Consider the following 72,089-nt stretch of genomic DNA (forward strand, 5'->3'; position numbering starts at 1 on the left):
ACTCATACTTAGATAAGATATGTGATTTTACAGCATGATTGGACTATACACTCCTTGTTCTAGTGGAATAATCTTAGATTGAAGATTGAATCTTTTTCTTATTGCGCATTTGCTCTAACCATAAAAGCTTTCAATTTTATAGGAAGACAATTTGTTTGGGTTTATTCACATAATAAATAATATATTAGTTTTTAACAAGGGATGGAAAACGGACATTTTCTCCCGTTAAGATCCATTTCACAAAAACCCGCAAAAAAATAGGATCGAGCGAGACAATCATAATCGAGGTTGTTGACCTAAAATTTTGGACCACCCCACATAAAAATGGTGGTGGAGATGGTCCACATTCGTTACATTTTAAAATTATAAATTATAAATATATAAAATACATGAAAAAGAATAGAGCAAACACATTAAATGATGCACGCCCAAAACTTTGATCTCATAAAAAAAGTTTGAACAAAAAGGATTCTCACCCCTCCTTTTTGACTTATGCAATGATATCAAAATAAAAAGATAGTAAATTACGTTTCATTAATATGTAATGATAATAGGATATGTTTTCCTTAAGAGCGACCTACACTAGCTGGCATGTTTTTTTTCTCAAACAAGCAGTATTTTAGGCTATGTTTGACAGTTAAAGAGACAGGATTGTGACATACCACCACCCACTTCATTCCACACTACATAGAAAGTGATACCACAAACTGAATACTGTACATGAATCCACTCCACTGCATAGAAAGTCAGAACCACACAATGTGTTTCACAATTTCCCCACGTAAATGTTGAATGAACTTATATCTAATAATTACTTTTTCATAATTGTGATTCTCATAAATTTCAAGTGATATTAATTATTACCTCCAATTCCATTTAAAAGAGAAAATTTATTTATTAAATTTATCGAACAATCAAAGTATTTAGATTATATAATAAATAAGATACATTTATTATTCAATGAATCTAAAAAATCAATTTTCTTTTATAAATAAAATCAGAGAAACGCGTGTTTAAATTCATGATATCTTATTTATTTATCTTTAATAAGGTGAACTCGGACAATCAAACTATGTAACCCAAAAAAACTATAAGAAAGAATCCAAAATAAGTCAAAGGTTTATGGAATCCTTGGAGTCTCAAACACAAAGACTCATCTTCCAGATCGCATATGGAGCAGAAAGAGTCCGAACGAACAAAGTTGTGACAAACAAATTAAAATAGGGACTCAATCTTTTTTAAAAACCAGATCTTTCAAATCCAACACAAATATTCAATACTGTGAGTAATCGAAGCATGATAATGTTTCAATATAGTGCGGGTCTTAACCTAGTTATAAATAACTACAAATACACTCACACCTATTATATAATTCAACCCAAATCCATTAAAACTTGCAGAACTTGAGATATTATATTTTGAAAATATAAAGTCACATAGCCAATTTCACTACCATCGTGATGGTCAAATCCTGTAATGCATCAGACGAGAAGTCGATACTCACAAACAGCGTCACTATTTCGCTTAGAAACCAGAAATAATTAGTGAAATGGTGAGATGATTTTGGATCGGTGGGGTAAGTTTGTGGTATAGCGAAGAGTGACTGACCTACAAGGTTAGCACTACAACGTGGAAGTTAATGAAAATATAAGGAGTAATGTGAGAGTGAAAATTAATTAAAATCGTACATTTTCTTGACGTAAGGCACCTATATATATATATATATATATATATATATATATATATATATATATATATATATATATATATATATATATATAATGTCATGCCTCGTAACTTGGAATGTGAAAGACCATTATAAGATATCTAACGACTGCAAGAGACTCATAACTTAGATAAGATGTGTGACTTTGCAGCATAATTGGAATATACACTCCTTGTTTTAGTGGAATAATCTTAGATTGAAGATTGAATCTTTCTCTTATTGGGCATTTGCCCTAACCATAAAAGTTTTCAATTCTATAGGAAGACAATTTGTTTGGGTTTATTCACATAATAAACAATATATTAGTTTTTAACAAGGGATAGAAAACGAACATTTTGTCCCGTTAAGATCCATTTCATAAAAACCCGCAGAAAAATAGGATCGAGCGAGACAATCATAATTGAGGTTGTTGACCTAAAATTTTGGACCACCCCACATAAAAATGGTGGTGGAGATGGTCCACATACGTTACATTTTAAAATTATAAAATTATAAAATAAAAAATACATGAAAAAGAATAGAGCAAACACATTAAATGATGCACGTCCAAAACTTTGATCTCATAAAAAAATGTTTGAACAAAAAGGATTCTCACCCCTACTTTTTGACTTATGCAATGATATCAAAATAAAAAGATAGTACATTACGTTTCATTAATATGTATTGATAATATGATATGTTTTCCTTAAAAGCGACATACATAGCTGGCATGTTTTTTTTCACAAACAAGCATTATTTTAGACTATGTGTGGCAGTTAAAGATTCCGGATTGTGACATACCACCACCCACTTCATTCCAATCTACATAGAATGTGATACCACAAACTGAATATTGTACATGAATCCACTCCACTGCATAGAAAGCGATAACCACACAATGTGTTTCACAATTTCCCCACGTAAATGTTGAATGAACTTATATCGAATAATTACTTTTTCATAATTGTGATTCTCATAAATTTAAAGATATATTAATTATAACCTCCAATTCCATTTAAAAGATAAAATTTATTTATTAAATTTATTGAACAATCAAAATATTTAGATTATATAATAAATAAGATACATTTATTATTCAACGAATCTAAAAAATCAATTTTGTTTTATAAATAAAATCAGAGACACACGTGTTTAAATTCATGGGATTTTATTTATTTATCTTTAATAATGTGAACTCAAATAATCGAACTACGTAACCCAAAAAAACTATAAGAAAGAATCCAAAATAAGTCAAAGGTTTATGGAATCATTGGAGTCTCAAACACAGAGACTCATCTTCCAGATCACATATGGAGCAGAAAGAGTCTGAACGAACAAAGTTGTGACAAACAAATTAAAATAGGGACTCAATCTTTTTGAAAAAGCGGAACTTTAAAATCCAACACAAATATTCAATATTGTGAGTAACCGAAGCATGATAATGTTTCAATATAGTGCGGGTCTTAATCTAGTTATAAATAACTACAAATGAACTCACACATAATTATATAATTCAACCCAAATCCATTAAAACTTGCAGAACTTGAGAAATTATATTTTGAAAATATAAAGTCACATAGCCAATTTCACTACCATCGTGATGGTCAAATCCTGTAATGCATCAGACGAGAAGTCGATACTCACAAACAACGTCACTATTTCGCTTAGAAACCAGAAATAATTAGTGAAGTGGTGAGATGATTTTGGATCGGTGGGGTAAGTTTGTGGTATAGCGAAGAGTGATTGACCTACAAGGTTAGCACTACAACGTGGAAGTTAATGAAAATATAAGGAGTAATGTGAGAGTGAAAATTAATTAAAATCGTACATTTTCTTGACGTGAGGCACCTTATATATATATATATATATATATATATATATATATATATATATATATATATATATATATATATATATATATATATATATATATATATATATATATATATATATATATATATATATATATATATATATATATATATATATATATATATATATATATATATATATATATATATATATATATATATATATATATATATATAATGTCATGCCTCGTAACTTGGAATGTGAAAGACCATTATAAGATATCTAACGACTGTCAGAGACTCATACTTAGATAAGATATGTGATTTTACAGCATGATTGGACTATACACTCCTTGTTCTAGTGGAATAATCTTAGATTGAAGATTGAATCTTTTTCTTATTGCGCATTTGCTCTAACCATAAAAGCTTTCAATTTTATAGGAAGACAATTTGTTTGGGTTTATTCACATAATAAATAATATATTAGTTTTTAACAAGGGATGGAAAACGGACATTTTCTCCCGTTAAGATCCATTTCACAAAAACCCGCAAAAAAATAGGATCGAGCGAGACAATCATAATCGAGGTTGTTGACCTAAAATTTTGGACCACCCCACATAAAAATGGTGGTGGAGATGGTCCACATTCGTTACATTTTAAAATTATAAATTATAAATATATAAAATACATGAAAAAGAATAGAGCAAACACATTAAATGATGCACGCCCAAAACTTTGATCTCATAAAAAAAGTTTGAACAAAAAGGATTCTCACCCCTCCTTTTTGACTTATGCAATGATATCAAAATAAAAAGATAGTAAATTACGTTTCATTAATATGTAATGATAATAGGATATGTTTTCCTTAAGAGCGACCTACACTAGCTGGCATGTTTTTTTTTCTCAAACAAGCAGTATTTTAGGCTATGTTTGACAGTTAAAGAGACAGGATTGTGACATACCACCACCCACTTCATTCCACACTACATAGAAAGTGATACCACAAACTGAATACTGTACATGAATCCACTCCACTGCATAGAAAGTCAGAACCACACAATGTGTTTCACAATTTCCCCACGTAAATGTTGAATGAACTTATATCTAATAATTACTTTTTCATAATTGTGATTCTCATAAATTTCAAGTGATATTAATTATTACCTCCAATTCCATTTAAAAGAGAAAATTTATTTATTAAATTTATCGAACAATCAAAGTATTTAGATTATATAATAAATAAGATACATTTATTATTCAATGAATCTAAAAAATCAATTTTCTTTTATAAATAAAATCAGAGAAACGCGTGTTTAAATTCATGATATCTTATTTATTTATCTTTAATAAGGTGAACTCGGACAATCAAACTATGTAACCCAAAAAAACTATAAGAAAGAATCCAAAATAAGTCAAAGGTTTATGGAATCCTTGGAGTCTCAAACACAAAGACTCATCTTCCAGATCGCATATGGAGCAGAAAGAGTCCGAACGAACAAAGTTGTGACAAACAAATTAAAATAGGGACTCAATCTTTTTTAAAAACCAGATCTTTCAAATCCAACACAAATATTCAATACTGTGAGTAATCGAAGCATGATAATGTTTCAATATAGTGCGGGTCTTAACCTAGTTATAAATAACTACAAATACACTCACACCTATTATATAATTCAACCCAAATCCATTAAAACTTGCAGAACTTGAGATATTATATTTTGAAAATATAAAGTCACATAGCCAATTTCACTACCATCGTGATGGTCAAATCCTGTAATGCATCAGACGAGAAGTCGATACTCACAAACAGCGTCACTATTTCGCTTAGAAACCAGAAATAATTAGTGAAATGGTGAGATGATTTTGGATCGGTGGGGTAAGTTTGTGGTATAGCGAAGAGTGACTGACCTACAAGGTTAGCACTACAACGTGGAAGTTAATGAAAATATAAGGAGTAATGTGAGAGTGAAAATTAATTAAAATCGTACATTTTCTTGACGTAAGGCACCTATATATATATATATATATATATATATATATATATATATATATATATATATATATATATATATATATATATATATATATATATATATATATATATATAATGTCATGCCTCGTAACTTGGAATGTGAAAGACCATTATAAGATATCTAACGACTGCAAGAGACTCATAACTTAGATAAGATGTGTGACTTTGCAGCATAATTGGAATATACACTCCTTGTTTTAGTGGAATAATCTTAGATTGAAGATTGAATCTTTCTCTTATTGGGCATTTGCCCTAACCATAAAAGTTTTCAATTCTATAGGAAGACAATTTGTTTGGGTTTATTCACATAATAAACAATATATTAGTTTTTAACAAGGGATAGAAAACGAACATTTTGTCCCGTTAAGATCCATTTCATAAAAACCCGCAGAAAAATAGGATCGAGCGAGACAATCATAATTGAGGTTGTTGACCTAAAATTTTGGACCACCCCACATAAAAATGGTGGTGGAGATGGTCCACATACGTTACATTTTAAAATTATAAAATTATAAAATTAAAAAATACATGAAAAAGAATAGAGCAAACACATTAAATGATGCACGTCCAAAACTTTGATCTCATAAAAAAATGTTTGAACAAAAAGGATTCTCACCCCTACTTTTTGACTTATGCAATGATATCAAAATAAAAAGATAGTACATTACGTTTCATTAATATGTATTGATAATATGATATGTTTTCCTTAAAAGCGACATACATAGCTGGCATGTTTTTTTTCACAAACAAGCATTATTTTAGACTATGTGTGGCAGTTAAAGATTCAGGATTGTGACATACCACCACCCACTTCATTCCAATCTACATAGAATGTGATACCACAAACTGAATATTGTACATGAATCCACTCCACTGCATAGAAAGCGATAACCACACAATGTGTTTCACAATTTCCCCACGTAAATGTTGAATGAACTTATATCGAATAATTACTTTTTCATAATTGTGATTCTCATAAATTTAAAGATATATTAATTATAACCTCCAATTCCATTTAAAAGATAAAATTTATTTATTAAATTTATTGAACAATCAAAGTATTTAGATTATATAATAAATAAGATACATTTATTATTCAACGAATCTAAAAAATCAATTTTGTTTTATAAATAAAATCAGAGACACACGTGTTTAAATTCATGGGATTTTATTTATTTATCTTTAATAATGTGAACTCAAATAATCGAACTACGTAACCCAAAAAAACTATAAGAAAGAATCCAAAATAAGTCAAAGGTTTATGGAATCATTGGAGTCTCAAACACAGAGACTCATCTTCCAGATCACATATGGAGCAGAAAGAGTCTGAACGAACAAAGTTGTGACAAACAAATTAAAATAGGGACTCAATCTTTTTGAAAAAGCGGAACTTTAAAATCCAACACAAATATTCAATATTGTGAGTAACCGAAGCATGATAATGTTTCAATATAGTGCGGGTCTTAATCTAGTTATAAATAACTACAAATGAACTCACACATAATTATATAATTCAACCCAAATCCATTAAAACTTGCAGAACTTGAGAAATTATATTTTGAAAATATAAAGTCACATAGCCAATTTCACTACCATCGTGATGGTCAAATCCTGTAATGCATCAGACGAGAAGTCGATACTCACAAACAACGTCACTATTTCGCTTAGAAACCAGAAATAATTAGTGAAATGGTGAGATGATTTTGGATCGGTGGGGTAAGTTTGTGGTATAGCGAAGAGTGATTGACCTACAAGGTTAGCACTACAACGTGGAAGTTAATGAAAATATAAGGAGTAATGTGAGAGTGAAAATTAATTAAAATCGTACATTTTCTTGACGTGAGGCACCTTATATCTATATATATATATATATATATATATATATATATATATATATATATATATATATATATATATATATATATATATATATATATATTATATATATATATATATATATATATATATATATATATATATATATATATATATATATATATATAATGTCATGCCTCGTAACTTGGAATGTGAAAGACCATTATAAGATATCTAACGACTGTCAGAGACTCATACTTAGATAAGATATGTGATTTTACAGCATGATTGGACTATACACTCCTTGTTCTAGTGGAATAATCTTAGATTGAAGATTGAATCTTTTTCTTATTGCGCATTTGCTCTAACCATAAAAGCTTTCAATTTTATAGGAAGACAATTTGTTTGGGTTTATTCACATAATAAATAATATATTAGTTTTTAACAAGGGATGGAAAACGGACATTTTCTCCCGTTAAGATCCATTTCACAAAAACCCGCAAAAAAATAGGATCGAGCGAGACAATCATAATCGAGGTTGTTGACCTAAAATTTTGGACCACCCCACATAAAAATGGTGGTGGAGATGGTCCACATTCGTTACATTTTAAAATTATAAATTATAAATATATAAAATACATGAAAAAGAATAGAGCAAACACATTAAATGATGCACGCCCAAAACTTTGATCTCATAAAAAAAGTTTGAACAAAAAGGATTCTCACCCCTTCTTTTTGACTTATGCAATGATATCAAAATAAAAAGATAGTAAATTACGTTTCATTAATATGTAATGATAAAAGGATATGTTTTCCTTAAAACCGACCTACACTAGCTGACATGTTTTTTTTCTCAAACAAGCAGTATTTTAGGCTATGTTTGACAGTTAAAGAGACAGGATTGTGACATACCATCACTCACTTCATTCCACTATACATAGAAAGTGATAACACAAACTGAATATTGTACATGAATCCACTCCACTGCATAGAAAGTCAGAACCACACAATGTGTTTCATATATTCCCCACGTAAATGTTGAATGAACTTATATCTAATAATTACTTTTTCATAATTGTGATTCTCATAAATTTCAAGTGATATTAATTATTACCTCCAATTCCATTTAAAAGAGAAAATTTATTTATTAAATTTATCGAACAATCAAAGTATTTAGATTATATAATAAATAAGATACATTTATTATTCAATGAATCTAAAAAATCAATTTTTCTTTTATAAATAAAATCAGAGAAACGCGTGTTTAAATTCATGATATCTTATTTATTTATCTTTAATAAGGTGAACTCGGACAATCAAACTATGTAACCCAAAAAAACTATAAGAAAGAATCCAAAATAAGTCAAAGGTTTATGGAATCCTTGGAGTCTCAAACACAAAGACTCATCTTCCAGATCGCATATGGAGCAGAAAGAGTCCGAACGAACAAAGTTGTGACAAACAAATTAAAATAGGGACTCAATCTTTTTTAAAAACCAGATCTTTCAAATCCAACACAAATATTCAATACTGTGAGTAATCGAAGCATGATAATGTTTCAATATAGTGCGGGTCTTAACCTAGTTATAAATAACTACAAATACACTCACACCTATTATATAATTCAACCCAAATCCATTAAAACTTGCAGAACTTGAGATATTATATTTTGAAAATATAAAGTCACATAGCCAATTTCACTACCATCGTGATGGTCAAATCCTGTAATGCATCAGACGAGAAGTCGATACTCACAAACAGCGTCACTATTTCGCTTAGAAACCAGAAATAATTAGTGAAATGGTGAGATGATTTTGGATCGGTGGGGTAAGTTTGTGGTATAGCGAAGAGTGACTGACCTACAAGGTTAGCACTACAACGTGGAAGTTAATGAAAATATAAGGAGTAATGTGAGAGTGAAAATTAATTAAAATCGTACATTTTCTTGACGTAAGGCACCTTATATATATATATATATATATATATATATATATATATATATATATATATATATATATATATATATATATATATATATATATATAATGTCATGCCTTGTAACTTGGAATGTGAAAGACCATTATAAGATATCTAACGACTGCAAGAGACTCATAACTTAGATAAGATGTGTGACTTTGCAGCATAATTGGAATATACACTCCTTGTTTTAGTGGAATAATCTTAGATTGAAGATTGAATCTTTCTCTTATTGGGCATTTGCCCTAACCATAAAAGTTTTCAATTCTATAGGAAGACAATTTTTTGGGTTTATTCACATAATAAACAATATATTAGTTTTTAACAAGGGATGGAAAACGAACATTTTGTCCCGTTAAGATCCATTTCATAAAAACCCGCAGAAAAATAGGATCGAGCGAGACAATCATAATTGAGGTTGTTGACCTAAAATTTTGGACCACCCCACATAAAAATGGTGGTGGAGATGGTCCACATACGTTACATTTTAAAATTATAAAATTATAAAATTAAAAAATACATGAAAAAGAATAGAGCAAACACATTAAATGATGCACGTCCAAAACTTTGATCTCATAAAAAAATGTTTGAACAAAAAGGATTCTCACCCCTACTTTTTGACTTATGCAATGATATCAAAATAAAAAGATAGTACATTACGTTTCATTAATATGTATTGATAATATGATATGTTTTCCTTAAAAGCGACATACATAGCTGGCATGTTTTTTTTCACAAACAAGCATTATTTTAGACTATGTGTGGCAGTTAAAGATTCAGGATTGTGACATACCACCACCCACTTTATTCCAATCTACATAGAATGTGATACCACAAACTGAATATTGTACATGAATCCACTCCACTGCATAGAAAGCGATAACCACACAATGTGTTTCACAATTTCCCCACGTAAATGTTGAATGAACTTATATCGAATAATTACTTTTTCATAATTGTGATTCTCATAAATTTAAAGATATATTAATTATAACCTCCAATTCCATTTAAAAGATAAAATTTATTTATTAAATTTATTGAACAATCAAAATATTTAGATTATATAATAAATAAGATACATTTATTATTCAACGAATCTAAAAAATCAATTTTGTTTTATAAATAAAATCAGAGACACACGTGTTTAAATTCATGGGATTTTATTTATTTATCTTTAATAATGTGAACTCAAATAATCGAACTACGTAACCCAAAAAAACTATAAGAAAGAATCCAAAATAAGTCAAAGGTTTATGGAATCATTGGAGTCTCAAACACAGAGACTCATCTTCCAGATCACATATGGAGCAGAAAGAGTCTGAACGAACAAAGTTGTGACAAACAAATTAAAATAGGGACTCAATCTTTTTGAAAAAGCGGAACTTTAAAATCCAACACAAATATTCAATATTGTGAGTAACCGAAGCATGATAATGTTTCAATATAGTGCGGGTCTTAATCTAGTTATAAATAACTACAAATAAACTCACACATAATTATATAATTCAACCCAAATCCATTAAAACTTGCAGAACTTGAGAAATTATATTTTGAAAATATAAAGTCACATAGCCAATTTCACTACCATCGTGATGGTCAAATCCTGTAATGCATCAGACGAGAAGTCGATACTCACAAACAACGTCACTATTTCGCTTAGAAACCAGAAATAATTAGTGAAGTGGTGAGATGATTTTGGATCGGTGGGGTAAGTTTGTGGTATAGCGAAGAGTGATTGACCTACAAGGTTAGCACTACAACGTGGAAGTTAATGAAAATATAAGGAGTAATGTGAGAGTGAAAATTAATTAAAATCGTACATTTTCTTGACGTGAGGCACCTTATATATATATATATATATATATATATATATATATATATATATATATATATATATATATATATATATATATATATATATATATATATATATATATATATATATATATATATATATATATATATATATATATATATAATGTCATGCCTCGTAACTTGGAATGTGAAAGACCATTATAAGATATCTAACGACTGTCAGAGACTCATACTTAGATAAGATATGTGATTTTACAGCATGATTGGACTATACACTCCTTGTTCTAGTGGAATAATCTTAGATTGAAGATTGAATCTTTTTCTTATTGCGCATTTGCTCTAACCATAAAAGCTTTCAATTTTATAGGAAGACAATTTGTTTGGGTTTATTCACATAATAAATAATATATTAGTTTTTAACAAGGGATGGAAAACGGACATTTTCTCCCGTTAAGATCCATTTCACAAAAACCCGCAAAAAAATAGGATCGAGCGAGACAATCATAATCGAGGTTGTTGACCTAAAATTTTGGACCACCCCACATAAAAATGGTGGTGGAGATGGTCCACATTCGTTACATTTTAAAATTATAAATTATAAATATATAAAATACATGAAAAAGAATAGAGCAAACACATTAAATGATGCACGCCCAAAACTTTGATCTCATAAAAAAAGTTTGAACAAAAAGGATTCTCACCCCTCCTTTTTGACTTATGCAATGATATCAAAATAAAAAGATAGTAAATTACGTTTCATTAATATGTAATGATAATAGGATATGTTTTCCTTAAAAGCGACCTACACTAGCTGGCATGTTTTTTTTCTCAAACAAGCAGTATTTTAGGCTATGTTTGACAGTTAAAGAGACAGGATTGTGACATACCACCACCCACTTCATTCCACACTACATAGAAAGTGATACCACAAACTGAATACTGTACATGAATCCACTCCACTGCATAGAAAGTCAGAACCACACAATGTGTTTCACAATTTCCCCACGTAAATGTTGAATGAACTTATATCTAATAATTACTTTTTCATAATTGTGATTCTCATAAATTTCAAGTGATATTAATTATTACCTCCAATTCCATTTAAAAGAGAAAATTTATTTATTAAATTTATCGAACAATCAAAGTATTTAGATTATATAATAAATAAGATACATTTATTATTCAATGAATCTAAAAAATCAATTTTCTTTTATAAATAAAATCAGAGAAACGCGTGTTTAAATTCATGATATCTTATTTATTTATCTTTAATAAGGTGAACTCGGACAATCAAACTATGTAACCCAAAAAAACTATAAGAAAGAATCCAAAATAAGTCAAAGGTTTATGGAATCCTTGGAGTCTCAAACACAAAGACTCATCTTCCAGATCGCATATGGAGCAGAAAGAGTCCGAACGAACAAAGTTGTGACAAACAAATTAAAATAGGGACTCAATCTTTTTTAAAAACCAGATCTTTCAAATCCAACACAAATATTCAATACTGTGAGTAATCGAAGCATGATAATGTTTCAATATAGTGCGGGTCTTAACCTAGTTATAAATAACTACAAATACACTCACACCTATTATATAATTCAACCCAAATCCATTAAAACTTGCAGAACTTGAGATATTATATTTTGAAAATATAAAGTCACATAGCCAATTTCACTACCATCGTGATGGTCAAATCCTGTAATGCATCAGACGAGAAGTCGATACTCACAAACAGCGTCACTATTTCGCTTAGAAACCAGAAATAATTAGTGAAATGGTGAGATGATTTTGGATCGGTGGGGTAAGTTTGTGGTATAGCGAAGAGTGACTGACCTACAAGGTTAGCACTACAACGTGGAAGTTAATGAAAATATAAGGAGTAATGTGAGAGTGAAAATTAATTAAAATCGTACATTTTCTTGACGTGAGGCACTTATATATATATATATATATATATATATATATATATATATATATATATATATATATATATATATATATATATATATATATATATATATATATATATATATATATATATAATGTCATGCCTCGTAACTTGGAATGTGAAAGACCATTATAAGATATCTAACGACTGCAAGAGACTCATAACTTAGATAAGATGTGTGACTTTGCAGCATAATTGGAATATACACTCCTTGTTTTAGTGGAATAATCTTAGATTGAAGATTGAATCTTTCTCTTATTGGGCATTTGCCCTAACCATAAAAGTTTTCAATTCTATAGGAAGACAATTTGTTTGGGTTTATTCACATAATAAACAATATATTAGTTTTTAACAAGGGATGGAAAACGAACATTTTGTCCCGTTAAGATCCATTTCATAAAAACCCGCAGAAAAATAGGATCGAGCGAGACAATCATAATTGAGGTTGTTGACCTAAAATTTTGGACCACCCCACATAAAAATGGTGGTGGAGATGGTCCACATACGTTACATTTTAAAATTATAAAATTATAAAATTAAAAAATACATGAAAAAGAATAGAGCAAACACATTAAATGATGCACGTCCAAAACTTTGATCTCATAAAAAAATGTTTGAACAAAAAGGATTCTCACCCCTACTTTTTGACTTATGCAATGATATCAAAATAAAAAGATAGTACATTACGTTTCATTAATATGTATTGATAATATGATATGTTTTCCTTAAAAGCGACATACATAGCTGGCATGTTTTTTTTCACAAACAAGCATTATTTTAGACTATGTGTGGCAGTTAAAGATTCAGGATTGTGACATACCACCACCCACTTCATTCCAATCTACATAGAATGTGATACCACAAACTGAATATTGTACATGAATCCACTCCACTGCATAGAAAGCGATAACCACACAATGTGTTTCACAATTTCCCCACGTAAATGTTGAATGAACTTATATCGAATAATTACTTTTTCATAATTGTGATTCTCATAAATTTAAAGATATATTAATTATAACCTCCAAATTCATTTAAAAGAGAAAATTTATTTATTAAATTTATTGAACAATCAAAGTATTTAGATTATATAATAAATAAGATACATTTATTATTCAACGAATCTAAAAAATCAATTTTTTTTATAAATAAAATCAGAGACACACGTGTTTAAATTCATGGGATTTTATTTATTTATCTTTAATAATGTGAACTCAAATAATCGAACTACGTAACCCAAAAAAACTATAAGAAAGAATCCAAAATAAGTCAAAGGTTTATGGAATCATTGGAGTCTCAAACACAGAGACTCATCTTCCAGATCACATATGGAGCAGAAAGAGTCTGAACGAACAAAGTTGTGACAAACAAATTAAAATAGGGACTCAATCTTTTTGAAAAAGCGGAACTTTAAAATCCAACACAAATATTCAATATTGTGAGTAACCGAAGCATGATAATGTTTCAATATAGTGCGGGTCTTAATCTAGTTATAAATAACTACAAATGAACTCACACATAATTATATAATTCAACCCAAATCCATTAAAACTTGCAGAACTTGAGAAATTATATTTTGAAAATATAAAGTCACATAGCCAATTTCACTACCATCGTGATGGTCAAATCCTGTAATGCATCAGACGAGAAGTCGATACTCACAAACAACGTCACTATTTCGCTTAGAAACCAGAAATAATTAGTGAAGTGGTGAGATGATTTTGGATCGGTGGGGTAAGTTTGTGGTATAGCGAAGAGTGATTGACCTACAAGGTTAGCACTACAACGTGGAAGTTAATGAAAATATAAGGAGTAATGTGAGAGTGAAAATTAATTAAAATCGTACATTTTCTTGACGTGAGGCACCTTATATATATATATATATATATATATATATATATATATATATAATGTCATGCCTCGTAACTTGGAATGTGAAAGACCATTATAAGATATCTAACGACTGTCAGAGACTCATACTTAGATAAGATATGTGATTTTACAGCATGATTGGACTATACACTCCTTGTTCTAGTGGAATAATCTTAGATTGAAGATTGAATCTTTTTCTTATTGCGCATTTGCTCTAACCATAAAAGCTTTCAATTTTATAGGAAGACAATTTGTTTGGGTTTATTCACATAATAAATAATATATTAGTTTTTAACAAGGGATGGAAAACGGACATTTTCTCCCGTTAAGATCCATTTCACAAAAACCCGCAAAAAAATAGGATCGAGCGAGACAATCATAATCGAGGTTGTTGACCTAAAATTTTGGACCACCCCACATAAAAATGGTGGTGGAGATGGTCCACATTCGTTACATTTTAAAATTATAAATTATAAATATATAAAATACATGAAAAAGAATAGAGCAAACACATTAAATGATGCACGCCCAAAACTTTGATCTCATAAAAAAAGTTTGAACAAAAAGGATTCTCACCCCTCCTTTTTGACTTATGCAATGATATCAAAATAAAAAGATAGTAAATTACGTTTCATTAATATGTAATGATAATAGGATATGTTTTCCTTAAAAGCGACCTACACTAGCTGGCATGTTTTTTTTCTCAAACAAGCAGTATTTTAGGCTATGTTTGACAGTTAAAGAGACAGGATTGTGACATACCACCACCCACTTCATTCCACACTACATAGAAAGTGATACCACAAACTGAATACTGTACATGAATCCACTCCACTGCATAGAAAGTCAGAACCACACAATGTGTTTCACAATTTCCCCACGTAAATGTTGAATGAACTTATATCTAATAATTACTTTTTCATAATTGTGATTCTCATAAATTTCAAGTGATATTAATTATTACCTCCAATTCCATTTAAAAGAGAAAATTTATTTATTAAATTTATCGAACAATCAAAGTATTTAGATTATATAATAAATAAGATACATTTATTATTCAATGAATCTAAAAAATCAATTTTCTTTTATAAATAAAATCAGAGAAACGCGTGTTTAAATTCATGATATCTTATTTATTTATCTTTAATAAGGTGAACTCGGACAATCAAACTATGTAACCCAAAAAAACTATAAGAAAGAATCCAAAATAAGTCAAAGGTTTATGGAATCCTTGGAGTCTCAAACACAAAGACTCATCTTCCAGATCGCATATGGAGCAAAAAGAGTCCGAACGAACAACGTTGTGACAAACAAATTAAAATAGGGACTCAATCTTTTTTAAAAACCAGATCTTTCAAATCCAACACAAATATTCAATACTGTGAGTAATCGAAGCATGATAATGTTTCAATATAGTGCGGGTCTTAACCTAGTTATAAATAACTACAAATACACTCACACCTATTATATAATTCAACCCAAATCCATTAAAACTTGCAGAACTTGAGATATTATATTTTGAAAATATAAAGTCACATAGCCAATTTCACTACCATCGTGATGGTCAAATCTTGTAATGTATCAGACGAGAAGTCGATACTCACAAACAGCGTCACTATTTCGCTTAGAAACCAGAAATAATTAGTGAAATGGTGAGATGATTTTGGATCGGTGGGGTAAGTTTGTGGTATAGCGAAGAGTGACTGACCTACAAGGTTAGCACTACAACGTGGAAGTTAATGAAAATATAAGGAGTAATGTGAGAGTGAAAATTAATTAAAATCGTACATTTTCTTGACGTGAGGCACCTTATATATATATATATATATATATATATATATATATATATATATATATATATATATATATATATATATATATATATATATATATATATATAATGTCATGCCTCGTAACTTGGAATGTGAAAGACCATTATAAGATATCTAACGACTGCAAGAGACTCATAACTTAGATAAGATGTGTGACTTTGCAGCATAATTCGAATATACACTCCTTGTTTTAGTGGAATAATCTTAGATTGAAGATTGAATCTTTCTCTTATTGGGCATTTGCCCTAACCATAAAAGTTTTCAATTCTATAGGAAGACAATTTGTTTGGGTTTATTCACATAATAAACAATATATTAGTTTTTAACAAGGGATGGAAAACGAACATTTTGTCCCGTTAGGATCCATTTCATAAAAACCCGCAGAAAAATAGGAGCGAGCAAGACAATCATAATTGAGGTTGTTGACGTAAAATTTTGGACCACCCCACATAAAAATGGTGGTGGAGATGGTCCACATACGTTACATTTTAAAATTATAAAATTATAAAATTAAAAAATACATGAAAAAGAATAGAGCAAACACATTAAATGATGCACGTCCAAAACTTTGATCTCATAAAAAAATGTTTGAACAAAAAGGATTCTCACCCCTACTTTTTGACTTATGCAATGATATCAAAATAAAAAGATAGTACATTACGTTTCATTAATATGTATTGATAATATGATATGTTTTCCTTAATAGCGACATACAATAGCTGGCATGTTTTTTTTCACAAACAAGCATTATTTTAGACTATGTGTGGCAGTTAAAGATTCAGGATTGTGACATACCACCACCCACTTCATTCCAATCTACATAGAATGTGATACCACAAACTGAATATTGTACATGAATCCACTCCACTGCATAGAAAGCGATAACCACACAATGTGTTTCACAATTTCCCCACGTAAATGTTGAATGAACTTATATCGAATAATTACTTTTTCATAATTGTGATTCTCATAAATTTAAAGATATATTAATTATAACCTCCAATTTCATTTAAAAGAGAAAATTTATTTATTAAATTTATTGAAAAATCAAAGTATTTAGATTATATAATAAATAAGATACATTTATTATTCAACGAATCTAAAAAATCAATTTTTTTTTATAAATAAAATCAGAGACACACGTGTTTAAATTCATGGGATTTTATATATTTATCTTTAATAATGTGAACTCAAATAATCGAACTACGTAACCCAAAAAAACTATAAGAAAGAATCCAAAATAAGTCAAAGGTTTATGGAATCATTGGAGTCTCAAACACAGAGACTCATCTTCCAGATCACATATGGAGCAGAAAGAGTCTGAACGAACAAAGTTGTGACAAACAAATTAAAATAGGGACTCAATCTTTTTGAAAAAGCGGAACTTTAAAATCCAACACAAATATTCAATATTGTAAGTAACCGAAGCATGATAATGTTTCAATATAGTGCGGGTCTTAATCTAGTTATAAATAACTACAAATGAACTCACACATAATTATATAATTCAACCCAAATCCATTAAAACTTGCAGAACTTGAGAAATTATATTTTGAAAATATAAAGTCACATAGCCAATTTCACTACCATCGTGATGGTCAAATCCTGTAATGCATCAGACGAGAAGTCGATACTCACAAACAACGTCACTATTTCGCTTAGAAACCAGAAATAATTAGTGAAATGGTGAGATGATTTTGGACCGGTGGGGTAAGTATGTGGTATAGCGAAGAGTGACTGACCTACAAGGTTAGCACTACAACGTGGAAGTTAATGAAAATATAAGGAGTAATGTGAGAGTGAAAATTAATTAAAATCGTACATTTTCTTGACGTGAGGCACCTTATATATATATATATATATATATATATATATATATATATATATATATATATATATATATATATATATATATATATATATATATATATAATATATATATATATATATATATATATATATATAATGTAATGCCTCGTAACTTGGAATGTGAAAGACCATTATAAGATATCTAACGACTGTCAGAGACTCATACTTAGATAAGATATGTGATTTTACAGCATGATTGGACTATACACTCCTTGTTCTAGTGGAATAATCTTAGATTGAAGATTGAATCTTTTTCTTATTGCGCATTTGCCCTAACCATAAAAGTTTTCAATTTTATAGGAAGACAATTTGTTTGGGTTTATTCACATAATAAATAATATATTAGTTTTTAACAAGGGATGGAAAACAGACATTTTCTCCCGTTAAGATCCATTTCACAAAAACCCGCAAAAAAATAGGATCGAGCGAGACAATCATAATCGAGGTTGTTGACCTAAAATTTTGGACCACCCCACATAAAAATGGTGGTGGAGATGGTCCACATTCGTTACATTTTAAAATTATAAATTATAAATATATAAAATACATGAAAAAGAATAGAGCAAACACATTAAATGATGCACGCCCAAAACTTTGATCTCATAAAAAAAGTTTGAACAAAAAGGATTCTCACCCCTTCTTTTTGACTTATGCAATGATATCAAAATAAAAAGATAGTATATTACGTTTCATTAATATGAAATGATAAAAGGATATGTTTTCCTTAAAAGCGACCTACACTAGCTGGCATGTTTTTTTTCTCAAACAAGCAGTATTTTAGGCTATGTTTGACAGTTAAAGAGACAGGATTGTGACATACCACCACCCACTTCATTCCACACTACATAGAAAGTGATACCACAAACTGAATACTGTACATGAATCCACTCCACTGCATAGAAAGTCAGAACCACACAATGTGTTTCACAATTTCCCCACGTAAATGTTGAATGAACTTATATCTAATAATTACTTTTTCATAATTGTGATTCTCATAAATTTCAAGTGATATTAATTATTACCTCCAATTCCATTTAAAACAGAAAATTTATTTATTAAATTTATCGAACAATCAAAGTATTTAGATTATATAATAAATAAGATACATTTATTATTCAATGAATCTAAAAAATCATCTTTCTTTTATAAATAAAATCAGAGAAACACGTGTTTAAATTCATGATATCTTATTTATTTATCTTTAATAAGGTGAACTCGGACAATCAAACTATGTAACCCAAAAAAACTATAAGAAAGAATCCAAAATAAGTCAAAGGTTTATGGAATCCTTGGAGTCTCAAACACAAAGACTCATCTTCCAGATCGCATATGGAGCAGAAAGAGTCCGAACGAACAAAGTTGTGACAAACAAATTAAAATAGGGACTCAATCTTTTTTAAAAATCAGATCTTTCAAATCCAACACAAATATTCAATACTGTGAGTAATCGAAGCATGATAATGTTTCAATATAGTGCGGGTCTTAACCTTGTTATAAATAACTACAAATACACTCACACCTAATTATATTATTCAACCCAAATCCATTAAAACTTGCAGAACTTTAGAAATTATATTTTGAAAATATAAAGTCACATAGCCAATTTCACTACCATCGTGATGGTCAAATCCTGTAATGCATCAGACGAGAAGTCGATACTCACAAACAGCGTCACTATTTCGCTTAGAAACCAGAAATAATTAGTGAAATGGTGAGATGATTTTGGATCGGTGGGGTAAGTTTGTGGTATAGCGAAGAATGACTGACCTACAAGGTTAACACTACAACGTGGAAGTTAATGAAAATATAAGGAGTAATGTGAGAGTGAAAATTAATTAAAATCGTACATTTTCTTGACGTGAGGCACCTTATATATATATAATGTCATGCCTCGTAACTTGGAATGTGAAAGACCATTATAAGATATCTAACGACTGCAAGAGACTCATAACTTAGATAAGATGTGTGACTTTGCAGCATAATTGGAATATACACTCCTTGTTTTAGTGGAATAATCTTAGATTGAAGATTGAATCTTTCTCTTATTGGGCATTTGCCCTAACCATAAAAGTTTTCAATTCTATAGGAAGACAATTTGTTTGGGTTTATTCACATAATAAACAATATATTAGTTTTTAACAAGGGATGGAAAACGAACATTTTGTCCCGTTAAGATCCATTTCATAAAAACCCATAGAAAAATAAGATCGAGCGAGACAATCATAATTGAGGTTGTTGACCTAAAATTTTGGACCACCCCACATAAAAATGGTGGTGGAGATGGTCCACATACGTTACATTTTAAAATTATAAAATTATAATATTAAAAAATACATGAAAAAGAATAGAGCAAACACATTAAATGATGCACGTCCAAAACTTTGATCTCATAAAAAAAATGTTTGAACAAAAAGGATTCTCACCCTTACTTTTTGACTTATGCAATGATATCAAAATAAAAAGATAATACATTACGTTTCATTAATATGTATTGATAATATGATATGTTTTCCTTAAAAGCGACATACACTAGCTGACATGTTTTTTTTCACAAACAAGCATTATTTTAGACTATGTGTGGCAGTTAAAGATTCAGGATTGTGACATACCACCACCCACTTCATTCCAATCTACATAGAATGTGATACTACAAACTGAATATTGTACATGAATCCACTCCACTGCATAGAAAGCGATAACCACAAAATGTGTTTCACAATTTCCCCACGTAAATGTTGAATGAACTTATATCGAATAATTACTTTTTCATAATTGTGATTCTCATAAATTTAAAGATATATTAATTATAACCTCCAATTCCATTTAAAAGAGAAAATTTATTTATTAAATTTATTGAACAATCAAAGTATTTAGATTATATAATAAATAAGATACATTTATTATTCAACGAATCTAAAAAATATTTTTTTTTTATAAATAAAATCAGAGACACACGTGTTTAAATTCATGGGATTTTATTTATTTATCTTTAATAATGTGAACTCAAATAATCGAACTACGTAACCCAAAAAAACTATAAGAAAGAATCCAAAATAAGTCAAAGGTTTATGGAATCATTGGAGTCTCAAACACAGAGACTCATCTTCCAGATCACATATGGAGCAGAAAGAGTCTGAACGAACAAAGTTGTGACAAACAAATTAAAATAGGGACTCAATCTTTTTTAAAAAGCGGAACTTTCAAATCCAAGACAAATATTCAATATTGTGAGTAACTGAAGCATGGTAATGTTTCAATATAGTGCGGGTCTTAATCTAGCTATAAATAACTACAGATACACTCACACCTAATTATATATTTCAACCCAAATCCATTAAAACTTGCAGAACTTGAGAAATTATATTTTGAAAATATAAAGTCACATAGCCAATTTCACTACCATCGTGCTGGCCAAATCCTGTAATGCATCAGAGGAGAAGTCGATTCTCACAAACAACGTCACTATTTCGCTTGGAAACCAAAAACAATTAGTGAAACGGTGAGATGATTTTGGATTGGTGGGGTAAGTTTCTGGTATAGCGGAGAGTGACTGACCTACAAGGTTAACACTACGACGTCGAAGCTAATGAAAATATAAGGAGTAATGTGAGAGTGGAAATTAATTTAAAGCGTACATTTTCTTGACGTGAGGTACCTTATATATATATATATATATATATATATATATATATATATATATATATATATATATATATATATATATATATATATATATATATATATATATATATATATATATATATATATATATATATATATATATATATATATATATATATATATATATATATATATATATATATATATATATATATATATAATGTCATGTCTCGTGACTTGGAATGTGAAAGACCATTGTAAGATATCTAACGACTGTCAGAGACTCATAACTTAGATAAGATGTGTGACTTTGCAGCATGATTGGAGTATACACTCCTTGTTCTAGTGGGATAATCTTAGATTGAAGATTGAATTTTTCACTTATTGGCCATTTGCCCTAACCATAAAAATTTTCAATTTTATAGGAAGACAATTTGTTTGGGTTTATTCACCTAATAAATAATATATTAGTTTTTAACAAGGGATGGAAAACGGACAATTTGCCCCGTTAAGATCCATTTCACAAAAACCTACAAAAAAATAGGATCGAGGGAGACAATCATAATTGAGGTTGTTGACCTAAAATTTTGGACCACCCCACATAAAAATGGTGGTGGAGATGGTCTACATTCGTTACATTTTAAAACTATAAAATTATGAAATTATAAAATACATGAAAAAGAATAGAGCAAACACATTAAATGATGCATGTCCAAAACTTTGATCTCATAAAAAAAAGTTTGAACAAAAAGGATTCTCACCCCTACTTTTTGACTTATGCAATGATATCAAAATAAAAAGATAGTAAATTACGTTTCATTAATATGTATTGATAATATGATATGTTTTCCTTAAAAGCGTCATACACTAGCTAGCATGTTTTTTTTCTCAAACAAGCAGTATTGTTAGGCTATGTTTGGCAGTTAAAGAGACAGGATTGTGACATACCACCACCCACTTCATTCCATTCTACATAAAAAAGTGATAACACAAAGCTGAATATTGTACTTGAATCCACTCCACTGCATAGAAAGTGATAACCACACAATGTGTTTCATAATTTCCTCACGTAAATGTTGAATGAACTTATATCTAATAATTACTTTTTCATAATTGTGATTCTCATAAATTTAGAGTGATATTAGTTATTAACTTCAATTCCATTTAAAGGAGAAAATTTATTTATTAAATTTATTGAACAATCAAAGTATTTAGATTATATAATAAATAAGATACATTTATTATTAAATGAATCTTAAAAATCAATTTTCTTTTATAAATAAAATCAGAGAAACGCTTGTTTAAATTCATGGTATTTTATTTATTTATCTTTAACAAGGTGAACTCGAACAATCAAACTACGTAACCCAAAAAAAACTATAAAAAGAATCCAAAATAAGTCAAAGATTTATGGAATCATTGGAGTCTCAAAGGCAAAGACTCATCTTCCAGATCGCATATGGAGCAGAAAGAGTCCGAACGAACAAAGTTGTGACAATCAAATTAAAATAGGGACTCAATCTTTTTTAAAAAGCGGAACTTTCAAATCCAAGACAAATATTCAATACTGTGAGTAACCCAAGCATGATAATGTTTCAATATAGTGTGGGTCTTAATCTAGTTATAAATAACTACAAATACACTCACACCTAATTATATAATTCAACCCAAATCCATTAAAACTTGTAGAACTTGAGAAATTATATTTTGAAAATATAAAGTCACATAGCCAATTTCACTACCATCGTGCTGGTCAAATTCTGTAATGCATCAGAGGAGAAGTCGATTCTCACAAATAGCGTCACTATTTCGCTTGGAAACCAGAAATAATTAGTGAAATGGTGAGATGATTTTGGATCGGTGGGGTAAGTTTCTGGTATAGCGGAGAGTGACTGACCTACAAGGTTAGCACTACAACGTCGAAGTTAATGAAAATATAAGGAGTAATGTGAGAGTGGAAATTAATTATAATCGTACATTTTCTTTACGTGAAGCACCTTTTATATATATATATATATATATATATATATATATATATATATATATATATATATATATATATATATATATATATATATATATATATATATATATATATAGAGAGAGAGAGAGAGAGAGAGAGAGAGAGAGAGAGAGAGAGAGAGAGAGAGAGAGAGAGAGAGAGAGAGAGAGAGAGAGAGAGAGAGAGAGAGAGAGAGAGAGAGAGAGAGAGAGAGAGAGAGAGAGAGAGAGAGAGAGAGAGAGAGAGAGAGAATGTCATGCCTCGTAACTTGGAATGTGAAAGACCATTATAAGATATCTAACAACTGTCGGAGACTCATAACTTAGATAAGATGTGTGACTTTGCAGCATGATTGGACTATACACTCCTTGTTCTAGTGGAATTATCTTAGATTGAAGATTGAATCTTTCTTTTATTGGGCATTTTCCCTAACCATAAAAGTTTTCAATTTTATAGGAAGACAATTTGTTTGGGTTTATTCACATAGTAAATAATATACTAGTTGTTAACAAGGGATGGAAAACGGACATTTTGTCCCGTTAAGATCCATTTCACAAAAACCCGCAAAAAAAATAGGATCGAGCGAGACAATCATAATTGAGGTTGTTGACCTAAAATTTTGGACCACTCCACATAAAAATGGTGGTGGAGATGGTCCACATTCGTTACATTTTAAAATTATAAAGTTATAAAATTATAAAATACATGAAAAAGAATAGAGCAAACACATTAAATGATGTACGTCCAAAACTTTGATCTCATAAAAAAAAGTTTGAACAAAAAGGATACTCACCCCTACTTTTTGACTTATGCAATGATATCAAAATAAAAAGATAGTAAATTACGTTTCATTAATATGTATTGATAATATGATATGTTTTCCTTAAAAGCGACATACACTAGCTGGCATGTTTTTTTTCTCAAACAAGCAGTATTGTTGGCTATGTTTGGCAGTTAAAGAGACATGATTGTGACATACCACCACCCACTTCATTCCACTCTATATAGAAAGTGATAACACAAACTGAATACTGTACTTGAATCCACTCCACTGCATAGAAAGTGATAACCACACAATGTGTTTCATAATTTCCCCACGTAAATGTTGAAAGAACTTATATCTAATAATTACTTTTTCATAATTATGATTCTCATAAATTTAAAGTGATATTAATTATTACCTCCAATTCCATTTAAAAGAGAAAATTTATTTATTAAATTTATTGAACAATCAAAGTATTTAGATTATATAATAAATAAGATACATTTATAATTCAACGAATCTAAAAAATCAATTTTCTTTTATAAATAAAATCAGAGAAACGCGTGTTTAAATTAATGGTATTTCATTTATTTATCTTTAATAAGGTGAACTCGAACAATGAAACGAGGTAACCCAAAAAAAACTATAAGAAAGAATAAAAAATAAGTCAAAAGTTTATGGAATCGTTGGAGTCTCAAACACAAAGACTCATCTTCCAGATCGGATATGGAGCAGAAAGAGTCCGAACTAACAAAGTTGTGACAAACAAATTAAAATAGGGACTCAATCTTTTTTAAAAAGCGGAACTTTCAAATCCAAGGCAAATATTCAATACTGTGAGTAACCGAAGCATGATAATGTTTCAATATAGTGCGTGTCTTAATCTAGTTATAAATAACTACAAATACACTCACACCTAATTATATAATTCAACCTAAATCCATTAAAAATTGCAGAACTTGAGAAATTATATTTTGAAAATATAAAGTCACATAGCCAATTTCACTACCATCGTGCTGATCAAATCCTATAATGCATCAGAGGAGAAGTCGATTCTCACAAACAGCGTCACTATTTCGCTTGAAAACCAGAAATAATTAGTGAAATGGTGAGATGATTTTGGATCGGTGGGGTCAATTTCTGGTATAGCGGAGAGTGACTGACCTACAAGGTTAGCACTACAACGTCGAAGTTAATGAAAATATAAGGAGTAATATGAGAGTGAAAGACCATTATAAGATATCTAACGACTATTAGAGACTCATAACTTAGATAAGATGTGTGACTTTGCAGCATGATTGGACTATACACTCCTTGTTCCAGTGGAATAGTCTTAGATTGAAGATTGAATCTTTCTCTTATTGGGAATTTTAGCTAATCATAATATTTTTCAATTTTATAGGAAGACAATTTGTTTGAGTGTATTCACATAATAAATAATATATTAGTTTTTAACTAGGGATGAAAAATGGACATTTTGTCCCGTTAAGATCTGTTTCATAAAAACTCGCAAAAAAATAGGATCGAGCGAGACAATCATAATTGAGGTTGTTGACCTAAAGTTTTGGACCACCCCGCATAAAAATGGTGGTGGAGATGGTCCACATTCGTTACATTTTTAAATTTTTAAATTATAAAAAATTATGTTAATGTTAATATCCGTAAAAAAAATACATGAAAAAGAATAGAGCAAACACATTAAATGATGCACGTCCAAAACTTAGATCTCATAAAAAAGAAAAGTTTGAACAAAAGGGATTATCACCCCTACTTTTAGACTTATGCAATGATATCAAAATAAAAAGATAGTAAATGACGTTTTATTAATATGTATTGATAATATGATATGTTTCCCTAAAAAGCGACATACACTAGCTGACATGTTTTTTTTCTCAAACAAGCAGTATTGTTGGACTATGTTTGACAGTTAAAGAGACAAGATTGTGACATACCACCACCAACTTCATTCCAATCTATTCCACTCTACATAGAAAGTGATAACACAAAGTTGAATATTGTACTTGAATCCACTCCATTGCATAGAAAGTGATAACCACACAATGTGTTTCATAATTTCCTCACATAAATGTTGAATGACTTTATACCTAATAATTACTTTTTCATAATTGTGATTCTCATAAATTTAGAGTGATATTAGTTATTACCTCCAATTCCATTTAAACGAGAAAATTTATTTATTAAATTTATTGAACAATCAAAGTATTTAGATTATATAATAAATAAGATACATTTATTATTCAACGAATCTAAAAAATCAATTTTCTTTTATAAATAAAATCAGAGAAACGCGTGTTTAAATTCATGGTATTTTATTTATTTATCTTTAATAAGGTGAACTCGAACAATCAAACTACGTAACCCAAAAAGAACTATAAGAAAGAATCCAAGGTAAGTCAAAGGTTTATGGAATCATTGGAGTCTCAAACACAAAGACTCATCTTCCATATCGCATATGGAGCAGAGAGAGTCCGAACGAACAAAGTTGTGACAAACAAATTAAAATAGGGACTCAATCTTTTTTAAAAGGCGGAACTTTCAAATCCAAGACAAATATTCAATACTGTGAGTAACCGAAGCATGGTAATGTTTCAATATAGTGTAGAAACTATTTATTATAATATATTAAATTTGAACCACGTACTATCATATTGACACTTCAATATAATTTGTGCCACATCATCATTATTTATATGTGATGCATCATTATTCATTATAACCGCGCATGGTGCGGGTCTTAATCTAGTTATAAATAACTACAAATACACTCACACCTAATTATATAATTCAATCTAAATTATATTTTGAAAATATAAAGTCACATAGCCAATTTCACTACCATCGTGCTGGTCAAATCCTGTAATGCTTCAGAGGAGAAGTACCATCAGCACATTTTGTTGCATAGTGGTGTACAAACTCTGAAATTGTAGTTTCTCTATATTTCGGAGGATTGTCATTAGATAAGAGTTTTTTTATAGGACCAAACGTTTTTGTAGATTGATGATTAAGAGTGCCAAAAAAGCTTGCAATAGAGACTCTTGGTTCAGCATTTTTAGCCTGTACTCTGTGTTGAACACTCTTGAATTTATCATTAGTTATAAGCTGAGATTAAAAAAAATATTCTAATTAGCCACAACATTGATGATAGGATGAAAACCAAATAGAAAAAACAAAAACAAAAACATGCCTGTATAAAATCTCCAATGTTAACGACAAGAGCACCGTCGACCGGAGGCACATCAATCCACATGTCTTTATGAAGAATTTGGAGGCCACCAACATGATCTTGTAGAAGCACCGTCAGGAAAACAACATCAGAATGTTTTATAGTTCCCAAAGTTAATTCCGGTTCAGGACATACCGGATAGTAATGGCCAAAAGCATATAAGCCGTCAGCACAACCGTAATCTCTTAAATAGTTGGGATTCAAACCAAGAGCTTCTGATAGTAACTCAAACAATATATTCCCCAGTTTCTTCACTTGGTTCAAGTATTTCAACAATATCTCCCTAGAAACAAATAAAAATAAGCATGATTATGGTTTAATTAGGAGAAGATTAACATTAATTAGCCAAGATTACCTGCATACAATTGGCAGATCTTCTGGTTTAGGTGGAATCGGAGCCATGTTGCAGAGGAAAGAATCTTTCCAAGTAGCTGCAATTGCTGTATATAGTTTAATATTACTATAATACATGAAAGGTTTTGGTTCACGAGTATAAAACTTCTTCTTCACCTCATTATCTTGTTCAAAAAAACTTAACACTCCATCCTTCATTTGATTCAAAATACTCACAGGGATGCCATGATTTACGATCTGAAAAAATCCATATGTCTCTGATGCATCTCTAACACTTTCAACCACTCTTTTGCGAGCACGTGGATCTTCGTGAATGTTGGTAAGATCTATTACAGGAGGAGTAGTATACTTTTTTGTAATTTTGGTGTTATCATGTGGATGATGGAAGATACGAGGGACCTTGGTAATACCTGCATCAACAAGTCCTTTGACACCAAGTTTTGTTTCATCAAAAGCTTTTTGTTCTTTTACTCTTTTTGAATCTGCCATGGTAATTTCCTTTTCAATTGGAATAGCCTTAAACTTTTCTACACAATATTCTTCTCAAATCAATTCAAACAAGCTATATAAATAGATATTCTTCTGAAATGTTTTTACTAAGTTTTTTGCATTGTCAAAAAGAAATATTTTATTTATTCAAAATTCAATATACTTTCTTTTTCAAAACTGAATACTTTCATTTTTTTTTCTTCAAAATATTTGAAACTCAGTTCCAACGTCCACTTGCAAAGTTTCATTTGAAGTAAAGCAAAGTTTTTTGCATTGTCAAAAATAAATATTTTATTTATTCAAAATTCAAATACTATCTTTTTCAAAACTGAATACTTTCATTTTTTTAACTCATTTTTTTTCCAAGGCAAAACCAAGTTTTCAAGGCAAATGGGCATTTACTAAACAAATGCAACGAGGATTCAACAATTTGAAAATAAATAGAATACATTAAAGGGAGGCAACACCCTCTAATCATCTTATGCAAGGGGAATGTATTAGCACCCCTCACATCTATGGTACTCCATAGGAATCGCTTGAAAATCTGTGTTTATGAAAAAGTCAGGTTGTTTGTTGATTGATTTTAATTTGAACTTTATTCTGTTTAATATCAATTTCCCGTTATAAAAGTTGGCTGAGATTTATATCAAGGTAATCGTGAAGTTACATGGTGTCCCGTTAAGTATAGTTTTCGATAGAGACCCACAGTTTACATCTAGATTTTAGGAAAGTTTGCAGGAAGCTTTGGGTACTAAACTATGATTGAGTTCTATTTATCATCTGCAGACTGATGGTTAGACACAAAAAACTATTCAGTCATTGGAGGACTTGTTGAGGGCTTGTGTACTTGAACAAGAAGGTACTTGGGATAGTCATTTTCCATTGATCGAGTGCACTTATAATAACAGTTTTCATTCTAGCATTGGAATAGTGTCGTTTAAAGCATTGTACGGTCGGAGGTGTAAGACACCTCTGTGTTGGTATGAATCAGGTGAGAGTGATTTACTTGGACCAGAAATTGCCCAACAGAATACTGAGAAGGTGAAGTTGATCTGAGATAAAATGAACAAAACAAGAGTCGTCATCGAATTTTATTATTTTCAAAGGAAAAAGGAAGAATGTCGAACAAAACCCACAAAAGATAAAACAAAAGAGAAATTTAGATGTGTGGGTTGGTTATGCAAAGGGAGGGTATTAGCACCCCTCACATCTGTGGGGGAAAATATGCCTAGTCTTTATTTTAATGATGTCAAACCTTTCTAATCGCCCATAATGGTACTTTGGACAGTATCATCATATCATAGAATGCATTCATCCTATAGCATGTTCAAAATATAGGTTCAACGTGTCCAGGCATATAGGAGCATATCATAGATGTGAATCATGCACTTGATCATAGTAAATATCCTAGGTTCATAATAGATCGGTTTAAATTGGTCAAAATACATCTCAAAACTCATTTTTGGGAGTTTAAGAACTGTGAGTTGACTCATGACTCGGAGAAAAACTCTCGGGTTCTGAACAGGTCGAGTCACAGGTCAACTCAATCCTGGGAAAACTGAATGAGTCGACTCATCCACATGTTGCGTCGACTCATTGCCTATTCTCATTTGAACCATATAGCCACGGGTTTGAACAGGTCGTGTCATAGGTTTGACTCAACACTGGAAAAAACTCTGTTTGAGTCGACTCATCCTCTATTTGAGTCGACCCATCTCCTGTTTTACTTGAATAATTTTGCCTCTGGTCCATACAGGTCGAGTGACATGTATGAACAGGTCGAGTGCCCGATGCTTAGACTTAATTTTCTGCTGTGTAGTTTTGCAAAATAATTTTGTTATGTCTGTTAGTTGGTCCATGCATCATATAAATATTCTAGAGTCTCTTCTTCAACAATAAACAAAAAAAGTGAACGATATACACCAAAGTGCTCATCATCTTCATTCTTCATTGCATTTCTCAATAATCACACATAATAATCTTTGTTGAGCAATGTGCATTGCTGTTGTGATAATGTCCAAATAAGATTGGGTTACCTTAGTTTGGGTTGAGGCTTTGTGTGGGTTTTTCTTGAATAAAACCATTGGGGTTTTGTCCTCCAAGAATTGGGGGGTTTTCCACTAACCTTTGCTTCGCAGATTCATCTAAGTAAAAAGTTTGAAAAACGGAGGGTTCAGTCAAACAAGTAACGGTAACCGGAGGGTTATGAAGAAAGCTTAGGGTTCAAGCGACTTATGTTCGAAATCATCCGAGCTGAAGTTTTGGAGAATGTGGCGTTCTTGCAATAAGGTAAATGTAACCGGAGGTTTGTTCGAAGCGCTTGAAGGACTTGGTTTAACTCGAATCAAGGGGAAAAATAGAATAGGATCTGCAACAACTCTAGGGGTTGATTGGTGGTGATCATTTGTTCTCTTGTATTGACTTTGCAACGTGTTAATAAAAACATCTCAATTCTAGATTTAGAATTGAGGGCAGATGTACCCTAAGCGAGGACGATAGGGGAACTGCCTTAACAAATTCGGTCTTGATCTCTCTATCTCTTAACTCTTTAAATCCTGCATTAATTACGTTTTGTGTGAAACTAATAGTAAAATCAATATCGCTTGATTGTTGTGCATAGTAACTGTTCGATAAATTGGTGCAATCAGTTTGATTGCAACTGAGTAAAATTATGCACATTCAGTTTGAGTGAAATTGAAACTTGGTGTGGAGTGCACACCAAGTGTTAGATAAAATTAATCTCACACAAATTTAGTAATATTTTACTTGATCTCTTATTGTGTTTAAGCATTATTAGAGGTAACGATATCAAGGATTGTAGTGGTTAATCAATTGATTTAGATAGTGGTTGATTATCTCTATCTTAGTTATTCCATTCAGTTTCACGCATATCCGATCTTTCCATTAACGGATCATTTAGACGATTATAATCTAGGGTGCTTCCGCAACCGTTGAAAACATTTTTAAAAAACGCTAAATTTCAAAAACTGATCTATTAACCCCCCCCCCCCCTTCTAGATCGGTACTATCGTCTAACAAGTGGTATCACAAGCGTCGGATCATCTAGTGCTTCTCATATAACATTTTAGAAAATGAGTAACGATCCTAAATGAGCGTACAATAGAGCGCCTATTTTTATCGGTGAAAAATATAGTTATTAGAAAGATTGTATGTGTATCCATATCAACTCTATTGATAGGAAAGTTATGAAAGTCATCCAAGATGGTCCTATGGAAATAACCATGACCAATGTGGATGGTTTTGTTATACCTAAACTTGAAGCACAATGGAATGAAGAAGATGAGAAAAAGTATAGTTATGATTGGAAAGTCAGAAATATGCTCATTGCCGCCTTAGGTGTTGATGAGTATTATAGGGTGTCCCATTGTACTAGTGCTAAAGTTATATGGGACTAATTGCAAATTACCCATGAGGGAAGCAATGATGTCAAACTAGCTAGAATCAACACTTTAACTCAAGAATTTGACTTTTTCATATGGAGGATGGTGAAACCTGCCGATATGCAAAAGCGATTTTCTCATCTAATCAATCGGTTAAATTCTCTTGGTAGAACTACCCTTAATAATGTTGCTACTAATAAAATATTAAGATGTCTTAACATGGATTGGCTACCAAAGGTCACCGTGATTAAGGAAGCCAGTGATCTAAGAACATTGGACATGACAACATTGTTTGGCAAGCTTCAAGAGCATGAGCAAGAGCTCATGAATCTTGAGAAACATGAGAAGAGTCAAAAGAAGGAAAATAAGGAGAAAGATAAGAACACTGAAAGGAAGTTTATTGCTTTAAAGGCTTCAAGATATAAGTCATCCACCAATGATGCGTGTGAGAGTGAATCAAGTGATGATGATAAAGATTCGAATGAAGACATGGGGTTGTCCGTAAGGAGGTATAACCGATACCTTGGAAAGAATGAAGTTCAACATTCAGATAAAAATCTTGTCAACTATAGAAGACAATCAAAATTCTTGAATCGAGAGGAAGGCAAGACAACTAAGTCAAAAGGATCATCCTTTAATTGCGGAAAGGTCGGTCACTATAAGTCAGACTGTCCCTTGTTAAAGAAAGACAAAGGAAAAGCCAAACGTCACAACAAATCTAGCAAAGCTATAAGGGTATACATTACATGGGAAAGCGATAGTGAGTCCTTAAGCGATGATAACTCAAGTGATGATGAAGAAAATGTCAATCTTTGTCTTACGGCTCATCAAAAGAAGAAAAAGAATGCAAGTCATTCTAATATGATCATGTTGATAAAATGTCCTATTTTGATTTGCAAAATGCCTTTAGTACTCTACACAATGAGACCAAGGAAGCTTTTAAAATTTTAGCCTCAAATAAGAAAATTTTCTGTTATTTATAAAAGAAGATTTCTGATTTCGAAAAGGAATTAGAAACTCTTAAGAGATCTATGATAGAGGCTACTAAAGGCAAAATTGAAAATGATAAGGGATTTTGCTTTAGATGGTCTGGATGTGAAACTTGTCACATTTGGAAAAGAGAGGCTAGAACTCTTCAAGCTAAGTTAGGCAAGGCTTTACAACCTAAAGTTACCTTTGCTATTGATCAACCACATGTTAGAAGTAACATGAATAATCCTTATAAAAAGTACACTTATGTGGTAAAGGATCAAGTTAGCAAAAGCAACTCTCATCCTAACTTAAATTGTCTATATTGTTGCAAAAGGGGATATACTATTGCTAAATGCCGATTTAGGAGATTTTTGGTCCCTAAAGGAATTTTTCAATGGTTGCCCAAATGCAACCAAAGTTTCACTCACACACTAGGACCCAATGAAAATTGGGTACCTCCCTCCCTTGTTTAAATTTGTAGGTGGAATGTCTTGAGAATACGGAGAGAACATGGGTTCTTGATAGTGGATGCTCAAGACACATGACAGGCGACATTTCCTTGTTCTTTGACTGTGTGGCTAAGAAGAAAGGGTTTGTAACCTACGGTGATAATAGCAAGGGAGATAAACTCAGAAAAGGTAGTGTAGGTAATCCCCCCTCCACTACTATCTCAGACGTCCTTTTAGTTAAAGGCCTTAAGCACAATCTCATTAGTATTAGCCAATTATGTGACATAATGATAAAAAGAATGATGTGCTTAAGGGTTGGAGGGTAAATAATGTATACATGCTTGACTTTAATGAAGTATCTTTGACTAGCGCTAAATGTCTCGTCTCCATGAGTGAAGACTCTTGGCTTTGGCATAGGCGATTAGCGCATGTCAACTTTGACTTGCTAAATAAAGTTATAGCAAAAGATCTAGTAGTTGGTCTTCCCAAAATCAAATTTTCAAAAGATCACTTATGTGATGCATGCCAAATGGGAAAGCAAACAATGATCTCTTTTAAATCTAAAAATATTGTTTCAACAACGAGACCCCTTGTACTTCTCCATATGGACCTTTTTGGGCCATCTAGAATTAAAAGTCTATGTGGAAACTACTATCATTTTGTTGTAGTAGATGACTATTCTAGATTTTGTTGGACCATCTTCATAGCAAGTAAAAGTGACACTTTTTCTGCTTTTGAAAAGTTTGCCAAGCTTTCTCAAAACAAATTGAACACTAGCATAGTTACTATTCGAAGTGATCACAGAGGTGAATTTGAAAACCACCTCTTTGAAGAATTTTGTGAAACGAACGACATTGATCATAATTTTTCTGCTTCAAGAACTCCATAATAAAATGGAGTATTGGAACGTAAAAACCGAATTTTAGAAGAGCTTGGAAGGACTATGATCAATGAAAACGTCCTTCCTAAATATTTTTGAGTCGATGTCATAAATACGGCTTGTCATGTTTTGAATAGGATACTCATTCGTCCTATTCTAAACAAAACTCCTTATGAACTGCTAAGGGAATGAAGCCTAATGTTTCACATATTCATGTCTTCGAATGTAAATGCTTTGTATTAAATAATGGTAAAGAAAACCTTGGTAAATTTGACTCAAAAGCCGATGAAGGTATCTTTCTCGGATACTCTCAATCTAGTAAAGCATATAGAGTATACAACAAAAGGTTACTTATTGTTAAAGAATCCGTGCATGTTTCCTTTGATGAATCTTATCCGAAAACTGCCGGAGAATGTATTATTGTTGATGGTGCAGGTGTTCCTTCGGAAGACATGATAAAAGATCAAGAAGAAAAACATGTTGAACCCCATCCGGAAAAAGCTGTGGAGGAGCCATATCAAATATTCAAAAAGAAAGGGGAAGATCATTCGATTAATAATAATGATCTTCCTTTGGAATGGAAATCTTCTAAGGATCATCCCATCGATAATATTCTAGGAGATATCTTAAAGGGAGTTACCACACGGTCAAAGATAAGTAACTTTTGTTATCATTTCTCTTCCGTCTCTCAAACTGAACCTAAAAACTCCAAAGATGCATTACTCGATGAACATTGGTTTTTAGCAATGCAAGAGGAACTTAATCCTTTCAAAAAAAATGAGGTATGAGATCTTATTCCCCCTCCGCGAGACCATCGAGTAATTGGTACTAAATGGGTGTTTAGGAACAAGTTAGATGAAAACGGAGTTATAACTCGTAACAAGGCATGCCTTGTTGCTCAAGGGTATAACCAAGAGGAAGGCATCGACTATGAGGAAACTTATGCTCCGGTTTCCCGACTTTAGGCTATACGCCTTTCGCGTGCCTATGCTTGTTTTCAAAATTTCAAATTATTTCAAATGGATGTTAAGAGCGCTTTCCTAAATGGTCGCATTAATGAAAAGGTCTATGTATCTCAACCTCCCGGTTTTGAAAACTATGAGCATCCTAACTATGTTTATAAGCTTAAACGTGCTTTGTACAGTCTCAAACAAGCCCCTAGGGAATGGTATGAGCGTCTTAGCAAATTTCTACTAGAACAAGGATTCTCAAGAGGGAAGGTTGATTAAACCCTTTTTATTAAGCGTCAAGGAAAAAACTCTATTTTAGTTCAAGTCTATGTAGATGAAATTATTTTTGGATCTACTAACATAAATTTGGTTAAGGAATTCTTTAAGTTAAGCGCATACTTAGATACCTCTATGGTAATTCAAAGTATGGGCTTTGGTTTTCTAAGGGAAGTGATTGCTCTTTGGTTGGCTACTCCGATTCCAACTTTGCCGGTTGCAAATCAGATAGGAAAAGCACTAGTGGCACCTGTCATTTTTATTCAAATTCCTTAGTGAGTTGGCACAACAAAAAGAAAGTTTCAGTTGCTTTGTCAACAGCCGAGGCATAATATGTTTGTGTGGGTAATTGTTACACTCAAATTTTGTGGCTCAAACAACAATTACTCGACTTCAATGTTAAACTTGAACATATTCCCATTTTTTGTGACAACACAAGCGCCATCAATTTAACCAAAAATCCTATACTACATTCGCGCACTAAACATATTGAAATTCAGCATCATTTCCTTAGGGATCATGTTGAGAAAGGTGACATTGTCTTCGAGCATGTTGATAGCAAAAATCAACTTGCCGATAATTTCACAAAACCACTTGCGACAGAGCCTTTCTTCCACATCCGTAGGGAACTTGGTGTTCTCGACATCTCAGACCGCGTTTAAATCTATATATGATGCTTGCTTTATATTTATGCATGTATATTTCTTGATTTATAAGTGTGGGGTATGTGAGGGCACCCGTCATCTATCATCATTGGAGGAATATCGTTCCTATCTATTTGACCTATATTGATCAACTATGTATGTATATACTTGATCTATGTAATTCTTGATGTTCATTTTATGGTTTCATCTAAGTTTGATCAATTTCTATGTTTGAATTATACTTGAACTTGCTTAGGTATCATATTTAACATGCATGTTACTGTATTTAGTTATTCGTCTTAAAGTTTATGCTAAACAAATGTTGCAATGTTATTTACTTATTTTCTTTTGCTTCGTGCAATATTTATGTCTATACTTCTTACATTGACTTCATGTTATGTGCATGGTTGTTAATGTCTATATGTTGCATAATAGTTGACTAAGTGATTATGAATATCTTTGTTTCATGTTGACCGTTTCATTGGTTCTTTTTTATGTTGTCAAAGGGGGAGAAACAATGGAAACACAATATCAGATTTAGCAGATTTATAATAGCAGAATGTTTGAAGGCATGCATAAAATTAGGGGGAGGATGTCTATCAAAGTATGTGATTGTGCTACGGTTTACCATCATCAAAAATGGGGTGTATGTGAGGGCAAAGATGCCTAGTTCTTATTTTAATGGTGTCAAACCTTTCTAGTTTCCCATAACGTGTACTTTGGACGGTGTCATCATATCATAGAATGCATTCATCCCCTAACATGTTCAAAGTATAAGTTCAACGTGTCCAGGCATATAGGAGCATAGCATAGATGTGAATCATGCATCATTAATACCCTAGGTTCATAAGAGATTGGTTTAAATTTATCAAAATACATCTAAAAACTCATTTTTGACAGTTTAAGAACTGTGAGTCGACTCATGACCCGGAGCGTAACTCTCGGGTCTGAACAACTCGAATCATAGGTCGACTCAATCCTGGGAAAACTGAATGAGTCGACTCATCCACATGTTGCATCGACTCATTGCATATTTCCATTTGAACCATGTAGCCACGGGTCTGAACAGGTCGAGTCATAGTTCAACTCAACCCTGGAAAAACACTATTTGAGTCGACTCATCCCCTGTTTGAGTCGACTCATCGCCTGCTTCACTTGAATAATTTTGCCTTGAGTCTGAACAGGTCGAGTGACCTATATGAACAGGCCGAGTGGTCACTGCTTGGACTCAATTTTATGTTGTGTAATTGTGCAAAATAATTATGTTATGTTTGTTATTTGGTCCATGCATCATATAAATATTCTAGAGTGTCTTATTTAACAAGTAAGAAGAAAAGTGAAAGATATACACAAAAAGTTCTCTTCATCTTCATTCTCTATTGCATTTCTCAATAAATACACATAACAATTTTTGTTGATCATTGTACATTATTGTGGTGATAAGGTCCAAATAGGATTGTGTAATCTTAGTTTAGGTTGAGGCTTTGTGTGGGTTTTTCTTGAATAAAACCATTGGGATTTTGTCCTCCAAGAATTAGGGGTTTTTGCACTAACCTTTGCCTCACAGATTCAGCCGAGTGAAAAGTTTGAAGAACGATGGGCTCGGTCAAACAAGTAACGGTAACTGGAGGATTATGAAGAAAGCTTAGGGTCCAAGCGACTTGCGATCGAAATCATCTGAGCTGAAGTTATGGAGAACGTGGAGTTCTTGCAATAAGGTAGCTGTAACCAGAGGTTTGTTCGAAGTGCTTGAAGGACTTGGTTCAACTCGAATAAAGGGGAGAGAAGCAAATAGAATATGCAACAACATTAGGGGTTGGTTGGTGGTGATAATTTCTTCTTTTGTATCAACTTTGCAACTTAATAATAAATATGTCTCAATTCTAAATTTAGAATTAAGGGCAGATGTACCCTAAGAGAGGACGGTAGGTGAACTGCCTAAATAAATCTAGTGTTTTTCTCTCTTTCTCTTAACTATTTAAATTCTGAATTAATTACGTTTTGTGTGAAATTAATATTAAAATAAATCTCGCTTGATTATTTTGCATAGTAGATGTTCGATAAATTGGTGCAATCACTATGATTGCAACTGAGTAAAATTCTGGACATTCAATTTGAGTGAAATTGAGACTTGGTGTGGAGTGCTCACCAAGTGTTCGATAAAATTAATCTCACACAAATCTATTAATATTGTACTTGCTCTCTTATTGTGTTAACGCATTATTAGAGGTAACGATATCAAGGATTGTGGTAGTAATCGATTGATTTAGATAGTGGTTGATTATCTCTATAGTAGTTATTCCATTCGGTTTCACGCATATCTGATCTTTCCCTTAATTGATCGTTTAGATGATTGTAATCTAGGGAGCTTTCACAACCGTTGAAAACATCTTTTAAAAGCACTAAATTTCAAATACTGACCTATTCAATCCCACTTCTAGATCTATAATATCGTTAACATAAGGAATCAGGCCGAAAAAGGAAACAAATTAGGAGAAAGCTCGACTTCCTACTACGGGCCGTAATAGCCATTACGGATGCCCATAACAGGCCTCTAGTTTTAGTACTAGGGCGCCTCAAAATAGGGTTGGAGAAGCAAGCATATTACGGACCGTAATAGCCATTACGGGTGCCCGTAATAGACCTCTGGTTTTTGTATGGAGACTTTCTAATTCTTCTCCTTTTTCCGTGTTTTTTCCATTTTTCATCCCTCTTTCGCTTGAAATGCATATTATGACCTGAAAACATAGGAAAAATAATATCAAAGCGTAAAACATGGTCAAATGAAAGGAAAGCAAACAAAAATGGTAAAATAAGAAGGAAAAATGTCTAATAAAAACGATATAAAAAACACTTATCAAAGACCTTGTCCAACATTCTTTAGTATGTCGTTCCAAAATTCTTTAGGCCAAAAAGAAATATGTTATACTAGTATCTGGCTGGCTCAATCATAAATTTTTTTTCTCATTGTCTGACTCGTACATGGATATCTGGTTGTATCCAGAATATGCATCCAGAAATGAAAAAGTTTGTGCCCGGTTAAATTATCTACCATTCTGTCAATATTTGGAAATTGATAAGAATAACAAGGGCATTTCTAATTGAGGTCTGTGTAATCAACACTCATTCTCAATTTCCCCGAAGCCTTATTGAGTAACACGGCATAGGAGAGCCATTCAGTATATCTCACTTTGGAGATAAATTTGGCATCGAGCAAGCCCTAGGCTATCTTTATGTTCACCTTGACTTTCTTGAAGATTGTCGCCTCCTTTGCTGGGAAACTTATCAGGCACAATGATCGATGTTTAATTGGTGGCATGCCAGGCTCAGGTCTATGCCGCCTCCTTCTAAGAATGCAGTTGAAGATGCTTTCATGAAGGACTAAAAGGAAGTGCACATTCACGGTCCTCCTATTATTCCCCTCTCCAAAGGAAAATATAGGTCTACTGCTCCACATGGTCGAGTTGAAGAGTCATTGAACTCTAGGAGACTCATGTCATCACACAACTTTAAATCTTGCACGTGTAACCCTAATTTCATGACGATTCTAAGATACATAAGATCACACGAATATTTGTTGTCAATGAAGATCATCTATACTTAATGACTTACTATGACGGTGGTTACAACCCGTAAAATTAACATATCCTTCCCCCCGCTTCTCGACTTGAATGGTTGATTTTAGGGAGTTATGTGGTTGAGACTCTTTCGCTAGGAAATTTCCCACCGATCAAATTGAAAATGAAGATCAAAGATGATCCAGAGTTGGAAGAATCTAAGGTGTTATCATAAATATGACTGAGATTTGCTTTCTCCATCCTAGCATAACTGCTACGATGATCATGGGTTGAAATAGATTGGTCTAATTATGAAAACTAGAAATAATTAGTGAAATAGTGAGATGATTTTGGATCGGTGGGGCAAGTTTTTGGTGTAGCGGAGAGTGGATAGCCTACAAGGTTAGCACTGTAACATCGAAGTTGGTAAAATATAAGGAGTAATGTGAGAGTCAAAATTAATTTAAACTGTACATTGATGTGAGGCACATTTTATATATATATATATATATATATATATATATATATATATATATATATATATATATATATATATATATATATATATATATATATATATATATATATATATATATATATATATATATATATATATATATATATATATATATAAGTGTTCATGCCCCGTGACTTGGAATGTGAAAGACCATTAAAAGATATCTAACAACTGTCGAAGACTTATAACTTATATAAGATGCATAACTTTGCAGCATGATTGGACTATACATTCCTTGTTCTAGTGGAATAGTCTTAGACTGAAGATTGGATCTTTCTCTTATTGGGCATTTGTCCTAACCATTATAGTTTTCAATTTTATAAAAAGACAATTTGTTTGGGTTTATTCACATAATAAATAATATGTTAGTTTGTAATTAGGGATGAAAAACAGACATGTTGCCCCATTAATATTCGTTCCACAAAAGCCCGAAAAAAATTGGATGGAGCTAGACTATCATTGAAGTTGTTGACCTAAAACTTTGGACCACCCCATATAAAAATGGTGGTGGAGATGGTTCACATTCATTACACATGAAAAATAATAGAGCAAACAGATTAAATGATGAACGTCTAAAACTTTGATCTCATAATTTTTTTTAGGAAAACGGATTTTGACCCCTACTTTTGACTTTTTGACTTATGCAATGATATCAAAATAAAACATAATAAATCATGTTTCATTAAGATGTATTGATAATAGATGATATGTTTCCCTTAAAAGCGACATAGACTAGCTGACATGTTTTTTTCTCAAACAAGCAGTAGTGTTAGGCTATGTTTGGCAAATTAAGGAGACAGGATTGTGACATACCACCACCCACTTCATTCCACTCTGCATAGAAAGTGATAACACAAAGCTAAGTACTGTACTTGAATCCACAACCTAGAAAGTGATAACCACACAATGCGTTTCATAATTTCCTTAAGTAAATGTTGAATGAACTTATACTTAATAATTAGTTTTTCATAATTGTGATTTTCACAAATTTAAAGTGATATTAATTCCTACCTCCGCTTCTATTTAAAAGACAAAATTTATTTCTTAAGTTTATTGAATAATCAAAATATCCAAAGCCAATTTCACTACCATCGTGTTGTTCAAATCCTGTAATGCATCAGAGGAGAAGTACCATCAGCATATTTTGTTATGTAGTTGTCATACCCTAAATTTTACCCTGAGTTTTCACTCACATCAGCATAGCATAAATCGATCCATTTAGTCGTGTATTTCATCAATTAAAAGCATTTATTAGGACTTAATAAATTTATTATTTTGTTTTTTAATTAAATTATTGATTAGAGGACCAATCACTTTTCCTCTTTTTATATGTGAAATTAATTAAGTTTGAAACCATTAGGGAGAAGGCACATGGCCATCATTTTTTCTCTCTCTTCTTTTCTTCCTCATCTCTCTCTCTCTCTCTCTCTCTCTCTCTCTCTCTCTCACAAATATTTTGATTTTTTCTTTACTCCTAATACCCACTTGCTCACTCTCTTAAAATATCATCTTCTTGCTCTCAAGACATACAAAAAAGAGAGCAGAAGTTTTCCATTACCATCAATTCACCATCTCCGTCACCTTTTGAAAAAAGCTCAAAAAATCCACTATTCCATCATCATTACAAAAAAACCACTTAACTTATCAACCTCCTTCATACACAACAACTACCAATCCACTTCAAAAACCTCCACCTACCACACCATTGCCTGCCATCACTTTCTTCCCATTCACCACTATCTTTAAACGACCTTTATACACCTTGGAAGAAACTGAGCAATACTAGTTCAAACCTTCTGTTTCACAGCAACCGTTGCAACTTTTTATGCTGGTAGAAACGCGTGACTTTGACACTACTATTTAAGCAACATAACAATAGATCAACAAACATCTCTCGTTTAGCAGCACGACGATTTCAAAGTAGTAGCTCAACAACAACATGGTAACAGTCCATGCACAACCTTGCACAAATCGTTAGCTTTATTCTTCATCATTTCCAAAAACAACAACGTAAGGAATACATCAACAACTCGGTAACAACTTTCTTTTCATGATTGCATTATGTTCATTATTTTTTCAGACTTTGTATGATTTTGATTCTATCTCACGGTGTTGTTGCTTCATGATTGCGCTATTGTCGATTTTGATTGGTGTCAACACTTCGATGTTGCGTTAATATTTTGAATGAGATTTCAGTTACATTATGTGCTACTTTTGATGTAAGCCTTGCTTATTGATTTAATTGGAGTTGTTGCTGCGATTTCGTGTTTGAATTCAGTGTATAGGTGGTTGACGTCGCATTACGGTAAACATTTTGGTTTAGAATCTCTATTTTACAGTGTGTATGTTTGAATTTTGTGGTACTTAATTTGTTGCTTTGGCTTGTGTTTGTTTCTTTGGTTTGCATTTGAACACTATAGCAATGCATACATGTTGCTGCTATTGGATTTTAAAAATATAGAAAGTGATTTTTTCTAAATCATACATGTTGTTGTTGTTGGTGTTGTTGTTGGATTTTATATGTATAGAAAGTGATCTTTTCTAAAAGCATACATGTTGTTGTTGTTGAATTTTAAAAGTATAGAAGTTATTTCTTTTCTAAATATATTTAAATCATATAATATAGAATTTTAAAATATAGAAGTTATTTTTTTAATGCATTCAAGTTATAAAGTATGGAAATATATATACTTTTAAATTCATTCAAAGTTATAAAGTATGGAATTTGAAAGTATAGAAATTGATTTTTCTAAATGCATTCAAGTTACTCCAAGGTGCACAAGTACTCCAAGGTTTCATTATTTGTTTTTATGCACACAAATTGTTTTTATGTATGTTGCTATTGATAAAGTATCATAGGTTGTTTTGTGTTACAATTAATTATTTGATTCAACCATTTTGTATTTATTTTGTTGTTTATTTCATTTTTAATATTGTAATAAAATTAATTAAAGTTTTGTCTAATTAGATAATTTTGATTAATTAATTTTAATTTATTTGATTTAATTAAATAATTTCTAAAAATTAATCTTAATTAACTTCTTTAATTGATTTAACCAAATTTTAATTAATTAATTTCCTTAATTAGATAAGCATCGATTTATTTCACTATCAGTTTCACAAATCATTTGCAAACCATCAATTCGATTTTATTCATAATCAATCTCATTTCGAAACCATTTTCATAACTCAATTCATCTGCACATATAAATACAAACCTCGAACAACATCGAGTGCGCATTTTCCCTAATCAAATCCAAAATACTTAATAACAATTAAACACCATTTCATTAAGAGATGAAAAGGGGGTGGTCTCGAGCCTTCGATTCCTCTCCTCAATTACTTGGATACGAGTAGCCTTACTCAGCCATTCAAGCAATTGTCACCTTTAAAAAAAACTTATACCCCTGCCACATCCAAATTATTTTCATAATCAAACCTTAAGTTAAACTCAATTTCGTAACAAACTTATACGAAAAAGGAGGTGGTCTGAAGCCTTCCATTCCCTTCCCCGAGTACTTGGATACAAGTAGCCTTACTCGGTCATTCGAGTATTTGTCGTCTGTCCAAAATACATTAACTTTATTTAATTCATTTTGCAATTAAGGATGAAAAGGGAGATGGTCTGGAGTCTTCTATTCCTCTTCTCAAGTACTTGGATACGAGTAGACTTACTCGGTCATTCGAGTAATCATCATCCAACAAAACACTAACTCATCAAACTTGTTTTCCGACCTTGCGTGACCCCGAAAACATTTTTCAGAAAAGAGTACGCAACATCCATTTTGATGCGAAACAAACAAAGACTTCAACCTCCAAGAGCGAGCAGAAAGTAAAGATTTAATCGCTCAAATTTGATTCAAGCATCACTCTCTTTAAAAATAATCCACCCAGACTATCTTCATGTCACCTCGACTTTCTGGAAGATTGTCGCCTCCTTTGCTGGGAAATTTATCAGGCACAATGGTTGATGTTTAATTAGTGGCATGCCACACTCAGGTCTATGTCGCCTCCTTCTAAGAATTCAGTTGGAGATGCTTTCATGAAGGACTACAAGGAAGTGCACATTCATGGTAATCCTATTATTCCTTTCTCAAAAGGAAAATATAGGTTTACTACTCCACATGGAAAATATAAAACCTGATAAGAATCATTGAACTCTAAGGCTCATGTCACCATACAACTTTAAATATGCATGTGTAACCCTAATTTCATGAAGATTCTAAGATACATAAGATAACACGAAGATCTGTTGTCAATGAGGATCCTCGATACTAAGTGATTTACTATGGTGGTGGTTACGACCAGTAAAATCGACATATCCTCCCCCCCCCCCCGCTTCTCGACTTGCATTGTTGATTTTAGGAAGTTATGTGGTGGGGACTCTTTCGCTAGAAAATTTTCCACCGACCGAATCGACAATGAAGATCAAAGATGATCCAGAGCTGGAAAGATCTAAGGTTCTCTCAGAAATATGACTGAGATTTGCTTTCTTCATCTTAGCATAACTGCTACGACGATCGTGGGTTGAAATAGATTGATTTGATTATGGAAAAGTTCAAAAGAATTAGAAGTCGAGTCTCACAAACAACATCATTATTTCACTTGGAAGCCAGAAATAATTAATGAAATGGTGAGATGATTTTGGATCGGTGGGGCAAGTTTCTGGTATAGCGGAGAGTGACTGACCTATAAGGTTAGCACTGCAACGTCGAAGTTAGTGAAAATATAAGGAGTAATGTGAGAGTGGAAGTTAATTTAAATCGTACATTTTTCATGGCGTGAGGCACCGTTTATATATATATATATATATATATATATATATATATATATATATATATATATATATATAATGTCACGCCTCATGACTTGGAATGTGAAAGACCATTATAAGACATCTAACGACTGTCAGAGACTCATAACTTAGATAAGATGTGTGACTTTGCAGCATGATTGGACTATACACTCCTTGTTCTAGTGGAATAATCTTAGATTGAAGATTGAATCTTTCTCTTATTGGGCATTTGCCCTAACCATAAAAGTTTTCAATTTTATAAGAAGACAATTTGTTTGGGTTTATTCACATAATAAATAATATATTAGTTTTTAACAAGGGATGGAAAACTGACATTTTATCCCGTTAAGATCCATTTCACAAAAACCCTAAAAAAAATAGGATCGAGCGAGACAATCATAATTGAGGTTGTTGACCTAAAATTTTGGACCACCCCACATAAAAATGGTGGTGGAGATGGTTCACATTCGTTACATTTTAAAATTATAAAAATATAAAATTATAAAATACATGAAAAAGAATAGAGCAAACACATTAAATGATGTACGTCCAAAACTTTGATCTCATAAAAAAAAGTTTGAACAAAAAGGATTCTCACCCCTACTTTTTGACTTATGCAATGATATCAAAATAAAAAGATAGTAAATTACGTTTCATTAATATTTTTTGATAATATGATATGTTTTCCTTAAAAGCGTCATACACTAGCTAGCATGTTTTTTTTTTCTCAAACAAGCAGAATTGTTAGGCTATGTTTGGCAGTTAAAGAGACAGGATTGTGACATACCACCACCCACTTCATTCCACTCTACATAGAAAGTGATAACACAAATATGAATATTGTACTTCAATCCACTCCACTGCATAGAAAGTTATAACCACACAATGTGTTTCATAATTTCCTCGCGTAAATGTTGAATGAACTTATATCTAATAATTACTTTTTCATAATTGTGATTCTCATAAATTTAAAGTGATATTAATTATTACCTCCAATTCCATTTAAAAGAGAAAATTTATTTATTAAATTTATTGAACAATCAAAGTATTTAGATTATATAATAAATAAGATACATTTATTATTCAACGAATCTAAAAAATCAAATTTTCTTTTATAAATAAAATCAGAGAAACGCATGTTTAAATTCATGGTATTTTATTTATTTATCTCTAATAAGGTGAACTCGAACAATCAAACTACGTAACCCAAAAAAAACTATAAGAAAGAATCCAAAATAAGTCAAAGGTTTATGTTATCATTGGAGTCTCAAACACAAAGACTCATCTTCTAGATCGCATATGGAGAAGAAAGAGTCCGAACAAACAAAGTTGTGACAAACAAATTAAAATAGGGACTCAATCTTTTTTAAAAAGAGGAACTTTAAAATCCTAGACAGATATTCAATACTATGAGTAACCAAAGCATGATAATGTTTCAATATAGTGCGGGTCTTAATCTAGTTATAAATAACTACAAATACACTCACACCTAATTATATAATTCAACCCAAATCCATTAAACTTGCAGAACTTGAGAAATTATATTTTGAAAATATAAAGTCACATAGCCAATTTCACTACCATCGTGCTGGTCAAATCCAGTAATGCATCAGAGGAGAAGTCGATTCTCACAAACAGCGTCACTATTTCGCTTGGAAACCAGAAATAATTAGTGAAATGGTGAGATGATTTTGGATCGGTGGGGTAAGTTTCTGGTATAGCAGAGAGTGATTGACCTACAAGGTTAGCACTACAACGTCGAAGTTAATGAAAATATAAGGAGTAATGTGAAAGTGGAAATTAATTTAAATCATACATTTTCTTGATGTGAGGCACCTTTTATATATATATATATATATATATATATATATATATATATATATATATATATATATATATATATAATGTCATGCCTCGTGATTTGGAATGTGAAAGACCATTATAAGATATCTTACGACTGTCAGAGACTCATAACTTAGATAAGATGTGTGACTTTGCAGCATGATTGGACTATACACTCCTTGTTCTAGTGGAATAATCTTAGATTGAAGATTGAATCTTTCTCTTATTGGGCATTTGCCCTAACCATAAAAAATTTCAATTTTATAGGAAGAGAATTTGTTTGGGTGTATTCACATAATAAATAATATATTAGTTTTTAATAAGGGATGGAAAACGGGCATTTTGTCCTGTTAAGATCCATTTCACAAAAACCCGCAAAAAAATAGGATAGAGCAAGACAATCATAATTGAGGTTGTTGACCTAAAATTTTGGACCACCCCACATAAAAATGGTTGTGGAGATGGTCCACATTCGTTACATTTTAAAGTTATAAAATTATAAAATTATAAAATACATGAATATATGTATATATATATATATATATATATATATATATATATATATATATATATATATATATATATATATATATATATATATATATATATTATATATATATATATATATATATAATGTCATGCCTCATGACTTGGAATGTGAAAGACCTTTATAAGATATCTAATGACTGTCAGAGACTCATAACTTAGATAAGATGTGTGTCTTTGCAGCATGATTGGACTATACATTCCTTGTTCTAGTGGAATGATCTTAGATTGAAGATTGAATCTTTCCTTTATTGGGCATTTGCCCTAACCATAAAAGTTTTCAATTTTATAAGAAGACAATATGTTTGGGTTTATTCACATAATAAATAATATATTAGTTTTTAACAAGGGATGGAAAACAGACATTTTGTCCCGTTAAGATCTGTAGCGGGGTTTTCGTTACTTTTAGGCTTATTGACTAAACCAAAAGTAAACATACAATTCGAGTCGCCACCGCACTTTTAGTTGTCCAAAGGAAAGGCTTAAAAGCGAACAAAAGCCAAGGTAAGAATTTTTTCAAATCAAAAACTAATGAAAATGTCAGAGATCTAGGTAAGGGGGTCGGTTATGAAATGGGAAGGTTTTACGCACCCAAAACATCCTTAGTACTCTAAGGGAACCCTTTTTGCAAATATGTGTTATAGGTTGGTATTTATGAAAAGATTTATATAAAAGATTAGGGGGATGAGAAGAGAATAGATTATATTTACAAATTTGTTGTTTGAATGGATGAACCCATTGCCTACATGCCATCACAAAGGAGGATCAAAACCTCGTAGTTCGGGGTAAAAATCACAAAGATTGGTGAATTGATTTGATCAAAATCCTTAAGGTATTTTGTTATCAAAGGGAGAAAACTCAACCTAAACCAACAATCCACCATGTGAGGAAGTCTTAAACATACTAGTGAGGGGTTAACCCTATAATAAGTATGGAAGACTTATAATCCAATCACTAAGGATGAGGTGAGATTTACATCAACCACTATGATAACTCAAACCTATGACTAATATTTTATGAAAAGGTTTTAACAAGGGTGGCCATTGGAACCACAAAAATAACTTGAAGTGAGTTATATTTACAAGTTAGATTTACTTACAAAATGAAGTCAAAGTTGAATTAAAGTTTATTCACAATGAATATTTGTGAAAATGGTTTTGAAAAGTCAAAGGCATAAGGCTTAGGTTTCTAGTTTGAAACAAAGTCAAAGTTTGAAGAAAAAGATTTTGGCTTGGGTTAGAGTGAGGAGAAGAAGAGAAGGGCTAGTCCTAAAGCATACAAAGATAAGAGAGAAAAGATAAACCCTTGGAGTTCCTTTTCTTGAAATCATAGAGATGATTCAAGATGCTCCTTTCCTTTGGACTTAACACACAATCAAGCAATCAAACAATTGGGATTCAAGCTCTAGGATCTCCATTTGGCTTGTCTCTCTTAACTTGGCTACTCATGACAATGGTCCTCTTTTTACTATCTCAAGATGGAATCCCTATCACACAAGAGCAAACATCAAAAAGTTCACAACACAATAAGAGGATGGACAAAGAATAAGTTTAGATGAGAAATCCTTTAAAGTCAACTTTGAAATTTAGCATTCTAAAGGCATGAGGTCTAGTTGCTCTTCAACAAGTTTAGCATTCTAAAGGTATGAGGCCTAGTTGCTCTTGAACTCCTTTAAGCATAGGTATGTCCTAATTCTAAGTCCTTTCTCCTTTTTGCATTAGATTCACACAAAATAAAGACAAAGCAATCACAAGACAACAATATATTTATATACAATAATGAGCTCAAATGAGCAAAAGAAAAATGACATAAACATAAAATATGTGCTCAAGTGAGCAAAATGAAAAGCAATATGAATAAATGAGCAAGAAAATAAATGGCATTAAAAGTAAAGGGCAAGAAATTAAATTCTCAAATTAAAGTTAGTAATTAGTGAAGTTATGTTAGTTTCTCATAAGACAATGTAGCGCTATGTTAAGCAATCGTAAGTGGACTAATGTAGTAGTCACACCTATATTAGGTCGGTCAGTAAAACTATAGGCAAATAAACACAAGTTAGAGATCATGACTGGTAAGCCAAGCTCCACAAACTTGCCATGCCAAAACAAAAGGGGAAGGGCCTTGTATGGACTTTAGATCATTTGCTTGACCAAGAAGAAACCTATCTTGGACATAAAACAACTCACTTGATCTTGGATCAAGTTGAGTTTGGTTTAGATCAAAGACGGTTAAACCTCTCATTTGTCAAGACCAACCATAAGACATTAACTCATTGGCCAAATGATGAAAAGAATGGGATGAAGATGAAATGGAGGGAAAGAGAATTCAAGTATCAAATTCAATTGATCAAATGTGAACCAAGTCATCATCAATCAATGCCAAACAGAAAAGAAATGAAGATTACAAGTCAACAAGTCAACCATATTCTTTTGGTATTTTTTGAATTAAAATAAAATGCAAAATAAAATAATCAAAATATGGTCAAACCTCAAATTTAATTCAAATCAACTTCAACAAGTCCAATTAAATTCTCATAGGTCTAACATGGTCAAATAAACTTTGACTAATTTTCTCAACAATTTTGGAAATCAAAAACTATTTAAAAATAATAAAAAATAGCACAATATAAATTAAAATCTCAAATAAATCTCAAATCAAATAAGAAATTGATGAGACTATATCCATAGGTGTTAGGAAAATATTTTTGGATTTTTCAAATATCAGAAAGTAATTTAAATTGAGTTAAAACTATTAAAAATCAAATAATTCACAAAAAATATCAAATGAAGTCACAAAAATAATTAAAAATCAAAATAAGAAACTAGATTTTCCAAGAAATTTTTTGGCATTGGTCTCATATTTTTGTGACTTCAAATAATTTTTTTATGAATTTTTGAAAATTAAAGGAATTAACTGAAATTAAAATGAAAATAGAAATAATGGAAAATCCAGCGCCATATGATCAATTCATTAAAGGACGTGGATTGGATGGATGGATCAGATGCAAAGGCGCATGGTACACTTGAGTCAACCGCGCGGCATGATGATTTAAAATAAGTAAACATAACGAATGCATGAGATTATAACGTGGCCAAGCAATCCAAGGGCTGGGAAGGTGCACACGTGGTGATGGTGGGGGAAACCACCATCTTCTCCAATGAGATACGAGAATCCGGCCACCACTTGCAGAGAAATTTTTTATAAAGAAAATAAAAAACAAGGACATCAAATTGAAGCTCAGGTGATGTACATCACCACTTTGCCCATGGATCTTCCTCACTCTTCCTATATTGAGAGAAATGTGAGATGGAAGATCATGGTGTGTCAACTGTAAATGCACGAAATGAAAAATTGAGACCACCACTGGCCTGCCTCAAGTGTGAGAACTTCAGAAAACCACACAAACAAGAGAATACTACATTGTATTGCAAGATCTAGATCCAAAAAGTTTGAAGTTCTACCTCTGAATTGGAGCTCTCAAGGCCACGAATTCTTCAAGATCTTGATTCCTTTCTACTCTGGAGATGTAATGGAGATGATAGGCTAAGGAATTGAGCTTTGAAAATCAACTAATGATGTTGAATTTCAAGCTTGAAAATGAGAGAAAAAATCTGAAAAATTCCTTTGGTAATGGTTAGGATTCAGTGCTGCAACATTTCAGGTCTCCAAAAGGTTGATGAATGAATGAGAGGGAGCTCTTATTTATAGTTGAAATGTAGTTGAGTTCATGATTCCCTTGTGTGCATGGCAATTTGAACTTTGGTGCATGGGCCTGTACAGGCGCATGTTGTAATACCCCAAAATTTACCCTTCATTTTTCCTGGAAGCATGGGATTATGTTTTACACTTCATTAGCATCATATTAGGTCATACTCATTACATACTGCATTAGTGACATGGAGATCAGCTTTTGATTGATCACTCTTTAATAGAAGGAGCCTACACAAAGCAAGATTGAGAATTGGACTTCATTTTCTAATTATACAAGTCTCAAGGGTCTCAGGGGGGTCCAAGTATCTTATTATGGTCCTCAGTTCATCAGTGAAGGATTCAAAGCTATCAGAGTGTTCATCTGGATTTAATCAAAAATTAGGGTTTCATGGCTACCTGCAACAGGAAATGTTTGGTTGGAAGTAGAGGAGCTCATCCATGTCATGATTAGAGAGGCATCTTGGCCTAGGAAGATTCACAATTATCTCAGAAAGATCCATTGGCAATCAGTGCAATCAGTTCCTGATCATTTTGCCCTAAAACTAGGGTTTGGTATAAAATCAGTTTATTTCTGATTCTTTGGGTGAAACTCTTTTCCATGGTCCTCCATATGTCCACAAGGGTCTACATACAAAAAATCAGCTCTTTATTTGAGCTAGAAGTGCTTCAATTGATCAATGGAATCGGGAATCAGACAGTTTGGGAAAAGTCAACTGTGGGGCCAGAAAAGTCAACTCCTGACATTTCGAGAGTGGAATCATCAAGATAAAAGCTCCATTTGAAAATTTCTCCAACATGAACGTTGTTCCTCTTGTTCCAAGATTTCTAGAGATATAAAGTTTGCTCCATTTGGATTAGAATTGAGAAAGTTATGCTTAGTCAAAGTGAGACATTTTTTTAGGACACTTAGAAAAATTTCTAAGTCCAAAATCTTCAAAATTTGTCAAGACTTCTTGGTCAGTTTTCTTGCACTTCAAGGCATTATTTGAAAATAATTTCTTCACAACAACTGTACCTTGCCATGTCCTCTTTCACATCCTTTTGGAATCATCTCATTTGGATCCATGGTTTGAGAGATACACTCATTTAAAGTGGGCATCATGACTTGATTTTCTAGGCAGATTTTGGGTCTGGCTGGCCCAATCAGATTTTCTAAGCATGCTGCACAAACCAGTCACGTTTTTTACCTCTTTTGGCCATGCATTGGACATCCATTCGCTTAAGTTTGGCCCAAAATAACAACATTTTACACCTCACTTCACAATTTTATTCTTATGAATAAATCACTTATTAAAAAGCCCATGAGAACACCTAATCCACCCTATTTAAGAAGCTGAAACCCTAACCCTAAAGGAACATTGGAATTTCGTGGCAAGGAGACAAAGCTTCATCACATATCAGATTCCATTTCACTTCTATTTTCCATTAGGTAATCATCTCTTTCATGGCCATGTTTTGATATATCTGCGCTTGCTTACCATGTTCATCACCATTAATCCTTCCATTTTCATATTTCTTTTTCTTATTTAAAATATTTTCTTCCTCCACAAAATTACCCAAAAATATTTTTCACTTTTCTTAACGTTTTATTTAATTTTATATAATTTTTATTTTCGTATTTTTTTAATATTAATATTTTATTTTAATTATTTATTCTAACTGGTCCATTTTAACACATTTTTTTTATTGGTTTTATTTTTATGACTTAAAATTATTGTTAGCATTTCATTTTTGGGATGAAGTTTTACCACTGTATCATGGTCAACCTGACCTTTTCTTGGAATTTTATTTCACATTTTCAATTTATTTTGGATTTATTTTTGACCTAGTTTGGTTGGTGGACTTTTAATTTGACTTCTGTTTTATTTTAATTAATTTATGTACCAATTTTCATTATTTTTTATATCTTTTTGGGGGGTGATGATTTCCTGACCGTACCTTATTTATTTTAATTTTTCATAATCTTCTTGATTAATTTACTATTTATTCTTGATTTATTTATAACCTAGTCTTATTAATTGACTTTTGGTTTGACCTATGTTTTGTTTTAATTAATTCACGTGCCAATTTTCATTATTTTTAAAATATTTTTGGGGGATGATGATGTCCTGACCCCACCTTATTTAGTTTAATTTTTCATAATTTTCTTGATTAATTTGCTATTTATTTGTTATTTTTTAAGTTGACTTGAATTTTCAGTTGACTTCTTTATGATCGATGTTTGACTTAGGGATTGCTTATGGCAATTGAAGAGATCTTTTGATCCTCCCTTGTTCATCTCATATGACATGTACTAGAGGCCTTTTACCTTGATTTTATTTGGTCCTTACCTCATTTCCTGATTAAATTATTCAGTGGACCCATCGTGTGTGTATTTTCATCTGTTTGATTCATCTATTATCTTTTATACTTGTTTCTCTCATTCATGCTTTCTATTGCTTGATTATTTAACATGTTCATACTCCCATGCATTTTTTAAATTCTCCATTATTTGATTCTTTGGTTTGATTATATATTGTTTATTTATCCGATCTGATTGATAATTGTTGCCTACTTGTATGATGTATGAGGCATATATTCTTATTGTTTGTTTGCCATGAACAATCCCCATTCATAACAAATGTACCCCTCTCCCATAAAGTGTATAATATTTATTTCTTTATTTCTTTAGCCACCTGTTAATACAAAATTAAAACGAACATTCGATAACCATTTCAAAATAAGATCAAAAGCTCGATCCAACATCGAGTAATCATTTTCAAAACTTAACAGAACCAACACGCATTCATCCATCCTCTTGTAAGTCGATTGCCTCAGGCATCACCATCTACCTGTAAGTCGATTGCCTCCGGCATCGCCATCTACCCTTATCCGTAACTCCTCTTCGCGCTCCATCCGTCGACTCTTGTTCCGTTTAGGTAGCACCCATTAGGTAGAACCCTTTGTATGATAACATAGGTAGAATTCCCTTATTCTTTGCATATTAACATTAGGTAGATGTTCCCCTTTGTAAATCCTAACACATAAGTCCATATTGCATGACAACTCTAGAGCAGAGCTTCCCCACTTTTAGACCTTCCGTGCGTCTCCAATCTTGTGGCATGTTAGTCCGTTCTATTGCAAAGAGGTAACTGCCTAAGACTCGATTCAGCGAGTTGCGACACCTACTGCTAGGACGTTGAACACACTGCCCACCCTCCTTTGACACAGTTGGTGTCCTCTTTTGTAAGTCCATGTTCAGATGGCAATCCTTAACCCCTAGTTAGCCGAACTACGTTTTGCTCTGATTCTCATTCTAGATGAGACACGTAGGCATAAGGCGCGACATCTTAACGAGTACACTTCTCTTTAGCCCATAGGTAGCCGAGCTACGAAGACTCCGATTCTCATACTCAGATGAGATACGTAGGTAGTGGATGCGACATCCTTGCGAGTCATTTTCTTTTAACCTTCCTTTTAGTAAATAGTGCTTTAGATATACCTACACCCTTTAGACTAGAACAACACTTATGAAAAGGGCTCCCTAGGAGTACCTAGGATGTTTTGGGTGCTTAAAACCTTCTCATTGCATAACCAACCCCCTTACCCAGATCTCTGGCATTTTTACTAGTTTTTGATTCGATAAAACTTTTAGGTTTTTGTTCGCTTTCTAACCATTCCTTTGGATAAATAGAAGTGCGGTGGCGACTCGACTTGTATGGTTTACCTTGGATTTAGTCAATATCTCTAATGGTAACGAATACCCCGCTACACATATGAGGCCCAATGATGGGTGAAAAACCAAGCTAAACTCAATTGAAATGGAATTGGACGTGTACATGTGATGTAATCAGCTTGCACATTAAGTTTCAACATGAAATGCAAAAATGAACATAGAGAAAGAGCTCTTCGAAACTCACCAATGGAAAGTCCAAACAAGTAATAGGAGTAATGGTTGAAAAGCCCTTAAAATAAGGAACAAAAGTCATGTTGAGTAAAAATTCAATTGGCATTTGGAAATTAATGAAAACTGACTGTGAAAGTTTGGGTACAAAACTTGTTTAAGTTTCCTTTGAAAATTTTCACAAAAAGCAAACCTATTCAACCCCTCTGCTTCCATGATGCAAGCTTCAAATGGAAACACTTACAACATCAAAGTTGTATATCTTTTCAAGATTATCAATTTAGACTTAAATTTTGAATCATTTGGATTTTCCATGAAAACGTTATGGGCATTTGAGGTTAGGTACTTTTTAAAATTCAATGACTTAGGTCCAATGTGACCTATAATGTTTTGTATTATCACATGTATTGCTTTTAGGATTATGAAATTTTGTCCAACATAACATTCGAAGTAGACATATCAAGATTTCCAATGCATTTGGTCTCACCTCAAAATCATAAAAATTAAGGAAGTTATGTCCTTGGTAAGTTGACCCAAAATTAAGGTTTCAGTCAAAATGACCTATAATGCTTTGAAATGAATTATGACCTTCCAAGTTTGAAATGGATTTTTAATGAACAAGAAAGTTTCTCATATGGTTCTTAAGAACATTGTTGCTATTTGGGTCATCTTCATTTGACAAACACATCAAAATTTGTATCTCAGTGATCCGCAGTTTAGTTAGATGACTTGACTGGTCAACTTTTCAAGGCCAAACTTCCAATCTTGATGAATGAATGATTGAGGATCCTAAAATAGGATCATATATGCATAAAATAATGAATTAAATAGCTTCCCTAGATTTAATTTGATCATAGGTTGAGGTTGCTTAATGAGTAAGGCACAGTCAAGGCAGAGTTGAATTAGGGTTTCCGTGGGAAACAATCCTCAAGCCCTTTGGGTTATCTTGATCAAATTGGAAAATTGAGATACTTGGGAGACATATATCATGATTAGGAACTTGGTGAACCATTGTCATGCTTTTTCTCATCTTCATCTGGGCATTGCATTAGCTTAGGAGCCTCCTAGGAGCATTGGAGCACATGATCACTTGAGCTTCAAAACAAGAAGAGTTAGTGACATATTTTTGTGCTTTTGGTTAGTAATTAAAATAAGAAAAGAAATAATATATAATACAAGCATGCTTGGTGGTCTCAAACCACTCACACAAGTCCCAACCCCAGGGTTAAGGAACCAAACATGCTATAATCCTTGAGGCAATGCACTGAGCAATGATATGATGCCATGAGGGATCTTAGGATCAAAATTAGGGTCTTACAAGATCCATTTCACAAAAACCCGCAAAAAAATAGGATTGAGCGAGACAATCACAATTGAGGTTGTTGACCTAAAATTTTGGACCACCCCACATAAAAATGGTGGTGGAGATGGTCCACATTCGTTACATTTTAAAATTATAAAATTATAAAATTATAAAATTATAAAATACATGAAAAAAATAGAGAAAACACATTAAATGATGCACGTCCAAAACTTTGATCTCATAAAAAAAAAGTTTGAACAAAAAGGATTCTCACCCCTACTTTTTGACTTATGCAATGATATCAAAATAAAAAGATAGTAAATTATGTTTCATTAATATGTATTGATAATATGATATGTTTTCCTTAAAAACGGCATACACTAGCTGGCATGTTTTTTTTCTCAAACAAGCAGTATTGTTAGGCTATGTTTGGCAGTTAAAGAGACAGGATTGTGACATACCACCACCCACTTCATTCCACTGTACATAGAAAGTGATAACACAAAGCTGAATATTGTACTTGAATCCACTCCACTGCATAGAAAGTGATAACCATATAATGTGTTTCATAATTTCCTCACGTAAATGTTGAATGAACTTATATCTAATAATTACTTTTTCATAATTGTGATTCTCATAACTTTAAAGTGATATTAATTATTACCTCCAATTCCATTTAAAAGAGAAAATTTATTTATTAAATTTATTGAACAATCAAAGTATTTAGATTATATAATAAATAAAATACATTTATTATTCAACGAATCTAAAAAATCAATTTCCTTTTATAAATAAAATCAGAGAAACGCGTGTTTAAATTCATGGTATTTTATTTATTTATCTCTAATAAGGTGAACTCGAACAATCAAACTACGTAACCCAAAAAAAACTATAAGAAAGAATCCAAAATAAGTCAAAGGTTTATGGAATCATTGGAGTCTCAAACACAAGGACTCTTCTTCCAGATCGCATATGGAGCAAAAAGAGTCCGAACGAACAAAGTTGTGACAAACAAATTAAATCAATCTTTTTTAAAAAGCGGAACTTTCAAATCCAAGACAAATATTCAATATTGTGAGTAACTGAAGCATGATAATGTTTCAATATAGTGCGGGTCTTAATCTAGCTATAAATAACTACAGATACACTCACACCTAATTATATATTTCTACCCAAATCCATTAAAACTTGCAGAACTTGAGAAATTATATTTTGAAAATATAAAGTCACATAGCCAATTTCACTACCATCGTGCTGGCCAAATCCTGTAATGCATCAGAGGAGAAGTCGATTCTCACAAACAACGTCACTATTTCGCTTGGAAACCAAAAACAATTAGTGAAACGGTGAGATGATTTTGGATCGGTGGGGTAAGTTTCTGGTATAGCGGAGAGTGACTGACCTACAAGGTTAACACTACAACGTCGAAGCTAATGAAAATATAAGGAGTAATGTGAGAGTGGAAATTAATTTAAATCGTACATTTTCTTGACGTGAGGTACCTTATATATATATATATATATATATATATATATATATATATATATACATATATATATATATATATATATATATATACATATATATATATATATATATATATATATATATATATATATATATATATATATATATATATATAATGTCATGTCTCGTGACTTGGAATGGGAAAGACCATTGTAAGATATCTAACGACTGTCAGAGACTCATAACTTAGATAAGATGTGTGACTTTGCAGCATGATTGGAGTATACACTCCTTGTTCTAGTGGGATAATCTTAGATTGAAGATTGAATCTTTCACTTATTGGCCATTTGCCCTAACCATAAAAATTTTCAATTTTATAGGAAGACAATTTGTTTGGGATTATTCACCTAATAAATAATATATTAGTTTTTAACAAGGGATGGAAAACGGACAATTTGCCCCGTTAAGATCCATTTCACAAAAACCTACAAAAAAATAGGATCGAGGGAGACAATCATAATTGAGGTTGTTGACCTAAAATTTTGGACCACCCCACATAAAAATGGTGGTGGAGATGGTCTACATTCGTTACATTTTAAAACTATAAAATTATGAAATTATAAAATACATGAAAAAGAATAGAGCAAACACATTAAATGATGCATGTCCAAAACTTTGATCTCATAAAAAAAAGTTTGAACAAAAAGGATTCTCACCCCTACTTTTTGACTTATGCAATGATATCAAAATAAAAAGATAGTAAATTACGTTTCATTAATATGTATTGATAATATGATATGTTTTCCTTAAAAGCGTCATACACTAGCTAGCATGTTTTTTTTCTCAAACAAGCAGTATTGTTAGGCTATGTTTGGCAGTTAAAGAGACAGGATTGTGACATACAACCACCCACTTCATTCCATTCTACATAGAAAGTGATAACACAAAGTTGAATATTGTACTTGAATCCACTCCACTGCATAGAAAGTGATAACCACACAATGTGTTTCATAATTTCCTCACGTAAATGTTGAATGAACTTATATCTAATAATTACTTTTTCATAATTGTGATTCTCATAAATTTAAAGTGATATTAATTATTACCTCTAATTCCATTTAAACGAGAAAATTTATTTATTAAATTTATTGAACAATCAAAGTATTTAGATTATATAATAAATAAGATACATTTATTATTCAACGAATCTAAAAAATCTATTTTCTTTTATAAATAAAATCAGAGAAACGTGTGTTTAAATTCATGGTATTTTATTTTTTTATCTTTAACAAGGTGAACTCGAACAATCAAACTACGTAACCCAAAAAAAACTATAAAAAGAATCCAAAATAAGTCAAAGATTTATGGAATCATTGGAGTCTCAAAGGCTAAGACTCATCTTCCAGATCGCATATGGAGCAGAAAGAGTCCGAACGAACAAAGTTGTGACAATCAAATTAAAATAGGGACTCAATCTTTTTTAAAAAGCGGAACTTTCAAATCCAAGACAAATATTCAATATTGTGAGTAACCCAAGCATGATAATGTTTCAATATAGTGTGGGTCTTAATCTAGTTATAAATAACTACAAATACACTCACACCTAATTATATAATTCAACCCAAATCCATTAAAACTTGCAGAACTTGAGAAATTATATTTTGAAAATATAAAGTCACATAGACAATTTCACTACCATCGTGCTGGTCAAATCCTGTAATGCATCAGAGGAGAAGTCGATTCTCACAAATAGCGTCACTATTTCGCTTGGAAACCAGAAATAATTAGTGAAATGGTGAGATGATTTTGGATCGGTGGGGTAAGTTTCTGGTATAGCGGAGAGTGACTGACCTACAAGGTTAGCACTACAACGTCGAAGTTAATGAAAATATAAGGAGTAATGTGAGAGTGGAAATTAATTTTAATCGTACATTTTCTTTACGTGAAGCACCTTATATATATATATATATATATATATATATATATATATATATATATATATATATATATATATATATATATATATATATATATATATATATATATATATATATATATATATATATATATATATATATATATATATATATATATATATATATATATATATATATATATAGATAGAGAGAGAGAGAGAGAGAGAGAGAGAGAGAGAGAGAGAGAGAGAGAGAGAGAGAGAGAGAGAATGTCATGCCTCGTAACTTGGAATGTGAAAGACCATTATAAGATATCTAACAACTGTCGGAGACTCATAACTTAGATAAGATGTGTGACTTTGCAGCATGATTGGATTATACACTCCTTGTTCTAGTGGAATAATCTTAGATTGAAGATTGAATCTTTCTCTTATTAGGCATTTTCCCTAACCATAAAAGTTTTCAATTTTATAGGAAGACAATTTGTTTGGGTTTATTCACATAGTAAATAATATACTAGTTGTTAACAAGGGATGGAAAACGAACATTTTGTCCCGTTAAGATCCATTTCACAAAAACCCGCAAAAAAAATAGGATCGAGCGAGACAATCATAATTGAGGTTGTTGACCTAAAATTTTGGACCACTCCACATAAAAATGGTGGTGGAGAAGGTCCACATTCGTTACATTTTAAAATTATAAAGTTATAAAATTATAAAATACATGAAAAAGAATAGAGCAAACACATTAAATGATGTACGTCCAAAACTTTGATCTCATAAAAAAAAGTTTGAACAAAAAGGATACTCACCCCTACTTTTTGACTTATGCAATGATATCAAAATAAAAAGATAGTAAATTACGTTTCATTAATATGTATTGATAATATGATATGTTTTCCTTAAAAGCGACATACACTAGCTGGCATGTTTTTTTTCTCAAACAAGCAGTATTGTTGGCTATGTTTGGCAGTTAAAGAGACATGATTGTGACATACCACCACCCACTTCATTCCACTCTATATAGAAAGTGATAACACAAACTGAATACTGTACTTGAATCCACTTCACTGCATAGAAAGTGATAACCACACAATGTGTTTCATAATTTCCCCACGTAAATGTTGAAAGAACTTATATCTAATAATTACTTTTTCATAATTATGATTCTCATAAATTTAAAGTGATATTAATTATTACCTCCAATTCCATTTAAAAGAGAAAATTTATTTATTAAATTTATTGAACAATCAAAGTATTTAGATTATATAATAAATAAGATACATTTATAATTCAACGAATCTAAAAAATCAATTTTCTTTTATAAATAAAATCAGAGAAACGCGTGTCTAAATTAATGGTATTTCATTTATTTATCTTTAATAAGGTGAACTCGAACAATCAAACGAGGTAACCCAAAAAAAACTATAAGAAAGAATAAAAAATAAGTCAAAAGTTTATGGAATCGTTGGAGTCTCAAACACAAAGACTCATCTTCCAGATCGGATATGGAGCAGAAAGAGTCCGAACTAACAAAGTTGTGACAAACAAATTAAAATAGGGACTCAATCTTTTTTAAAAAGCGGAACTTTCAAATCCAAGGCAAATATTCAATACTGTGAGTAACCGAAGCATGATAATGTTTCAATATAGTGCGTGTCTTAATCTAGTTATAAATAACTACAAATACACTCACACCTAATTATATAATTCAACCTAAATCCATTAAAAATTACAGAACTTGAGAAATTATATTTTGAAAATATAAAGTCACATAGCCAATTTCACTACCATCGTGCTGATCAAATCCTATAATGCATCAGAGGAGAAGTCGATTCTCACAAACAGCGTCACTATTTCGCTTGAAAACCAGAAATAATTAGTGAAATGGTGAGATGATTTTGGATCGGTGGGGTAAATTTCTGGTATAGCGGAGAGTGACTGACCTACAAGGTTAGCACTACAACGTCGAAGTTAATGAAAATATAAGGAGTAATGTGAGAGTGGAAATTAATTTAAATCGTACATTTTCTTGACGTGAGGCACCTTATATATATATATATATATATATATATATATATATATATAATATATATATATATATATATATATATATATATATATATATATATATATATATATATATATATATATATATATATATATATATATATATATATATATATATAATGTTCATGCCTCGTGACTTGGAATGTGAAAGACCATTATAAGATATCTAACGATTATTAGAGACTCATAACTTAGATAAGATGTGTGACTTTGCAGCATGATTGGACTATACACTCCTTGTTCCAGTGGAATAGTCTTAGATTGAAGATTGAATCTTTCTCTTATTGGGAATTTTAGCTAACCATAATATTTTTCAATTTTATAGGAAGACAATTTGTTTGAGTGTATTCACATAATAAATAATATATTAGTTTTTAACTAGGGATGAAAAATGGACATTTTGTCCCGTTAAGATCTGTTTCATAAAAACTCGCAAAAAAATAGGATCGAGCGAGACAATCATAATTGAGGTTGTTGACCTAAAGTTTTGGACCACCCCGCATAAAAATGGTGGTGGAGATGGTCCACATTCGTTACATTTTTAAATTTTTAAATTATAAAAAATTATGTTAATGTTAATATCCGTAAAAAAAATACATGAAAAAGAATAGAGCAAACACATTAAATGATGCACGTCCAAAACTTAGATCTCATAAAAAAGAAAAGTTTGAACAAAAGGGATTATCACCCCTACTTTTAGACTTATGCAATGATATCAAAATAAAAAGATAGTAAATGACGTTTTATTAATATGTATTGATAATATGATATGTTTCCCTAAAAAGCGACATACACTAGCTGACATGTTTTTTTTCTCAAACAAGCAGTATTGTTGGACTATGTTTGACAGTTAAAGAGACAAGATTGTGACATACCACCACCAACTTCATTCCAATCTATTCCACTCTACATAGAAAGTGATAACACAAAGTTGAATATTGTACTTGAATCCACTCCATTGCATAGAAAGTGATAACCACACAATGTGTTTCATAATTTCCTCACATAAATGTTGAATGACTTTATACCTAATAATTACTTTTTCATAATTGTGATTCTCATAAATTTAGAGTGATATTAGTTATTACCTCCAATTCCATTTAAACGAGAAAATTTATTTATTAAATTTATTGAACAATCAAAGTATTTAGATTATATAATAAATAAGATACATTTATTATTCAACGAATCTAAAAAATCAATTTTCTTTTATAAATAAAATCAGAGAAACGCGTGTTTAAATTCATGGTATTTTATTTATTTATCTTTAATAAGGTGAACTCGAACAATCAAACTACGTAACCCAAAAAGAACTATAAGAAAGAATCCAAGGTAAGTCGAAGGTTTATGGAATCATTGGAGTCTCAAACACAAAGACTCATCTTCCATATCGCATATGGAGCAGAGAGAGTCCGAACGAACAAAGTTGTGACAAACAAATTAAAATAGGGACTCAATCTTTTTTAAAAGGCGGAACTTTCAAATCCAAGACAAATATTCAATACTGTGAGTAACCGAAGCATGGTAATGTTTCAATATAGTGTAGAAACTATTTATTATAATATATTAAATTTGAACCACGTACTATCATATTGACACTTCAATATAATTTGTGCCATATCATCATTATTTATATGTGATGCATCATTATTCATTATAACCGCGCATGGTGCGGGTCTTAATCTAGTTATAAATAACTACAAATACACTCACACCTAATTATATAATTCAATCTAAATTATATTTTGAAAATATAAAGTCACATAGCCAATTTCACTACCATCGTGCTGGTCAAATCCTGTAATGCTTCAGAGGAGAAGTACCATCAGCACATTTTGTTGCATAGTGGTGTACAAACTCTGAAATTGTAGTTTCTCTATATTTCGGAGGATTGTCATTAGATAAGAGTTTTTTTATAGGACCAAACGTTTTTGTAGATTGATGATTAAGAGTGCCAAAAAAGCTTGCAATAGAGACTCTTGGTTCAGCATTTTTAGCCTGTACTCTGTGTTGAACACTCTTGAATTTATCATTAGTTATAAGCTGAGATTAAAAAAAATATTCTAATTAGCCACAACATTGATGATAGGATGAAAACCAAATAGAAAAAACAAAAACAAAAACATGCCTGTATAAAATCTCCAATGTTAACGACAAGAGCACCGTCGACCGGAGGCACATCAATCCACATGTCTTTATGAAGAATTTGGAGGCCACCAACATGATCTTGTAGAAGCACCGTCAGGAAAACAACATCAGAATGTTTTATAGTTCCCAAAGTTAATTCCGGTTCAGGACATACCGGATAGTAATGGCCAAAAGCATATAAGCCGTCAGCACAACCGTAATCTCTTAAATAGTTGGGATTCAAACCAAGAGCTTCTGATAGTAACTCAAACAATATATTCCCCAGTTTCTTCACTTGGTTCAAGTATTTCAACAATATCTCCCTAGAAACAAATAAAAATAAGCATGATTATGGTTTAATTAGGAGAAGATTAACATTAATTAGCCAAGATTACCTGCATACAATTGGCAGATCTTCTGGTTTAGGTGGAATCGGAGCCATGTTGCAGAGGAAAGAATCTTTCCAAGTAGCTGCAATTGCTGTATATAGTTTAATATTACTATAATACATGAAAGGTTTTGGTTCACGAGTATAAAACTTCTTCTTCACCTCATTATCTTGTTCAAAAAAACTTAACACTCCATCCTTCATTTGATTCAAAATACTCACAGGGATGCCATGATTTACGATCTGAAAAAATCCATATGTCTCTGATGCATCTCTAACACTTTCAACCACTCTTTTGCGAGCACGTGGATCTTCGTGAATGTTGGTAAGATCTATTACAGGAGGAGTAGTATACTTTTTTGTAATTTTGGTGTTATCATGTGGATGATGGAAGATACGAGGGACCTTGGTAATACCTGCATCAACAAGTCCTTTGACACCAAGTTTTGTTTCATCAAAAGCTTTTTGTTCTTTTACTCTTTTTGAATCTGCCATGGTAATTTCCTTTTCAATTGGAATAGCCTTAAACTTTTCTACACAATATTCTTCTCAAATCAATTCAAACAAGCTATATAAATAGATATTCTTCTGAAATGTTTTTACTAAGTTTTTTGCATTGTCAAAAAGAAATATTTTATTTATTCAAAATTCAATATACTTTCTTTTTCAAAACTGAATACTTTCATTTTTTTTTCTTCAAAATATTTGAAACTCAGTTCCAACGTCCACTTGCAAAGTTTCATTTGAAGTAAAGCAAAGTTTTTTGCATTGTCAAAAATAAATATTTTATTTATTCAAAATTCAAATACTATCTTTTTCAAAACTGAATACTTTCATTTTTTTAACTCATTTTTTTTCCAAGGCAAAACCAAGTTTTCAAGGCAAATGGGCATTTACTAAACAAATGCAACGAGGATTCAACAATTTGAAAATAAATAGAATACATTAAAGGGAGGCAACACCCTCTAATCATCTGATGCGGATGAAAAAATTTGAGATGAAACTATTGATTAACTTAATTCAGAAAATCAAGAGTCGTCATCGAACTTTATTGTTTTAAAGGAAAAGGGAAAAATGTCGAACGAAACTCGCAAAAGATAAAACAAAAGAGAAATTTGGATATGGAGGTTGGTTATGCAAGGGGAATGTATTAGCACCCCTCACATCTATGGTACTCCATAGGAATCACTTGAAAATCTGTTTTTATGAAAAAGTCAGGTTGTTTGTTGATTGATTTTAATTTGAACTTTATTCTGTTTAATATCAATTTCCCGTTATAAAAGTTGGCTGAGATTTATATCAAGGTAATCGTGAAGTTACATGGTGTCCCGTTAAGTATAGTTTTCGATAGAGACCCACAGTTTACATCTAGATTTTAGGAAAGTTTGCAGGAAGCTTTGGGTACTAAACTATGATTGAGTTCTATTTATCATCTGCAGACTGATGGTTAGACACAAAAAACTATTAGTCATTGGAGGACTTGTTGAGGGCTTGTGTACTTGATCAAGAAGGTACTTGGGATAGTCATTTTCCATTGATCGAGTGCACTTATAATAACAGTTTTCATTCTAGCATTGGAATAGTGCCGTTTAAAGCATTGTACGGTCGGAGGTGTAAGACACCTCTGTGTTGGTATGAATCGGGTGAGAGTGATGTACTTGGACGAAAAATTGCCCAACAGAATACTGAGAAAGTGAAGTTGATCTGAGATAAAATGAACAAAACAAGAGTCGTCATCGAATTTTATTATTTTCAAAGGAAAAAGGAAGAATGTCGAACAAAACCCACAAAAGATAAAACAAAAGAGAAATTTAAAAGGAAGAATTTTATTATTTTATTATTAGCACCCTTCACATCTGTGGGGGAAAATATGCCTAGTCCTTATTTTAATGATGTCAAACCTTTCTAATCGCCCATAATGGTACTTTGGACAGTATCATCATATCATAGAATGCATTCATCCTATAGCATGTTCAAAATATAGGTTCAACGTGTCTAAGCAAAGAGGAGCATATCATAGATGTGAATCATGCACTTAATCATAGTAAATATCCTAGGTTCATAATAGATCGGTTTAAATTGGTCAAAATACATCTCAAAACTCATTTTTGGGAGTTTAAGAACTGTGAGTCGACTCATGACTCGGAGAAAAACTCTCGGGTTCTGAACAGGTCGAGTCACAGGTCGACTAAATCCTGGGAAAACTGAATGAGTCGACTCATCCACATGTTGCGTCGACTCATTGCCTATTCTCAATTGAACCATGTAGCCACGGGTTTGAACAGGTCGTGTCATAGGTTTGACTCAACCCTGGAAAAAACTATGTTTGAGTCGACTCATCCTCTATTTGAGTCGACTCATCTCCTGTTTTACTTGAATAAGTTTGCCTCGGGTCCATACAGGTCGAGTGACATGTATGAACAGGTCGAGTGCCCGATGCTTAGACTTAATTTTCTGCTGTGTAGTTTTGCAAAATAATTTTGTTATGTCTGTTAGTTGGTCCATGCATCATATAAATATTCTAGAGTCTCTTCTTCAACAATAAACAAGAAAAGTGAACGATATACACCAAAGTGCTCATCATCTTCATTCTTCATTGTATTTCTCAATAATCACACATAATAATCTTTGTTGAGCAATGTGCATTACTGTTGTGATAATGTCCAAATAAGATTGGGTTATCTTAGTTTGGGTTGAGGCTTTGTGTGGGTTTTTCTTGAATAAAACCATTGGGGTTTTGTCCTCCAAGAATTGGGGGGTTTTCCACTAACCTTTGCTTCGCAGATTCATCCAAGTAAAAAGTTTGAAAAACGGAGGGTTCAGTCAAACAAGTAACGGTAACCAGAGGGTTATGAAGAAAGTTTAGGGTTCAAGCGACTTATGTTCGAAATCATCCGAGCTGAAGTTTTGGAGAACGTGGCGTTCTTGCAATAAGGTAAATGTAACTGGAGGTTTGTTCGAAGCGCTTGAAGGACTTGGTTTAACTCGAATCAAGGGGAAAATAGAATAGGATCTGCAACAACTCTAGGGGTTGATTGGTGGTGATCATTTGTTCTCTTGTATTGACTTTACAACGTGTTAATAAAAACATCTCAATTCTAGATTTAGAATTGAGGGCAGATGTACCCTAAGCGAGGACGATAGGGGAACTGCCTTAACAAATTCGATCTTGATCTCTCTATCTATTAACTCTTTAAATCCTGCATTAATTACGTTTTGTGTGAAACTAATAGTAAAATCAATATCGCTTGATTGTTGTGCATAGTAATTGTTCGATAAATTGGTGCAATCACTTTGATTGCAACTGAGTAAAATTATGCACATTCAGTTTGAGTGAAATTGAAACTTGGTGTGGAGTGCACACCAAGTGTTAGATAAAATTAATCTCACACAAATTTAGTAATATTTTACTTGATCTCTTATTGTGTTTAAGCATTATTAGAGGTAACGATATCAAGGATTGTAGTGGTTAATCAATTGATTTAGATAGTGGTTGATTATCTCTATCTTAGTTATTCCATTCAGTTTCACGCATATCCAATCTTTCCATTAACGAATCGTTTAGACGATTATAATCTAGGGTGCTTCCGCAACCGTTGAAAACATTTTTAAAAAGCGCTAAATTTCAAAAACTGATCTATTAACCCCCCCCCCCCCTTCTAGATCGGTACTATCGTCTAACAAGTGGTATCACAAGCGTCGGTTCATCTAGTGCTTCCCATATAACATTTTAGAAAGATTGAATGTGTATCCATATCAACTCTATTGATAGGAAAGTTATGAAAGTCATCCAAGATGGTCCTATGGAAATAACCATGACCAATGTGGATGGTTTTGTTATACTTAAACTTGAAGCACAATGGAATGAAGAAGATGAGAAAAAGTATAGCTATGATTGGAAAGCCAGAAATATGCTCATTGTCGCCTTAGGTGTTGATGAGTATTATAGGGTGTCCCATTGTACTAGTGCTAAAGCTATATGGGACTCATTGCAAATTACCCATGAGGGAAGCAATGATGTCAAACTAGCTAGAATCAACACTTTAACTCAAGAATTTGACCTTTTTCATATGGAGGATGGTGAAACCTACCGATATGCAAAAGCGATTTTCTCATCTGATCAATCGGTTAAATGCTCTTGGTAGAACTACCCTTAATAATGTTGCTACTAATAAAATATTAAGATGTCTTAACATGGATTGGCTACCAAAGGTCACTGTGATTAAAGAAGCCAGTGATCTAAGAACATTGGACATGACAACATTGTTTGGCAAGCTTCAAGAGCATGAGCAAGAGCTCATGAATCTTGAGAAACATGAGAAGAGTCAAAAGAAGGAAAAGAAGGAGAAAGATAAGAACACTGAAAAGAAGTCTATTGCTTTAAAGGCTTCAAGATATAAGTCATCCACCAATGATGCGTGTGAGAGTGAATCAAGTGATGATGATAAAGATTTGAATGAAGACATGGGGTTGTCCGTAAGGAGGTATAACTGATACCTTGGAAAGAATGAAGTTTAACATTCAGATAAAAATCTTGTCAACTATAGAAGACAATCAAAATTCTTGAATCGAGAGGAAGGTAAGACAACTAAGTCAAAAGGATCATCCTTTAATTGCGGAAAGGTCGGTCACTATAAGTCAAACTGTCCCTTGTTAAAGAAAGACAAAGGAAAAGACAAACGTCACAACAAATCTAGCAAAGCTATAAGAGCATACATTGCATGAGAAAGCGATAGTGAGTCCTCAAGCGATGATAACTCAAGTGATGATGAAGAAAATGTCAATCTTTGTCTTACGGCTCATCAAAAGAAGAAAAATAATGTAAGTCATTCTAAATATGATCATGTTGATAAAATGTCCTATTTTGATTTGCAAAATGCCTTTAGTACTCTACACAATGAGACCAAGGAAGCTTTTAAAATTTTAGCCTTAAATAAGAAAATTTTCTGTTATTTATAAAAGAAGATTTCTGATTTCGAAAAGGAATTAGAAACTCTTAAGAGATCTATGATAGAGGCTACTAAAGGCAAAATTGAAAATGATAAGGGATTTTGGTTTAGATGGTCTGGATGTGAAACTTGTCACATTTGGCAAAGGGATTTTGCTATTGATCAATCACATGTTAGAAGTAACATGAATAATCCTTATAAAAAGTACACTTATGTGGTAAAGGATCAAGTTAGCAAAAGCAACTCTCATCCTAACTTAAATTGCCTATATTGTTGCAAAAGGGGACATACTATTGCTAAATGCCGATTTAGGAGATTTTTGGTCCCTAAAGGAATTTTTTAATGGTTTCCCAAATGCAACCAAAGTTTCACTCACACACTAGGACCCAATGAAAATTGGGTACCTCCCTCCCTTGTTTAAATTTGTAGGTGGAATGTCTTGAGAATACGGAGAGAACGTGGGTTCTCGATAGTGGATGCTCAAGACACATGACGGGTGACATTTCCTTGTTCTTTGACTGTGTGGCTAAGAAGAAAGGGTTTTTAACCTACAGTGATAATAGCAAGGGAGATAAACTCAGAAAAGGTAGTGTAGGTAATCCCTCCTCCACTACTATCTGAGACGTCCTTTTAGTTAAAGGCCTTAAGCACAATCTCATTAGTATTAGCCAATTATGTGACATAATGATAAAAAGAATGATGTGCTTAAGGGTTGGAGGGTAAATAATGTATACATGCTTGACTTGAATGAAGTATCTTTGACTAGCGCTAAATGTCTCGTCTCCATGAGTGAAGACTCTTGGCTTTGGCATAGGCGATTAGCGCCTGTCAACTTTGACTTGCTAAATAAAGTTATAGCAAAAGATCTAGTAGTTGGTCTTCCCAAAATCAAATTTTCAAAAGATCACTTATGTGATGCATGCCAAATGGGAAAGCAAACAATGATCTCTTTTAAATCTAAAAATATTGTTTCAACAACGAGACCCCTTGAACTTCTCCATATGGACCTTTTTGGGCCATCTAGAATTAAAAGTCTATGTGGAAACTACTATCATTTTGTTGTAGTAGATGATTATTCTAGATTTTGTTGGACCATCTTCTTAGCAAGTAAAAGTGACACTTTTTCTGCTTTTGAAAAGTTTGCCAAGCTTTCTCAAAACAAATTAAACACTAGCACAATTACTATTCGAAGTGATCACAGAGGTGAATTTGAAAACCACCTCTTTGAAGAATTTTGTGAAACAAACGACATTGATCATAATTTTTCTGCTCCAAGAACTCCACAATAAAATGGAGTAGTGGAACGTAAAAACCGAATTTTAGAAGAGCTTGGAAGGACTATGATCAATGAAAACGGTCTTCCTAAGTATTTTTGGGCCGATGCCATAAATACGGCTTGTTATGTTTTGAATAGGATACTCATTCGTCCTATTCTAAACAAAACTCCTTATGAACTGCTAAAGGGAAGGAAGCCTAATGGTTCACATCTTCATGTCTTCAGATGTAAATGCTTTGTATTAAATAATGGTAAAGAAAACCTTGGTAAATTTGACTCAAAAGCTGGTGAAGGTATCTTTCTCGGATACTCTCAATCTAGTAAAGCATATAGAGTATACAACAAAAGGTTACTTATTGTTAAAGAATATGTGCATGTTTCCTTTGATGAATCTTATCTGAAAACTGTCGGAGAATGTATTATTGTTGATGGTGCAGGTGTTCCTTCGGAAGACATGATAAAAGATCAACAAGAAAAACATGTTGAACCCCATCCGGAAAAAGTTGAGGAGGAGCCATATCAAATATCCGAAAAGAAAGGGGAAGATCATTCGATTAATAATAATGATCTTCCTTTGGAATGGAAATCTTCTAAGGATCATCCCATCGATAATATTCTAGGAGATATCTCAAAGGGAGTTACCACACGGTCAAAGATAAGTAACGTTTGTTATCATTTCGCTTTCGTCTCTCAAATTGAACCTAAAAACTCCAAAGACGCATTACTCGATGAACATTGGTTTTTAGCAATGCAAGAGGAACTTAATCAGTTCAAAAAAATGAGGTACGATATCTTGTTCCCCCTCCGGGAGACCATCGAGTAATTGGTACTAAATGGGTGTTTAGGAACAAGTTAGATGAAGACGGAGTTATAACTCACAACAAGGCCTGCCTTGTTGCTCAAGGGTATAACCAACAGGAAGGCATCGACTATGAGGAAACTTATGCTCCGGTTGCCCGACTTTAGGCTATACGCCTTTTTCTTGCCTATGCTTGTTTTCAAAATTTCAAATTATTTCAAAT

General features: G+C 31.9%; 2 protein-coding genes across 2 annotated transcripts; both read right to left on the reverse strand.

Moving 5' to 3' along the window:
- Positions 1-27,667: 27,667 nt before the first annotated feature.
- On the reverse strand, positions 27,668-29,194 carry LOC127097000 (1-aminocyclopropane-1-carboxylate oxidase homolog 1). Its single transcript, XM_051035522.1, has 3 exons — positions 28,662-29,194; positions 28,268-28,589; positions 27,668-28,182 (listed from the first exon to the last, which is right to left on the reverse strand). Exons 1-3 carry the CDS (start codon positions 29,147-29,149, stop codon positions 27,931-27,933), a joined length of 1,062 nt encoding a protein of 353 aa, XP_050891479.1. The 5' UTR covers positions 29,150-29,194; the 3' UTR covers positions 27,668-27,930.
- Positions 29,195-63,991: 34,797 nt separating this feature from the next.
- LOC127097001 (1-aminocyclopropane-1-carboxylate oxidase homolog 1) lies at positions 63,992-65,382 on the reverse strand. The gene is made up of 3 exons (XM_051035523.1): positions 64,850-65,382; positions 64,456-64,777; positions 63,992-64,370 (listed from the first exon to the last, which is right to left on the reverse strand). Exons 1-3 carry the CDS (start codon positions 65,335-65,337, stop codon positions 64,119-64,121), a joined length of 1,062 nt encoding a protein of 353 aa, XP_050891480.1. The 5' UTR covers positions 65,338-65,382; the 3' UTR covers positions 63,992-64,118.
- Between the last annotated feature and the right edge of the window lie 6,707 nt (positions 65,383-72,089).

The sequence above is a fragment of the Lathyrus oleraceus genome, chromosome 6 (assembly GCF_024323335.1).
Source record: "Lathyrus oleraceus cultivar Zhongwan6 chromosome 6, CAAS_Psat_ZW6_1.0, whole genome shotgun sequence".
NCBI classification, from domain to species: Eukaryota; Viridiplantae; Streptophyta; class Magnoliopsida; order Fabales; family Fabaceae; genus Lathyrus; species Lathyrus oleraceus.

Bases quoted from the DNA above. Each gene is read 5' to 3' on its own strand.
- LOC127097001 (XM_051035523.1), bottom strand. From the start codon at position 65,337: ATGGCAGATTCAAAAAGAGTAAAAGAACAAAAAGCTTTTGATGAAACA. The intron at 64,778-64,849 runs GTAATCTTGGCT...ATTTGTTTCTAG, and splicing joins GATCTGCCAATTGTATGCAG to GGAGATATTGTTGAAATACT. The intron at 64,371-64,455 runs GCATGTTTTTGT...TTTTAATCTCAG, and splicing joins ACATTGGAGATTTTATACAG to CTTATAACTAATGATAAATT.
- LOC127097000 (XM_051035522.1), bottom strand. From the start codon at position 29,149: ATGGCAGATTCAAAAAGAGTAAAAGAACAAAAAGCTTTTGATGAAACA. The intron at 28,590-28,661 runs GTAATCTTGGCT...ATTTGTTTCTAG, and splicing joins GATCTGCCAATTGTATGCAG to GGAGATATTGTTGAAATACT. The intron at 28,183-28,267 runs GCATGTTTTTGT...TTTTAATCTCAG, and splicing joins ACATTGGAGATTTTATACAG to CTTATAACTAATGATAAATT.